Below are 72,089 nucleotides of genomic sequence, written 5' to 3'. Positions count from 1 at the left end.
CTCTCTTCTGGAGGTGGTCAGAGGAGGGCAGGGAGGTCTGGTGCCTGTAACTAATCAACTTCTGGCTGCATGCCTTTATGCAGTGCAACCAAAGGAGTTTATCTGAAACTCTAACAATGGTTCAAATTGCCATGACTCCGGATAGTGCCAAGAGCCACACACACACATACAAATACATATAAAGACATTAGAGCATCATCAGCAGGTACATGTCGACATCCTAAAAGAGTTTTGAAAAACAACGCCTCCATGTGCACAAAGCTGCTTCGAGCACATTATTTAGGAAATGTCAGAGAACGTCAGCCAGCTGGCTATAGTTAGATCAGAAAATATACTAAGTACTACCAGATAGCCAGAAAACACTCCAGTTAGAATAGAACTGGTTATATCTAAAAGTGCTGAAAATTAGCAGGACTATGGGATGAAATCCATACAGAAGGGCAAAACAGAAAACAGACTAAACCTAAAATCACAGACATGGGCTTTTTGTTCTCCTTTATCCACTTAAATATAGTAAATCAATTACAGTTATACTCACTTTGGGATTGAAGTAATATAATGTGGCCTTTATGCAACTGTGAGTCTCAAACCTTTACATCATCATGTTTAATCCCTCAAGAACTGAATACTGATTTTCTCACTCAGGAAAATAATTTTGAAGGTAATTTGGATTTCCTAGTTTGACCACAGACATGCAGCAGGCAATGGTGTGAGTTAGAAGTCCTTGACAGCTTTTCATTGCAAGGATGGCCCTGGTGATGTCTACTGCTGTTTTCTATCAAATGTTCATTTTTCAATGTGATTTAGAGAGATATGAGGAAGTATTCACATCCTCATATGAACACAGCAATCATGTCTTTTCCTAACACCGTAATACACCCAGTCTATGAATGACAAAGAACATCATAGATTGCCGTTTTGGGCTGGAGGGGAGGATGTTTTTGAGACTGAGTCCTTGATTCCAACTGAATCCACCTTCCATAAGCTAGATTACTGAACTCTGCCCCTTAACATTCATGATACTTCAACATATGCTCAAAACAAGGAATTTATCTGCCCACTCCAAAATCTGCTTTGATGCAGTTATCTGCCAACTCTGCCTACATACAGGCTGCTACTGCTGCACAGTGTTAGCATTTGGAGCTCCTGGTGTAACATACCATCCAGCTAATATACCTGCGTTATTATTTTATTATGCAGAACATCATCAATGCTATATTAACTTTCAAAAGTCCTAAATGGGCTCCTTGACACTGAAGTCACAAAAAAATTACTACCTTAGCCATTACTAAGTGCAGGCACGCTTCAGGAATTTGTAAAAGAGGATGCCAACAATTTGAAAGAGCCTGTTTCTACATTTGCTAAGTTGCAGCAGAGCTGCAAAATACCCTTAGGCATGGGCAAATAGAACTATTACAGACTGCTTCAATACACCTCTGTAAGAACTACCTACCTCTTTGCCTACTTCAGCCAGCTAGATTTTTGTCTTATCTAGCACAATTAGCCAACATATGCTGCACTCAACCTCATTCTCTGCCGCCTACCTGCACAGCTAAATAGAGAGGGCTTGGTTATAGCTGCTGCTGCCACCTCTACATTCATGAGGAGGATCAAGGTGGATGAGATCATAGTCTCTCTCAAAAGCAAGAGCTGCCTTTCACATCCTCCTCAGTGGCATCAGCAACAGGAAGCCCAGTTTCTGAGCTCTCAGCCGGCCATTTGTCCCAGATACTTGTTCTGAGACAGCTTTTGTTTTTGTTTGGTCTTCATTCTTGGTTTTTCCAGATTCCCTTTTACATTGCTGAGAAGCCTGTAATCAGCCCAGCAAGGTCAAAGTGGGATGGAAGAGAAAACAGAACAACCATGTGGCTGGAGCCCATCAAGTGAGGGAGGGCACACTGAGTGCCCTGAGTGCTGCTTGTGGTGGAGAGAAGGGCAAAAGGCGGCAATGGGCTTTCCACCCTTCCTCTGCCATTCAATGCCTTGTATTTTTTCTAAGCAGCTGACGTTTTGTGCAGCTATTAACGCTATCCACATTCAGCAAGTAAGTGTCTGGCACAGACAACTAAGTACAAAGTTACTCATGTGACCAATGCCTACAGCCCCAGCAGATTCAATGAAGGTATTCAGGCACTTAAGATACTAATGTGACTATTTGTCAGGTGAAACCTGTACTGAGATTGGTTTGAAATCTGATGCAGCAGTGCCTCAGCATGTATCTGTCAGATTTAGAGAAAAATTAAAACAGGAGTCAGTTAAAAAGTGCCAACACCTTCACATTCCCAAATAAATATCTTTTAAATACCTCTTTGATCGCAACACATATGCTTAAAATGTATATAGATTTACAATATCTTTGTAAAGCCTTAAAAGATATTTTCTCTTTACCAAACAAAACTCACTTCTTGTAACAGCAGTTTGTTTTTTTGGTGTAATGTAATCTCATAGCAGAAAGAATACCTTGTCAAGGCTAACATGTTCATGATCACCTTATTCATAAACCTGAAAGTAACATTCTGCTTAAGATTAAGATTCAGCACAAGGCTACTCCAGCTTTACAGATAATTACAGGCTGTGCAAAATTTGCACACAGTAGCTGTCAGAGGAATTACACCAGCAGGAATGCACATGGGCAGGCATTTCTGTTAGGGCTTTCATTACTTGACCATTCTTTCTACAGAGTGAGTTCTTACTGCAACACTTCTGGCATAACAAAGGAAAAGCTGCTACATGTTATCCTATTAAATTCTTCTCCAACCTGCTATTATCATTACATTATTATTTTATGCTCCTGTAATACATTTTTCAATTCCAAAACACTTTAAAAGATTAACACAAACTCTGCCCAAGGAAAAAACACATATCCCCAAAACATTTTGGGGCAAACCCAGAAATGAATACCACCAAAAGTTGGCAAAAATCAAGAAGGAAGAGTACAATTCTCCAAACAAGTAAGAACAAATGACTTGCTGTTTTACAACTGCGTGGAGATTAATAGTTTTGCAAAAAATATGGGAACGTGTTGGCCACACAAAAGTTTGTGAACTCCAGCGGGGTCAAAAATTTACCCAACAGCGTAAACTGGCCGTTTTCTTCATTGGATCAGACCAATGACATCACCCTATCTGCAGCATTGGTTAAGTACTGATCCAAACTCATTGCCTTCATCTCCTTTTGCAGCACTAAGCTATGCAAGTTTGTAAGCTCTGCCATGCAACTATTTCAATACCTCAGCACCGCTTAGGTGAGTCAATCTGAGTTGATCTCATCATTATACGGCAGTACTTCACAGTCTCTCAACAGCAAATTGCTCCAGCCTGCTCCAAAGAGCCATCTGGAGGGTTATTTGTAAATTGCATGCCTGTTCATGTGGCAGCACATCAAGGAATAAACAAGTGTTCATTCTTTGCTGGATTTCTTTTAAATTGTTTGAATTGCACTTAGTCTTGTGATAAAGAATAACGCCAGAACAGTCTAACTACCTAACAATAGTCCGTGAATATTTTAAGCAATTAGTCTTTCTAATTGTATTCATAAAAATTTTTTTAGGTGCATCAGAGATTCTGTTCTTCTGGGATAGAAGGCAGGCTTTCCATTATGGTATCTGAATTTTTAAGTCATTATTTGTTTAGAGGTTCTGTAAAACTGTATTTTGTAACTGTAACCTTTTTATAGTTTTCAATACAGATCATACAGATTACAGCTGCAGTTTACTAATATTGATTGTTGCATGCAAGGGGATGGACTGAAATCAAGATGCTCTGTGTAGCTCCACTATTAGAGATCTAGGAAGAGAAAAAAAGTGTACCTGTGATTTTAAAACCTCCCTAACACCAGGTATTGGACTGAATTAAGATCTACCGTAGCACCTGGAAAGAATACTCCATTCTGGTTTTCTCTATATAAGAACAGCAAAGCTATGCTTTTTTTAAAAAAAAAAAGCCATCATCTCTGTGTCCATTTTCCTAGCCAAATTTGTCTGAAGTAATTCAGTTCACAGCCTAGCAGGGGGAAAAATCCATTCACTTGTTTAAGCTTCTTCGCATTAGTGAAGAGAAGCAGTTCTTAATGGAGAGATTCGCTGGTGACTGCTTCCCTTTCTTTTCAGAGCTGGACGACCCCTGCACACAAACACCATCCAAGCAATTGCCAGCCTTGTATGTAGGAAAGTGGTGTTAGGAATGTATTTAAGTAATGTTAACTTCTTCTGTAGGCATTTGGCAGCCAGAAAGTAAAAAAGAGAGAGTGATCAAATCAGTCCTCCACAGACCACCAGAAAATACCCCACTGGAGTTAGCGATGCTGGTATCCCCTTTCAGGTTAATAGGGAAGCATGCTGGAGTCCCATTCATCAAAAGCAGGAAACTCTGGGCAGCACGGAAGTTTTACTCTACTAACAGCAGTGGGAAGAAGAAATTTTAGCTTCATAAAGATGCTGCAGAAATATGATCCCATTTCAGTTTTGTAGCAATTCAAAAGGCAGAGCTCTCTTTCTGAAAGTTTAGCTCCATGCTGTGCAGGATCTTCCTGAATGCTGATGTTGCTTCATTCACCTTCCAAAAAAGCCAGCATCCCTTTTGCAAGAGTACTCTCACAACTGCCATGTACAGGAGCACATCCTCCCTCCCTCTGCTGTTCGGGACCTCTGCTACATCAGTCGCTGACTTTCTTTGCCCTCTCTCAGAGGGCAAGGTTCTTTCTCCATCCTTTGCAGCCTTTCCTTCCTGTGGTTGCCTGCACCTTTTTTGATACTGACTTGAAAAACTGACACTTTCTGGACTTCCTAAAGTCCCTTTTAGCAAAAATATATCAGTTATGCTGAGTTTACAGGAAGCAGATGCTGATTTGCAGCTATTTTCAGCAGTAAACTACATTTCCTTTTATTCTTTCAGGGTCTTGCATTGAAGAGAGATCTTTGAGACATTTCTGCTTTCTAAGTCAGTCAAAAACAACACATGCTGGCCTGATCAGCTACTTCACTGCAAAACCACAAAGGCAATTTATTCTCACTTACGTATCATCATGATCACAGCTCACTGCTGTATCATTACCAGTGTAAGTTCAAGAAGCATCATTTCAAAAGTGCCAGCACCAGCTCTATCACCTGTCAAGTGGCCACCAAGAGCACCCCAAAGATGTTTTTCATGATAAATCTTGCAAAAACCCAGCATCTTACAGTCATTTCAAAGAAAGTCTTGAGTGGTATTTCCAGGAGGTCACTGAATTTCCAGTCACAGAGGGAATATTACTGCCTTGAAAAATGCACCGTTACCATCTGCAGTCAGAACTTCTTTCTTTCTTGAGCCAATGCTATTTCAGACACTCAAACCCCTGCTTACTCTCAGCTGCATTTCCCTAGTTCACGCTGCTAATGCCCTTTAACATCTGCTTTGGAAGTGCGTAAAGATAACCCATATGAAAGCACTCTTAGCAGAACATTTAAAGGAAAAGAAACAGAGTCCAGAGGGGAGACAGTGATGAAGTTGTTATGCTGTAAGTTCATCTCCAGCTCAGGAGGCTCTCTAACTTCAAAGTCATACATCTCACCTGAAAGATAGGGCGAGGGATATTTATAACTGCCTTCCAGCTCCTGTTAAGTGCATGCTCAGAGGTATTGGGAGTCGGCTTTTGTCATGTTTGGCACAGATGTTGATTCAGCCTCTCCCCGATATGACCACACTTAAGAGGAATGGATATCAGACTCTGTGCTTCCCAGCTCTGGGACAGATGTGGTCAGCAAGCACAGGGACGCTTTGCAAGGGAATGAAGGGTAGGGTGTGAAAGAGGAGAACGGAAACAGATAGGTCCTAACTTAGTTGGTAGGATAGCGGGCATCATAAGAGGGTGGGGAGGCTATTGGGAATATTGGGTTGGGACTTGGTATGAGAAAACTGGGACAGTAAAGTTTGTTGCCTGACTGACAAATATTTTGTTTGTTCTCAAGTCACAGACTCCCAACTTTTGCAACATACAAAATCAATGTAGCCTTGGTTTTCCCTATGATTACATATTGAATTTCCGCTGCATTTTGCACTAAAATTTTATGGTGAATGAGTAGTTACAAAGGAAGCATATAGGAAGAAAATCTCTTTGATGAGCCAGTCAACAGAGTGCCTCAAGAGTCAAGTTACAGAAAATACGAGATTTCAGACAATGCTGCAAAACCTCTTTTCTTGTTTTTTAATTTCAAGATTACATTAAAGTATGATTCTATTTGCCATTTCATTCAATTTTTACACAGTTTGATGAGAAATGATGAAGAAACCCAATATACTGGTTTGGTACATCATTCCTGTGTTAATACATAAGGCACATAATCTTTCCCATTTCAGCATTATCCCCCTGAAAATACAGTTATTTAAGAAGTAAGTCTCTCTAGTTGTTTGGATCAGCTTTTTAAAGAGGAAACTATGCAAAATGAAAAAACAGAAGAGACAATAATGTTCCTGTGGAGTTTTCAAATGACAGTATTAGAGTGATTGTAACATGCAAGTTGGACGTGATGGTTTGTTCTGACTAGGAATTCCCATAAAAATGGGGACTCCTACAATGTCTTTCACTGCAAGAAGTCCATTATTGGGCATACAGCTGAAGGATGGGTTGATGAAGCTTCTATATTTGATAATAAAGTGTCAAAACACTTGAAAATATTGTCTGTCAAAAACAAAGAAAAAATTAATATGAGGACAAAGACAGGTTTCCTTTTTTGACCCAATATAAATAGGTGAAACTATTGCTACAAATAAAAACATTCTTCTCCTTGAGAATGCATGAGCTGAATAGGATGACACATTTGTGTTCTTATTTTGCAAAATTTTGTCATAATGTATAAAATATGATCATCAAGAAACAGGATGAACTTAACCTTCTAAGAAGGTAAAATGGCAAAAGCTTACTCATGCATTTACAGATGGATCTTTGTGTTTGCAGTGGAAAACCTGATGGGTAAAATATAGCCTTTATATTTTCTGAGTAACTGCAGTAATCATCAGTAAGTACTAAATTCCAAAAACATCACCAATTGGACTGTGAAGGTGAGACTTACCATATAGTGTGTCTTTTGTCACAGCATGACAAAGAAACCACTGTGATTCATAATTATCTTTATATTCCAAATAGGGAGTAATCATAAAAATGTATTTTCCACATCAATATGAGGCTTTCTGAGGGGAAAGAATAGACTTGTCTCCTCCTGCTCCATTCAGAGATGAGTAGTATTCTGAATAATTTTAATTTTTAATTTTATGATTGCTTTGTGGACCAGTTGTGCCTGTGAAAAATTTGCTGTATGGCTGATATTTTCATACAGCTTAAAGGGCTGAATTATTTCAGAGTGTTCAAGAACCATGCTTTTTTAATGTTCCCAGTAAAACTAAGGCAAATTAAAAAAAGAAGTTTTAGTTCTTAACTAAAGGTTTAGAAAAGGAAAACATTTAGTGCTGTTCAAAAACCGGATTACACATACATTTTCATTGGAAGAAACTGCTCAACCAGGTAACTTATCAGCCAAGGGAGAAGAGTTGTCAATAGTGTCAATGATGCAATGGAACTTTTCCACTTTAATTCAAAGGGAGGTGAACTAAGCAATTTTTGGCTGTGCTGGAGCTGAAAATACACTAAATTTGGATTGAACCTGATATTTTTATGCCACCTAGCACAAAATCTCTCTGCAAGGCTGTCTTCTGTTTCTTATTAGACCCACAGCAGAACAAAAGCCTCAAAGTTGACCAAGACAATACAGATACCACATTTATCTGCTTTCCAGCAATCTCTTTCATTTATTCTCTTTCCATTGAGAGCTTTCTTTTCAAAACCTTTACACTGCAATTTAATTTCCATTATTTTTAGTTTGTATTCTTCTTCTAAAATACACCTCTCTTGGCAGCAATGAGCATTTCTACAGCATGACAGAGGCCACAAGTCTCTCTATTTTGCAGTACCTTTCCCAAGATACCCCATTATGGACTAGAAAAAACTGCCATTTTACTGACCCAAGACTGGCAATACACAGAGAAGAATGTCAGCTTTTAAAGCATATATACCTCAGTGGACCATGCCTTTACTTCAAAGAAAATAAAAATAGAAACAATTTTCAATATCAAAAACATTAGCTTTTTCATAACTCCATTGCCAAATCAGTTCAAATCATCATTTACCAATGATGATTTCATCATGGAGAGTAGACTTCTCATTATCAGTTGTTCAGGCTATGTTCTGACAGCATATAATGTGGCATCTCTTGCTATTTGAAAAAAACACATTCCTGTTTGATTCCTATAGGGCATGATACAAGATCAGATGGGTTTTGGATTTTCAGAGTACAGCAGTTTCTCTGTTTTTCATTCCCATGGGAAGCAGGCTCAATGACGCCAAGACTCCAAGGATTATAGACTTTTTCCAGAAATCATCTTTCACATTCTTGAACTTCAGCCATTCACACCCTTTTGCCCTTGCTTTTCTTAATGCATTTATCTTTAAAGACATTAATTAAAAAGCCTATTAAAAAATAGGCTTTTTAACTAATCTGTAAACAAATGGGTAATCAGCTCTGTTCAGAAAGAAATCACCCGTACATCTATTTTCCTACTAACTAAACTCTAGATAAGTTAATTTCATTTTCACATCTTATTACAGGTCTTCTGCTAAGAGAAGCTGTGAAGCTTCTTCTTATATCTCACCACATATAACTCTTAATTTTGATTTGGAATGTAGGGGTTTTAAACAACCAGTAATGGCCAATGGCCTATTTTTAACAGGCTTTATTATCAAGGCTACAGAAAAAAACATAAGTAAGAGTAATTGCCATAAAGTCCAATCTCTTCTCCTTTTCAGAGGCATTTTAGTTTAGAGATCTTCAGATTTTTTTTTTTTGTTTTGGAGAAAAATATTTTGAGGCAAGTCAGTCCTCCTCTGTAAACCACTAATTGTTGGCCAAACATTTGTTACTAATCTATAAAGAGTTCGCTGATCACATGATTCTAGCTCTTTTCCTTGTTAATAGATGTAAAACCCAAAACAAATGGGTGAAGGCACTTGACGGAAAAGAAGTAGACAGTAAGCTTTATAATTTTCAGAAAAGACTAAAGTAATACATGACTTAAGCATGCCAAGAATATACTACGTACTAGTCTAACATTGTTCTCTCTGAATAGTTGTCACAGTGGCACAGGGCTGTTGTGGGACTGCGAAAAAAGAGATTATGATGATGCATAAAATAATATGATCCACAGAGTTATCAAAGTTTGCTTAGAAGTACCTTACCATCCATATGAAGAGATAACTAAAATCAGACAGGATAAATCCAAGCCAAAGTGCCACATTTCTTTCTTCCCAGAAGTTTTCATAATTACTACATGAATGTGATTCTTGTCTTAAGCACGTTCCAGTATAATGTGGCAAGAGGCTAAATTTACAAAGGAGATATTCCAACTTTATTTATAGGCCAATGAACCAAAAGGTTGTATGGTAAATTAATTCACAACCGTGTGAATTCTTCTGTCTCGTATAAAGACTTCGTGACAAATATAACAAATCATATTTAACTGTTTCTGGGTGAAATTTCACGTTGGGCTTGATACCTGTTCAGACTGTGACATGAAACAACGAGGAAATATATTCCTTCTCATTCCCATATGCTTTTAAAGATATTGGGAATTTCAGAAATTTGTTCAATGCTTGCAAATTTGCCCTACAGCTACTTCTGCTACAATGACATATCTATATCAAAAGTAGCCTTGCTTGTATGATCAATCAATGCTATCCACCCAATTATCCTACTAAATCTTGTTCTAGAAAATGGTATCTTAACAAAACCAGCATGCATGCACTTGTTTTTCCAACATATATAGAAAAACTATCATGATCAGCAACAAGAGAAAGTCATATTTCGTAACGAAGATGACGTTAGAAAACTGTATTTCATGGATTTAATCTACATCTATGAGATATTACTTGTTCAGTGCAAAGGAAAATTGAGGGTATTTCAAATAACAAAATAACTATGTGGTACTCATTCTAAAATGTATTTTAAATGCTTTAAGTTATCATTACCCTTTGTATCTCTTGGTATGCTTTCATCTGACCTTTATCCTTCTAGAAACAAGCACCTAAAGGCAAAGCCCAGGTCTGTGTCTCTTGTGGCAGACCTTAAAGAAATTACTAAAATTAATAATTAGATATAGCCAAAGATTAAATACCCCTTGAAGTATCTGTATTGTCTGTAGTTTCACTGCCCAATACTGCATTGATCCAGTGATCTCAGCATTAAAGTAGCATTAAAATATTAGCCTAAAGACAGCCAAAGTTTGCCAGACATCTGTAGATAACTCCAGTAAACTTCAGCAAGATTTGTAACCTATCTGCCAAGACCACACACCAATAAAAAACCCCTAACATTAAGGCAAAAGTACATCACTAGTTACCAGACAAATCTTAGTTTACAGTTACTATTACAATTTTTCTCTTTAATACAAAATTAGCTGAAAAATGTTTACAAGCACAAGCACCATATCACTGATAAAAATTCTAAGAGTCCTGGTAGTCTGTCATTCACATGGATTTTCTCTGTTGTTGAGCCCATTTACAGCTCCTGTTTTTATCACATTAGGTCCTAAATACTCAGGGGCTGGCAGAGCAGGCCCATCCATAGACTTGTCTGTTCAAGACTGCATTGAGTTACAGTCTTCAAGGACAAACCAGAAATTTCTCTACAACTGGTCTGACATAGTGAGCTGAAGAAACCTGCTAGGAAACTCCTAAGTTCTCGCCTTCACCCTTTTGGGATGGTTGCCCAGTCTCTTCATTGTTTGTCTTTCCCTTTGTCTCAATACAGGCATGCTGCAGTTCTCTATGCATTTGAGAGAACAAGTTTTCATGCGTGTATTGGCATGGAGAAATTATTTCATATCATAATCACAGTGGTAAAAGACACCCCAAAATAGAGGGCATCTGAGATAGGATTTTTTTTCCTGGATGATTTTTCTAGTCATGCTGGTATGGCCTCTCATCTTCCTGAAGAAGCCAATCATCATCTTTTTCCTGGCACACTCATTTCCCACTCATCTGTTCCTCCAGCTCTAGGAATGGTGTCCTTCACTTATTTATACAAAGACAGATTTACTACTTACTCTCTTTCAAACCCTCATCTCTCACCCCCATGCAGTGTCACGGGTCTTTCCAGTTCCTAAAGCCTGAACACCACAGTTAGAAAGCCTTAGTGAAAACGTAGTGCAGATTACCAGCCCAGGAGAGGTGATGACGGACAGCCTGGGGATAGGATGCGAAAGCCTCCTCTGGACAGCATTTTGCCCCATGGAAACATGTCCCTCTCACATGACAAACTGTGAGGGAAGAAGCGCCTCAGCCTCCTTGGTTCCAATATCCAGCCCATCGTTTCCTTCTGGGCACTCCTAGCCACACTACCAGTCCCTGTAAATTCAGACATCAAGAAACGCAAGCCACAGGAGGGCACAGATTTGCAAGTCTACCTGTCATCTCATCCAGTAAAAGGAATGAGGGATGCTATTATGTACAAAGAAAATAAATGCCGTTTCAGTTGCTATTCACAGGGTGACATTTCTGACTAGCAGAGGAGATTGCTTAAGCCTGTGAAAGTTGATTAGGATGTTTTCCTCTCTGTCCTAATCACACTGCTCACCAATCAGCCCCTAAAACAACACAGTTTGTAGCATACTGTTCAAAGGCAAGCAAAAATCTGTGATGTTTACCCTGAAACAAACATTATTCTGTATACACTGCAGCAGTTCAGAAACTTACTGACAGCGTAACATACATCCATGCAGCAAGGGCAGAGCAGGGAATGGAGGACACAAGTGTTTGTCTCTTGTAAACATGAGATCCAAGCATGGATCAATGATGTGCTTAACGTCTTTTGCAGATGACACCAAGTAGGGCAGAAACGTTGATCTGCTTGAGGGTAGAAAGACTCTACAGAGGGATCTGGACAGGCTGGATCGATGGGCCAAGGCCAACTGTATGAGATTCAACAAGGCCAAGTGCCGGGTCCTGCACTTGGGTCACAACAGCCACAAGCAATGCTACAGCCTTGGGGAAGAGTGGCTGGAAAGCTGCCCAGTGGAAAAGGACCTGGGGGTATTTGTCGACAGCCGGCTGAATATGAGCTGGCAGTGTGCCCACGTGGCCAAGAAGGCCAACGGCGTCCTGGCCTGTATCAGAAATAGTGTGGCCAGCAGGAGTAGGGAAGTGATCATGCCCCTGGACTCGGCACTGGTAAGGCCGCACCTCGAATACTGTGTTCAGTTTTGGGCCCCTCGCTACAAGAAAGACATTGAGGTGTTAGAGCGTGTCCAGAGAAGGGCAACGAAGCTGGTGAAGGGTCTAGAGCACAGGTCTTATGAGGAGCGGCTGAGGGAACTGGGGTTGTTTAGCCTGGAGAAAAGGAGGCTCAGAAGAGACCTCATCGCTCTCTACAACTACCTGAAAGGAGGTTTTAGCAAGGTGGGTGTCGGTCTCTTCTCCCATGTAACAAGCGGTAGGACAAGAGGAAATGGCCTCAAGTTGCGCCAGGGGAGGTCTAGATTGGATATTAGGAAAAATGTCTTCACCGAAAGCATTGTCAAGCATTGGAACAGGCTGCCCAGGGAAGTGGTTGAGTCGCCATCCCTGGAGGTATTTAAAAGACATGTAGATGTGGTGCTTAGGGACATGGTTTAGTGGTGGACTTGGCAGTGTTAGGTTAACTGTTGGACTCGATGATCTTCAAGGTCTTTTCCAACCTAAATGATTCTATTCTATGATTCTGCATGCTCCCCCACTACTTCTTTCAATCCTCACCTTGAGTAGCTAGACTTTCATTACACCACATAGCAATGGAAGTTCAAGTGACTTTCCCAATACATCAATTCCCTGTAACTTGCTGGCTGTCCACCAACCCAAGTGGTTGTCTTCTGAGAAGTTCAAACTGTCATTGTTTCAGTGCAGGAGGCTCTGCTGCCTCTAGCCACTGCCTGTTCCAAGTCCTGCTTGGAAAGCCCTGTCAAGTAGCGTCTTCACTGCACACAAGTATCGCCCCCTGCCCCCCCCCCTTACTGCCCACTGGCTTATCATCCACCCAGTACTTCAAGAAGACTGAAGACTGTGCAAGAGTTCGCACTGCCCTCAGCAAAACTCTCAGCAACCAACCCTTTATGAAAGGTCCCTAAAAACAATCCTATAGACTGGAAATCTACTTGTAAGACGCATTGGCATCACCATCAAAAGTCCCTCTCATCACTTCTCATGTATGCCAATGAATGATGTGTTGCTTTCTCAGTGCTCCTTTCTTGTCCCAGAGACAAGTACCTGCCCACCTGCATATGCTCAGTCTCATTTTCCTGCTCATACGTAGTGCTTTTTCTACCTTGCAACCACTGTCTGCCATCAGTTACAACACTCACTTAGGAAAACCAAATGATTCTCAGATACACTGCAGGTAACACGTCCAGCATACATGCAAAATGTAATCTTCTCCTGGTCCCCTTCAGGAGATATTATTATGAAATACAGCGAAATACCAGACAAAGGCAACACTCAGCTAAAGCTACAGGATCACTTACTGGAGTAGGTGCTGTCTGTCCTGATCGCTACACAACACTTAAAGAGCCATGTAACTGTAGTAACAATGCTTTGCAGCAAGACTGTGACGAGGCAGCGTCTGATGCTCAAGGAGCAGTAAGGGAGAAAAGGTTTTCTTCCTGAAGTCCATCTGGTTTCTAGATGACTAAAAAGGTTGAAAATGCACAAGCAGAAGAGAAGCAATCCTTTTCTCACAGTAACGGGAGGCAGAGAAGGTGCTGTACTCTTTCTGACATAAGGAAGTGCTGCCTGTGATCCCCACACAAGAATTCACTTCTGATTTGGAGCTCTTCTTGCTGCAACATCTTACCATTTCCAAGTCTCACGTATCTGATAGTGCCTAGAAAACAAAGCAATCCCTTAACAAACAAGAATCCAAGCAGCTCTATAATGTATTAATAACTTGAGAAGACAGGTGGGTTCAAAACCCCACATGAGAACATCCACAGGACCTGCAGAAGTTCTGATGCAGATCAAATACGTTGCTGACCTCTACAGAAGCAGGAGAAGTTCTAAGTACAAATAAAATCCGTAGGAAAGTTCGTGCTGTAACACAGGATGCATACAGACTTCTGTCTGTTACTAACAAGAAGAACTACCAACTATTTTTACATTTACACTTCAACAGCTGAGATTTGTGTACAGATACACAGGGACCTCTCAACTTGCAGTCTCATCCTAGGCTTCGTAGACAGTAGTAGGTAACTCACTGCCACTTGAAAGCGAGAAGAGCAAATACAAAATAGCAGTTTTAAATAATTTCATGTTTTGTTTAATGTTATTTTTAAAGACATTTTGTTTTATTATCTCAGTTGGTATTCATCATCAACAACTGGGTTTTGATTTAATCCATCACTTCTGAACAGCCAAAATCAAGGCTTTCCCAACTCAACATAAAAACACTCCACTATTGAGGTTATCACAAAGGGCCTTAGCTTACTAACATCAAAGTTAATTAAAATTTTGCCATCAAAGCCATTGGATGCATATATAATTATACACTAGTAACACTGTATTCACTATTACATAAGGGATTCTTTCAGTAGGGAGAATTTCCTGCTTTGCAAATTGTAAGCCTGTCGTGGTTTAACTTCAGTCGGCAGCTGAGCACCACACAGCCGCTCACTCACTCCCCGCCCACCCCACCCCCCGGTGGGATGGGGGAGAGAATTGGAAGAGTAGAAGTGAGAAAAATTCATGGGTTGAGATAAAAACAGTTTAATAATTGAAATAAAATATAATAATAATAATAATAATAATAATAATAATAATAAACCACAAAGCAAGTGATGCACAATGCAATTGCTCGCCACCCACTGATCGATGCCCAGCCAGTCCCTGAGCAGCGGCCCCCCCAGCCAGCTTTCCCCCAGTTTATATACTGAGCATGACATCACATGGTATGGAATGTCCCTTTGGCCAGTTTGGGTCAGCTGTCCTGGCTGTGCCCCCTCCCAGCTTCTTGTGCACCCCCAGCCTTCTCAGTCGGTAGAGCATGGGAAGCTGAAAAGTCCTTGACTAGTGTAAGCACTACCTAGCAACAACTAAAACATCGGTGTGTTATCAACATTGTTCTCCTCCTGAATCCAAAACACAGCACTGTACCAGGTACTGGGAAGGAAATTAACACCATCCCAGCCAAAACCAGGACAAAGCCTAAAAATTCAGTATACGTGGATCAGAGGAGAGACAGTGTTTAGAGACTAAATGCAACCAAAAAATATATTAGAAGACATTTCATCTTTGGCTATGAAGAAAACAGTACCAATGAGATCAGAGACAGCCTAAATAAATTGTCTTCCCTCATATGACATTATGTCTACAGAGTGGTGTCAAAATGTAGAGCCTTCCAACAGAGTATTTTTTTACCTACTATACATACTTCTGTGACACACCTACATACCTCGGAAAAGACAACTGGTCTGTTTTATAGAGATGTCTCAGTACACTTGAAAGAGTATTGTTCTTTACTGTTTTGCAATGGCTCTAGTCCCCAGATGTTTACAGTGAATCCCAGAGACAGCCACATGTGTCTAAGGCACAAGCATGCTGGTAACTTACTCCCTCCACATGCCCACACACAAAAAAAATTATTTTTCTGGTAGCCATCTTTGGAAGACCAGATTGCACAACATTTCCTAAAGCTCTTTAAAGGACTTCTAATCTACAGGAAGATGTAATCAACCCAACAGTAAAGCAGACTCCACAGTTCATGGGTCTCTCATACTTTATATCTAGCTCCAGTGGCAGATGTTATGACTATGTCCTCCAGTAGAAGCACCTTTTCTTAGAAGACAAGGAGAGGGGAAGGGCAGCCTTCCTTGGACTAGACAAACATGCACCTGTTAAGTGCAGTAAAGCTTTAGCTAATTACAGAGTTTTAAAGAATACAGCTGCTTGTTTACAATTAGAATATGTTTTAAGAACATTAAAAAGCAAGTTCCTTTGTAGCAGGCCAACATCATCTTTGCAGTTGCAAAAAGTAAGAAACACATAAAACAGAGAAAATTAAACTGATCCAAGGCCATCTATAAAAAGATTTATTTCTCTCTGTAGAATAGTTTTTGAAACATTTAGGTCCCTGCTTGAAAACAAAAAAATTGTCTTTAAACCTCCAAGGATGATTTATTTTGGAATGTGAACACTAGAAAATATCAGCTGAAACCCATGTTGTGTAAGAACATTAACTCTAGACATTAAAAATGTTCATACACTTGGGAACTTTCAGGAATCTCTGCACTAGATTTAATGCTTCCAGTGCACTGATCTTCTCACGGCCCTTTTTTACAGTTTCCTCTTCCATTAAGAATAAGAATTTCTACATTACTGGGAATGTACATGGGCATTTATAAAACACAGGAGAACACAGGCTCCACTCCAAAGATCTAACATTTAACAAAACAAAATTGAACACAGGATTATAGCATCTACTTTCTGTATTTCAAGTGCTGGATCCTACTAAATAAATGCATTCACACAGACTAAAAAAAATGAAATTAGAAAAAGCAACAGCTTAGCTTATTGCTTTTTCTGTTTCCACACCACCCACACAACAACAGAAAAAATCTCCAACACACAGAACTGACCTAAAGCCAATCTCGGTAGCAAACACAGGACTGGACCACCACCCCTACAGGAGGGAAGCACAATTTATCAGCTTGCATGCACTCTACCCTTTCTTTCTGTGATAACAGTTTCTAGGGATAAGGATTTGCAGCAAGAAGGTCCTGGTCCACTGGCAATTTTTGGCTTCTGCAGCAGTAGTTTGCAGCACTGGAACGTGTTAAAACTTGCAGTGGCTACATGTAAACTGGCCTAACTTCTGCCTAAAGATGATGCATTACAGTGACCCCAGGATTTTGTGCCTCTAAGGCATGTTTTACATTTTCTAACCAGTTATGGTTATCTTTCAGCTGCAGATTGTGACTTTATAAATTCACAGTTGGAAGGTCTAAAAGCAAATGAGTCAATGGAAAAAGTGTGACTCATTGCAAGCAGTGAAATGAATGGACAAGGCATATAAAGGCCAAACTCAAAAGAACAACTTTGGGATATAGTTTAGATGCTAGTGGTAATGTCCCCAGGGACAAGAAGACCTGGGAATTTTACAAAATCATTCAACTGAGTATTTAACTTCTTTCATTTTGGGAGGAAAAGCTAATCTCAAACAAATGTAATAGGCTTCAGGACCTTTCCTAAAGCTGCTTCAGAAGTTTGACTACTGCATTTGAATGCTTGCAAAGCCTTACTTAATTGTTGCTTCAGTCCTTTGCAATTCTTGAATGCAAAAGTCTATGTAATTGGAAGTGGTGCCACACTAATTTATAGCCCTTTATTTGTTTCTTAATCTCTCCCAAAGTCAAGATTCAAAAATACAAGTTTATTGCCTCCCTTGTCCAGGGGGGAGGAAAAACGCAAGAGTGTTTGAAAAGGGCTGATATTTGTAGTGTATGCTTACTGAGATTTATTATTCATATTCTGGTAGTATCAAGAAGTACCAATCATAACCGGAGGTCCTTTCGTTAGATCTTTAGGCTCAAACTAGAAGGGCAGCAGGATACAGATGTCTACCTCAGATCTACTAGATCAGCAGCACTGGTATTCACAAAGCCCATATTCAGCTGCTTTCTCACCTCCTGTTTAACTGAATCCCTCATCTAGAGCTTTTATCTCGCTTCACTTCTGACATCTGCAATACACACATTTTAAATTGCTCGTGATTTCGTTCACTGCCCTGGGTAATCCATGGTTACACAAGAAGAACATTCTCTCTCTTATTCTTGAAAGAAAAGAGACCATGCAGCTTGTCACAGACACATGGATTTGCAGCCATGAATCCCAAACAGAAGACACTACCTCTCTCTAGTCTATGGTTAGACCTTTAACATTTCTTTCCAAATGGGATTAGTCTCATTCCTTTCCTGGCACTTCCTCCCAACAGATTTAAGCAGCAGACTGAATCAATATATTGATTTCCATAAAGCTCATTTTTTAGGCTCTGAATTCTCCCTATATATGGCGTAAAAGGAACATAAAAGAGACGGGCAGCAGCCATCTATAAGCTGGATATTACGATGCCTAAATTCCACTTGCAAATCTAGCTTATAAATTTGAATTAAGACATTTTGGCTTACAGAATTTAATGTCTATTCAGAGATATTGTAGATCTTCATAAATACACTTATATTAAGCAAGGCATTTATCTCCCAACCCCTCTATTCCTCCTATTTTCTAAGTGATGATTTTTTTCCTGAACTTATCTCTCTCTGTATTGGAGATGTCAGTTTGTTGTTCAATAGTATTTTAAAAAAATAAAATAGAATATTGCTTCCCTAATTTATAGTTGCGAACACCACAAAAAACCACTATGTCAATGTATAATTTCATCATAAGTCCATATCATGAATACTGTATGCAGTTCAGACAAAAGGGAACATTTGAACAACATCTTAAAAAAAAGTCAGCTATGATGAACAAAGGCACAGACTTGCTTCTGTACAAGAAGAAAGTAAAAAGCTGGTGGGGATAAGAGAAAGGCCAGTAAAATCATGAGGTACCATAAAAAAGGTGAGTATTCCCTATTCCACATAATACAGAACCCTATGGGCATCAAATTAAACTAATAAGTGTCAGGTTTTAAAAGGTTTTTTAAATTGTTTATTTTACCACCTACCTAACAGACTTACAGTAAACTGAGGAATTCACTGCTGCAAAATGTTGTGGATAACAAAGGCGTATTATAATCCAAAAAGAAGTTGGACAAATCCATTGGTAAAAAAAATAAAATGTTTAAATAGAGTCAAAAAGCCCCAAACCATACTACTTCTAGACCAGAAAGTCTTTCAGCCTCCAACTGCTGGAATAGCATATTGAGGAAGTATCATCACACTCCTCCCTGCCTTTCTTAACTTTTTCGTAAGCGTTGGCCACTTTCAGGAACAGAGTACACAGACAGCTGAATAACAGCCTATTCCAATACTTGAAACTACAAATGTATCTTGAAAAGTTTTACAGTCTTCTTGGCTGAAGAAATGGCACCAGAAAAAAAAAAAAAATCTCAAGGAGGATGGAAGAAAGATGACCTTACACACTGGGTTCTTAGATTCATTCAGGATACCTAGACAGCTCATTTAGAAAAGGTTAATTAATGCAATTTCCAAAAAAGTTGGGCAAGACTGTTGGATAGAAGACACTCTGAAGAACTGCTAAAATATTCAAATAAAATATTTATAGGGGTGAGCAGCAGAAAACTGTCAATGAGATCACAAATTGTCTATTTGAAAATAAAGCAAGGCACACAGAGTCTGGTTCATATTTAAGTCAGAGGCTTCAGAGCACTGAGGTCAAGTTGGTTTTATTCACATCTTTTCATAAGAATAACGAGTTGTCTATGTATACAAATCTGTACTTGTGAAGCATCCTTTCAGAAAAACAGGCACAACACACACAGATCAGAACAGTTAATTTTTTCTGTCACTGTTCTTTTCTGTTTACTGCCTGCTAGACTCCCTACAGGATTAGATTCAGTCCCCTGCAAGACTGTATTAATTGTTTTGTTCTGAGCATCTAGAATTTGCATTTATTTGTTGCAACACCTGCAAAAGTTAAGTCTTACTGGCTAGCTAAGGGCATTGAACTATTGAGTGTCATAGCATTCAGCAGCAGCTTAAATGGATTTGTAAGTGCCATCATGCCAGTTAACATCAGAACCTAGTAATGCCAGGGTTGTAATAATCCCATGTACTTGTTTTAGTACCCAAAATTTCTGGATAAGGAGCTTAAGACCAGGGCAAAAGACTTGAACTTCATTTCTTACTTGAAGTGCACTCTGATGTGACTTGCTGGCTGCAGACCAGTTAGTATGTACGCCAGCACATCAGCAGAGTGGATGAGGAGGACACACCAACCTAAATTGCAAGCCAGCATCACCATACAGGTATTTCCAGAGAAACAAAGCCCAGATCATCTACCCCCCCCAAAATCAACACCCTTTGCCTCTGCCCACAAAAAGTCTTGCCTACTCCATGAGGACAGAGAGAAGAGGTAACACGCACCTTATTCTCCCTCATTTTGCATTTCTGTCAACACACAGGAGCCAGTAATTGCATGATTCATTAGTGAGCCAGAACTGCCTCAACAGAAAGCAGGCGGATCCACTGCAGTTCTCTCCCTGCCCAATTCCCTCTGTGGGAGAGGCAAACCTCTAATATATTCCCTGTCTCCTATTGATCTGGTCCCAAAAGAAGCTGCAGAGCATTGGGTTGAATTTATATCTTCCTAAATTATAATGGATATTATGCAGTACTAGGGACACCTTGCAGAGCTGTGCAAATTACTCTGACTTTCACAGCCTTATTTTTTGTAGTTGGATACCAAGAATAGTAACAATATAGTATATCACTAGAAACAAAAAAATTATAATAAAAGATTTGCAGGTCACCATTTGTCCACAAATGCAACTACGGTGCACATGAAAGCACTATTAGCTTCATTGCAAGGTGTAATGCTCCACCTACATGTAACACAAATACTGTATTTCCTTCACTTTACAAATGCATGTAAGATGTGTCCATTATCAGTCCTGAAAACAAAATCCTAAAAAAAGACCTTTCTCTTTGTGCTTTTATTAACTTATTTGAAAAACAACATGAGGATGTCACTTCAAGGGGACAGACATTAGTTCTCAATCAGAAATCACAGAATCACGCACTCTGTTCAACCTTTGCTTTGTTAACCTTGTCCATGCAAAAACACTTCCCTGAAGGTCAAATTTTTCTACAGGTGTGGAGACATGAGTGCAGATTAGATTATCTCTGCACTCTGTCCCATGAAATAAGGATGTCCAGAAGCCAGAAAGAAGAATTGGGGCTTCCTTACACGTATCCAGCAACTCTCACCTTCAGTGAGGAACTACAGCAAGCACAAGTATGTCTCCAGCATTATGCTCTTAAACAAATATTTTAACTTCATTTCCCTCTTTCCCAGCCCCTAAAAATTTTGGTTTCTGTATTTCCCTCTGTGGCTGACCGATATGGACAACTATGAAAGACACTCCGATCATTCCAAAACAGCTGAGGGCACAAGAGCTAATTCTAAAGTTGTTCCATGTGTCAAGTGAAAATTAGAATTATTCTTTTATGTAATACACTTTAAAAAAGGTTTGTCTTCATGCAGAGATTAGCCCCAATGAGCTATAAAAATATTACTAATCAAGCTTGATTTAACACCTTTCTTTCCTATTGAACTTTAACTTGATTACTGCAGCTGGCAGCTGAGACACTTTCACTTATTTGTGGTTTGACCCCATCATAATCAGGCAAACTAGTGATCTAGAACAAATTCTGACAGCAAGACATAACCTCAAGATGTACAGTATATTACATTACGGCTCCCCGAGGCAAAGAAGGAAAAAAGGCTAAGCGACACGTTCTTACTGCCAAAATGCTAGCAAAAAACATTCACAAGGACTGAGCTAACCAAGAAATCTGCATAGTGTTAGCACTATCAATCTACTCAGAAGTTCCTAGAGATCATAGAATCATAGAATAGTTTGGGTTGGAAGGGGCCTCTAAAGGTCATCTAGTCCAACCCCCCTGCCGTGGGCAGGGACATCTTCAACTAGATCAGGTTGCTCAGAGCCCCGTCCAACCTGACCTTGAATGTTTCCAGGGGTGGGGCATCCACCACCTCTCTGGGCAACCTCTTCCAGTGTTTCACCACCATCAGCGTAAAAAATTTCTTCCTTATATCTAGTCTAAATCTACCCCCCTTTAGTTTAAAGCCATTCCCCCTTGTCCTGTCCCAACAGGCCCTGCTAAAAAGTTTGCTGCCATCTTTTTGATAAGCCCCCTTTTAGTACTGATAGGCTGCAATAAGGTCTCCCCAAAGCCTTCTCTCCTCTAGGCTGAACAACCCCAACTCTCTCAGCCTGTCTTCATAGGAGAGGTGTTCCATCCCCCTGATCATTTTTGTGACCCTCCTCTGGACCCGCTCCAACAGGTCCATGTCTTTGCTGTGCTGAGGACTCCAGAGCTGGACGCAGTACTCCAGGTGGGGTCTCACCAGGGCAGAGTAGAGGGGCAGAATCACCTCCCTCGACCTGCTGGCCACGCTGCTGGTGATGCAGCCCAGGATACGATTGGCCTTCTGGGCTGCAAGCGCACATTGCTGGCTCATGCCCAGCTTTTCATCCACCAGTACCCCCAAGTCCTTCTCGGCAGGGTTGCTCTCAATCCCTTCATCCCCCAGCCTGTATTGATACTGGGGGGTTGCCCCAACCCAGGTGCAGGACCGTGCACTTGGCCTTGTTAAATCTCATGAGGTTCACACAGGCCCACTTCTCAAGCTTGTCCAGGTTCCTCTGGATGGCATCCTGTTCCTCAGGCGTGTCAACTGCACCACTCAGCTTCCTCCTTGGAAAATAAAATTATCTTTTTCTTTTTTAAGCATACAGGTTTCTGAGGTAAAATTACTCTGACATTTAAAACTTCAGTCCAGTAAGGCATGTGTTTCATTTTAAGTGCAGTTCACCTAAAGGCTACCCTTTACTTAGGAAGTACACACTTAGTTGGATCAGGACCTGCACACCAATGCCACAAGGCACAGCCAGCTGAAACCTCACTGCAGTTGTCCTCAGCAGAAAGCAGAGTTCACCAGTTTTTCCAAATCTCAGAAAGAAAAAGATCAATTAAAGAACTTATGTCTTAAATAAGGGAAGTAAGAGCAGATGGGGCTTCAGAAAAATCAAAGTTAGATAACCAAAGCAATTTAACTGAAAAAGTCAATTAAATAAGCTAGAGAATTACCCAGATGCACTCCCTATGACTGGTATTACATAAAAATATTTTGCAAGGGATTAAGGCTTCAATCTAACCTGAACACTAGCACTACTTTACCAGTAGTCATCTAGTCAGATAGTGACTGAGTTTCCAGGAAACAATCAGGTATTAATTGTGGCAACGTGTACAGACAGATAGGTACCATCACCCTCTTGTGCTGCACACTGTGCAAATGTATGGAGACAGGCCCTACTAACACGGAGCTAAGAACCTCAACGTGGTCTACAAAAATTGGTGGTGCAAATGACTCAAAATCACATAGAAAACAAAAGGAGAGTATTAGGTTAATTCTAGTTTACCCAGCCACATGCCTTGTCCCATCAGACAACAGTGCCTCTCTCCTGGCTCTTTTCAAATCGAAGTTTTCACTTCCGTGAGAAAAAAAAACAAGGAACCAGGAACTTGATGTCATTCTTCCCCCTCCCATTTTGCCATCACCCAAAAGAGAACTCACTCAGTAACAGACAAAGTGACAATGAGTATACAAAATGAAAAAAAGAGTCTGTGAGGAATCTGCGGTTTATGAATAGCCCAACTATCCACAGTGCATCTGGCACTATGAAAACATTATGGATTCAAAACAGTAAAATCTGTTCATGAACAACTAGAAAACAGAAAAATGAGAGACTACAATTTGTCATCTGCACTTTGCTTTACTTTTACATGTTGTACATGTAGTTAACATGTAACAACATCAGATGTTGTTTAGTGGGTCTTAATGTTCATACCATACTCCCGTATTTCCAGTTTTACAGAAATAGGAAATTACATAGGGTTATATGACATGTATTATTTATTGCCTACACCTCAGGCAAAGGTAGCAGCATGGGGCCACGGCAGCCTCAGGCGTTTTAAATCCTGGAAGCAATGGTCCTGCACTCCCTATCCTGGCTCCTCTTCTGCACTGGCTCTGTGTGGTAAGCCAGCGCGGGAAGCAAACCCGGGAAAAATAAATATATTTTAGTGGTGGCAGTAGTACAATTTTTTAGCCTAGTCACCTCGCAGTTCATCATGCAACGGAACCAGTGTGGGTACTGGCACAAGAAGAGGGACCAGAAAGCACGAAGAGGGGCAGGTGAGAAACATGACAGCCCAGACATGGACAGGCTTAAACTGCTCTGGACTTGCACTCTCAGCTGTATCAGCACAACTGAGAAGGTGACTGGCATGGGGCACATGAACTGTTGGTTTTGGCCCACAAATCCCATAGCTGCACCTCTGGAGGTGCTGTGATTTTCCCAAAGTAACACAGAAAATCTGAGCCAAAGTCAGAACGGACATCCCAGTGCCTAAACACTAGCTCATTACACCTTTTACCAAAAAAAACCCACAAAACCCAAAAAACATCCCTTACTTTATTCTGCATGATTCTCTTGCTTAAAAGACAAATGTATTCATCAGTGCTACTCCAGACACTAAGTTACACACTGAAAAGGTCAGTGAACATGACAGATGCACAAAGAAATGAGTGTTAATGGGACACAAACACCGCTGTCTTGGAAAATACCTGAAGAAACATATATGATTGTAGGACTGAAAATTAGGAAACAAACAGAATGCTTCCAACAACTGCAGTATTACAAACTGAATTCTGAAGTGTGTCCCACTGAGTTTCCCAAATTTCATCTAATTCACCATCACGTGAAGATGCCTGACATCTTTCTTGAACTTTCTTAGAAGATTTGACTGGACAATATTTTAGCTCCCTGTTAAAGAATATTTGTCTACAGAACATTTAAAACACAAGCTGCAGTTCCGTTCTCTTTGATGGGATGAACAGTATCCTGAGTAAGGCTCGAGTGAAAGCTTTTTTGGCCTCCAGTAACGAAAACAAAGCACAGAAAACCCTATTATTCTACCACTCCTTTTGCAGAAAGCCAACCTTACCATGTTGTTTTCTGTGTTGCAACACTATGTTGGAGTAAGCATGAACATCACCTACTTGCCTGAATTCCTCACATTTCTGACTGATGTTTCTCAAAAATAAGTCACACCCCTACATTTCACTGGAGGATCACAGAGCAGAGGTAGGCTCATTGAATAGATGTGGAAGAGTAACACAAAAAGTGATTCCTAAAGTGATGGTGTTCAGAGTGAGTATTCATTTCTTACATTTTTCACACATTCGTGTGTGAAAAAGGTGCTGGATATTAAAGATGCACCTTAAAATCTGATGAATTTGAGTAGAACCAGGTTAATATTAAAAAGAATCACCCCTCAACACAATTATCCAACATCTCTTACTTTCTTCTGCACAATTCTCTTGCTTAAGTCTCTCTTTTAAATTTTGTACTACTTAATTGGATATCATGCAACTTTTCATGAAACACCAAGTTCTCCTAAATTGGAAAAAAGTGGAACAGTTTATAAAAAAAAATACAATTTTTTAAAAAAATTCTAAACACACATTTAGAACTCAGTTTATGCATAAGTACAGGAGGCACATTCAAATCTTAGTAAGATATTCTATTGTTTATGCCCATTTTAGGGTGTTCAATGTTAAGAGGATTTCAAACGATTTAAAGTAAGTGTCACTGTATGCTGGATCACTACATGGTGTCAAAAAATAGTAACAGCAGCCCAAAAAAGAAATTACTTTTGGATTTGGTCTCCTAATAGAGAGCAAAAAGACTGTCTTCACAGAAGTAAAATAGAGGTATGAAAAATATAATGAAGTTAAACTCTCATATTTATAATAAGAATAATGCACTGAAAGGAAGATCTGACAGTTCTAATAGGTGAGTCATGATAACATTTAGCCCCTTGGCAAGATGCTTATATAACCCAATTAAATTCTACCTCTCCTAACCACTTGTTCCCATTTTACAAATACTCAGTTTAAAGGCACAAACTAATTATAGAACTCAGTTTAAGGTTATCACTTGTCTGGATGCAAAATTTTCCTTAGAGGAAAGCTAGGATGGGAACTGAAATTACTTTCTGTCAGTGGAGGCTGTCTCTGTTTCTGGTGTTGAGATAATGACACTCAGCCTTACAAAGGGAAAATAGTTCAGAGCTAACAAAACAATAGTCAGAGCACCAAATTTATTTTGCATAATAAACACAATTCTTTCTTACATCGCAAGCCAGATGGACTGCTTCAACGGCTTAACCAACAGAAGGAAACAATATCAAAAAATATTTGGAGAAGTCCAACATATATTGTTCGCAGCACCGGATCACAAAAACAAGGCAGTTCATTACAGTGAGTTCAGTACAAACAGACACCATGGGCCATGGAGCCCTTACGCTAGGAACTATTGGAGGCTCACAGCACAGCCCATTCAAATAGCATGTTAGAGGGATGAGACCAGCTTTTGTTTAACAGTGAATTTCAGTCGCAGGATAGTAGGAGTATAGCTGAAATACTGATAAACAAATGTTAGTCTCATTCCCCTAACACTGAAGCTTGTCTAATTATTTTATTTCCACCTTGACAATTGCACTATGTACGAGCAATCAGGAATCAGCTGTGCATCCTGTGTATTAATTAATTTTCAGGAAATACTATGAACAAATTTTCATATCAGAACTATACAGTAAACCTTAGCTTCAGTGTTTTATTCATCACCCTTGCCTAGTGCTTTCACTTGTGTCTGTAGGAAAGCACCAATCATGGTCTATCATACAGATTGTCAGAAAGAGCATTTCCCTAAATTATGAAATTCCTTCATTTCTGCCAGCATAACAAGGGGATAAATTCTTCCCCAGATTAGAAAATGTAGTTGCCATTAGTCTTACTGGGAGAATCTCAGTCACAGCCTCTTTCATCACTACCACTGGGCTTCATTTACAGAAACTTGCTATCAGAAAGTTGCTGTCAAAACAAGTGGTATTAACACAGGCAGATATAGGGTGGCCTTAGAAACTGAGCAAGATGTAGTGCAGCTCCTCTATTAGGCCTAATGCAGAATAAGCTTCCCAAAAGCAACAAATACCCTGGGAAAGGATGATAAAATGACTTGAGAGCATTTTGCAACCTTCTGATTCTCTGCTATTCTCCAGGGACTAACAAGGACTTCTCGTAAATTACAGTCCTTATTCTCAAAATCACAGCAGCACCCCCAAACTGCTCTAATTGCAGGCTGTCAGATAAGAGCGGAGCCTGCTTTTGACATACCTTCCCAACTCCCAACCTCACCTCTGGCTCACCCCAAATATTGCTAGATGGTGTCCCCCCATAAACTGCATTACAAGGACATTTGACAGTCTGACACAGGCTCCTTCATGCTGCCCTGAGCCTTCCAATCAGCACGTTCAGGCCCAGAGGAAGTTACTCTTTCTTTCCATACTTTTTTAGCAACTACATCCCTCAACAGATGGCCAAAAATAATTCACCGATATCAAACAGACTGGCAAACTTTATCACTGACACTACATTACCAGTGGTGGCAGACAGGTCAAGAACTGAAGCATTCATTAACTATTCACTCTAACGATCAGGTATATTGGGAAGCAGTGTAGGGAAGCCTACACTAATATACTTCTTTACATATAGCTAACCAAAACCTTTCAGTAGGCTCAGCATTCTGGTCAGCATCTTTGAAATACCGCAAACTAATTCCAATAACACAAACAGAAATTAGCAGTGAAGCACCTAGTATTAAATCACATGCCTAGCTTTCACAGTAATACCCGATACCGGGATGGATATGGATACATCAACGCTCATGTTAAAAGCAGCATAAAAATAAATAGAAAATAATCCATAGCTTTCGTGTGTAAGAAAGAGTCCTATTTACAATAGCTATCTGCTGTTTTCCAGAGAAAGCAGCAATAGCTGTAATATGCGAAATGCTCTTAACCCTGCTAACAGCCTCTTTATTGCTCTAACTTCCACTTAGAAGCAAGACAAAGCTCTTATTAAGGTAATTGTCTGTCTCCTTTCTGATCTCAAGTAGTGCTCTGCTCATTTCCCTGCCAGGATCTGGTGTTAATAGGGTGCTGATTATTTTCATTTATTAGCAAAGCTGGGTTCTGAATATCTTACAAAGAATTCTTGTAAGCTCAAGAACTTACTTCACCTGTAAGTGCACATTTTTTTTTGACACTCCTACAAATGACATTCCTCATTGAAAGCTGGCAACAGGATACAAAGGAGGAATGAATCCTATTTGCCCACAGAGGCACTCTGCTGTAACCGAATACAAAACTTACGAATCAGCTAATAGCTTAGTATCAAAATTACCTCAAGTGAGGATAAGAAAAAGTATTTTCTATTTTAAAAGACAAACTGAATACAAAGACTATCCGAAGGCTGCCTAGTGAAAAACTGATTCCTGAACTTCTCAGTCAGTGATAACAGCTCACCAAAAATACCTCCACTATAAAATAATTTTAGTCACCTGGGCTACTCCAAACCCATTTCCTATAAGAGAGTAAGGCTTGGTACAGTCCAAGCTCCTGTTTGATTCAGAGCATACCTAAAAGAATGGCAAGCAGTGGCAGCAGTCTGGCTCAGGTCCACATGACTGGCGGAAGAAAAGGGAGTCCAGTATCTTTAAGTATTTAGATATGAACACTTGAAACCACTGTAGCACAGACAAAGTCAGTGCTTTTCAAAAATGAGACAGAAATGAGTAACAATGTGGAAACTCACACATTCTGAAAAGATGTGAAATAGAGCTGTGGCTTTCTGACTGAATTTTTCATGGGAAAGAAGCCAGAAGTTTGAGCAATCCTTCTTCAGGTCAGCATAAGGAGGTACTGTCTCTCACCACTCTCCTCTGTCTTGGATTGCCAGGCATCTCAAGGCTGCATTCTATTTCCCTAGGGGTCCAGTGCCTTCATAATGTATTTAGAGGCTCTAGGTAAATGAAGAATGACTGGTCCCAAATTAATTTTCCACTTTCCATCTCTCATCCATATCTCTTCTCTGTGAAAACATAAACTGAGCTGCAGCTGAACACTAGTTTTTCCTACTGTAGTGGTCAAAAGTGTCAAAGCTAAACCAGTGGGTTTTTTTGTTCTGCAGTTTGCATTTAATCAATCTAAAGTAGAAATCTAAAGAAGAAAATACAACCATTTTATATTTGCAGTTCATTAAACAGCTTATTACAAAATATGTTCTTGAGTCACAGTCACAGACAGTACTTAAAATACATACACTTCCTGCTAGTGCTATTACAAAGCTAAGAAAACCTCAGAGTTTACACTGTTCCAGCTAAGGCAAGCACAGCCCAGATGTACTGAGCGAAATGGTGGGAATATGACTCTTAACATTTTTGCTAATTCTGACTCATGTTCTATTCTGTCATATATATATATTTATATATATATTTACTTCTCACATATATTAATTCAAGGATTAAACTCCGCTCCCATAAATGCTTATAGGAGGCAGATCTTTGGTGTATGGGTGAGATAAAATCAAGCAAGCATCTAACTTAACCTGTGGAAAAACTGCACTTACCTACTGAAGCCCAGTCACCAGCTTGTGTATTCCAACCAGAAAAAGCAAGCACAATACTGTACCTTTTCAGCTGGCCAATCACAAAGCACAGGCAGGAAACTGGAGTTGCTCCCAGCAAATAACACAGAATCGTAGAATGGGTTGCATTAGAAGAGACCTTAAAAGATCATCTAGTCCAACCCCCTGCCCTGGGCAGGGACATCTTTCACTAGATCAGGTCGCTCGAAGCCCCGTCCAACCTGATTGCCGTGAACACTTCTAGGGATGGGACATCCACAACTTGGGCAACCTGTTCCAGTGTCTCACCACCCTCGTTGTAAAAAATGTCTTCCTTATATCCAGTCTAAATCTACCCTCTTTCAGTTTCAGAAAGTCTTTCTCCATCTTTCTGGCAAGTTGCCCCCTTTATATATTGAAAGGCTGCAATAAGGTCTCCCCTTCTCCAGGCTGAACAACCCCATCTCTCTCAGCCTGTCCTCATAGGAGAGGTGTTCCATCCCTCTGGTCATTTTCGTGGCCCTCCTCTGGACCCACTCCAACAGGTCCATGTCTCTCTTGTACTGGGGACCCCAGATCTGGATGCAATACTGCAGGTGGGGTCACACAAGAACAGAGTACAGGGGTACAATCACCTCCCTCAACCTGCTGGCCATGCTTCTTTTGATGAAGCCCAGCATACAATTAACTTTCTGGGCTGCAAGTTGACATTGCTAGCTTATATTTAATTTTTCATCTACCAATATCTCATCTACCAATATCCCCAAGTCCTTCTCTGCAGGGCTGCTTTCAATCCATTCATCACCCAGTCTGTATTGATACTGGGGATTGCCCTGACCCAGGTGCAGGACCCTGCACTTGGCCTCGTTGAACTTCACGAAGTTCACATTGGCCCACTTCTCCAGCCTATCAAGGTCCTTCTGGATGGCATCCCTTCCCTCTAGCATATCAACTGCACCACTCAGCTTGGTATCATCTGCAAACTTGCTGAGGCTGCACTCAATCTTACTGTCTATGTTATTAATAAAGATATTGAACAGTACTGGTCCCAACATGGACCCCTGAGGGACACCACTCGTTACTTGTTTCCATTTGGACATTGGGCCATTGAATTAGCGACTACATCTGCCAGTTCCCTCAGGACCCTGGGATGCATCTCATTGGGTCCTATGGACTTGTATATGTTCAGTTTCTTCATATGGTCTTGAGCCTGATCTTCTCCTACAGTAGGTGGGACTTCAATTCCCTAGTCCCTGCCTTGACATGCAGGGACTCGAGAGCTGTGGGAAGAGCAATTACCAGCGAAAACTCAGGCAAAGAAGTTGTTGAATACCCCAGCCTTCTCCATGTCAGTTGTCAAGAGATCTCCTGTCTCATTTATCGGGAGGGAGGTGGAGTTTACAATTTCTTTTGTCTTCCTTTTCTGACTAACGTACCTGTAGAAGCCCTTATTATTCTTCAAATCCCTTGCCAAATTTAGCTCCAGCTGTGCCTTAGCTTTCCTGATCCCATCCTACACTCCCAGCGGTATCCTTGTATTCTTCCCAGCATGCATGTCCCTCCTTCCACTGCATATTCATTTCCCTCATGTTTCAGTTTGACCAGGAGGTCCTTACTCAGCCATGCTAGTCTCTTGCCTTCCTTGCCCGATTTCTTGCACATGGGAATCAAGAGTTTTTGTGCTCTAAGAAAAACGTCTTTAAATAAGTGCCAGCTCTCTTCTGCTCCTTTATTCCTGAGGGCAGTTTCTCAGGGTGTCCCAGCCACTAGTTCCTTAAACAACTGAAAGTTCACTTTCCTAAGGTTTAGGGTCTTGACTATACTTTTCACCTGGCCCATATAGCTCGAGATCATGAATTCCACCAGGGCATGATTACTGCAGTTCAGGCTACCACCAGCCTAGATCTCTCCAATAAGTTCCTCTGCCCTGGTGAGCAACAGGTCCAGTAATGCATCTCCTCTGGTTGGGCTTTCTATCATCTGGATTAGGTTGTTAATACAAGTAATCATACAGTAGAACACACTTGCACAAACACTTCTACAGCTTTTACACCAAACATGAAGAGAGCTTCTGAGAACAAAAGCTGGTCTGTTTCTTCCCCATATCAGATGCTTTAATTAAATACTAAAATCTCCCTACAACTCTTCTTATTAACTACACTACTTTGTAAAAAGACACAGGCTATTTTTGAAGCAGCTGGGTAAAATTAAAATTGTAAGATCTTACTTTAAGGCCCAAATATAATTAAAAGTTGCTGGTGAAGCTCATGTCTGAGCGTACTTCTATTTCCTACTTGTATATGATTGGTGCAGTAGGAACTAAAGTTCAGCAAACAATTTTTGGCAAAAATAATACGGCAAAATAACAGGAATTCCAGTCAAACCTGACTCTCATCTGGTTCTAGATTAATATTCCTAATCCTGCTTTAGACTACAACATTTATTTGTTTTCACTTTCTCATTCTCTCTCAAAATCAAAACTGCTTTCACACAGCAGCTTTCTAAAGCTTGCTTTTTCCGTGTTTGATCCTTGTAGCCCAAGACCTTTGCATACAATCATCACTGCTTAGCAGATATTGTAAGTCAAATTATTTCTTCCCTCAGTTAATTGAGGTGTTTGCCCATGAAATACACAGGATTGGTTCCTGCTTCAGCAAGGTTCTGAGGCATGCATGGCACCACCAGCAGTTTAAATCAAAACATATGGAAGGAGCTAGTGAAACAGATACGAGAAGCCCACTTAAGGGGGGGGGGAATAAAAAAATTAAAAGAGCCAGTGAGATTCAGAATACCCTTGACAACATGTGCCATTCAGCCCCTCATTTTATACTTTAATGCTCCTCCTGATTGAAACGCAACCCTCCATCTAAAGAGTGATTTGAAAAAACTTGATCAATATTAATTGGTTGACGGCATTATTCAGTAGAGGTTTTTATAATATTGTGCATAAATCCAGTGTTTCTGAAAGAAAGATGACATTGCTATGTAATTACAGTTAAGAAGAAAACTACAGTTAAGTGGTTGTTAGTCTACTTCTAGTTATTACTCAGAGATTTTTTATGGCCCTTTCCCTCTGAATGTTCTGAATATAGTCCTAGAAATGTAATGATACACTGCAATAATCTAGTACTTCTCTGAATAATGAGACAGCAACGGCAGGATTTCTATAGGAAAGTGCTATGTAACCACCATATGTTTTATGTGCCTGCAGTGACAATTTATTAGATGTGAAGGTAAGTTTTTACACATTCCACCTCCAAAACATGAAACTAAGTATAATTTTGGTAGCACTTGGCATTGATAATTCTTGGAAAGGATCCTCCAGAAGACACCAAGTTCATATAAACACAAGTGTATGCGACAAATTCTCATTGACAATCAATGCATGATGCACAAGGACACCAGCAAGATTTTTTTCGGAACTATCACACAGCAGCTCTTAAGATGGTATCACGCTAATTAAAAGCTAAAACTCTGAAAAAGACTATCTATCCATATCAACCATGCTGAACTGATGCATGCTGTTCTGCAAACAAGAAATTTTGTGCATCAGAGAAGAAGTCATCTAAAAAGTTGAATCACTTATTTTTACAACTTTTGATATTAGCATTCACATTTTGTTACAATGAGGTGAAAAGCCAAGATACTCAAGGCCCCTGTTGAAACACCAGAGGCTGAATTTAACAATAGTCTTACGCTGCCCTCAAGTGGCCCGGCCTCGAAGTACATTTGCTCAGAAGCAGCAAGGAAGACAATTTGCTCAGAAGTTTTATGTGCCGTTTTAAGGGATGATCCTTTCATTGAAAAGACAGCATGCTGATTTGTAACAAAGAGACAAGGCTATTTCACTGTGGATTCTTGGGTGTGGCATTTTTCATTTTACCCTCTCACCAGAGCACACATTATTTCAATTATAGAACACACATTAGAATCAGGATGTCCTTCATTGGGTACCAAAACGTTTTTCACTACCACAAGAATTTTATGTTTTAATATGCCCTGGTGTGGCCAGACAGGACATAAGGAATTTTTAGAAGTGCTCAGGGCGGGCTGAATGTGGTTCCCACTGAAACCAGTGTAAGTTTCAAAGGCAAAAATTTGTTAAGAGCATTTGAAAAATACTTCAGTAAAATATACATAAAAATTATACTTACTACAATACTCTAACTCTGGACTGGAAGTCAAGTTCCGTAAGCCATATTTATTTAATCTCCTATTCTCTCAGTCTCAATTTCCCATCATCCCGTTATCTGTCTTTAAATTCACCTTCTTCCTTTTCATTGCACTACACAATTACTAGATTTGTGATTGTCCTAGCCTTATATTTTTGCAGTTAGACATTGTTCCATTTACAATGTATTAATTTTTTATAATGTATTTTTTTAATCTCATTTTGTCACATTACCTTTGAAACAGATCAGATGCAGTTCATTTCTTAAGTTTTAGCAGCTCAAGATAAACAACTAATAAAATATTTCCTTGTGAAAGACTGATTAAAAGTTATTTTGTTTTTAAATCTATTCCAGTGTTTTTCAAAATGGGAACTGCAAGAAAGTTCAGACCAATCACAATGCGTTAGAAAAATGTAGTGCTAGCCAGCAATAGCTTATTTTGTTTGGGGCAAGAAAAGAGGAAGAATTTTAATGGCTGGCCACGAGTGTCTAGCTTAGCCAGGGAACTGCCACAGGTCAGTTCCTTCAGGGCAGTGAAGAAAGTTTTAAACACCTGCGCACACCAAATACTATCATTTTTCAATTCCTTAATCCAGGTAAACTATGGCGGCCAATTAGAAGTTCAAAAGACAGAAAAATCCAGGTGACAGAGGAAATAATTTTTCCTGTTTGATTACATCACAATACCAACTAACCAAATTAATTTTGTAAGTCTTTGCAGCGCAATTTACAATATGGGCAAGTATATTTACATCACATGTACACCTTTGTTTCTACTTTTTCCTAAACATAAGCAAAACAGGAGATAGCTTTTCTAAGTATTCTAGATACAAGATGACACTCGAGGACTAAGATTCAACCTGAAGTTTGGGGGTTGGAGTTTCAGACTCTAATACTAATAGAACAGCTTTTTGTTTGGCTGTAACCACTCCCGGACAGCTTATCATTAATACAACATCAAATTAATCGGCTTTGTATCTTTTAACAGTCAAATTAAGTATATGTACTGACACTTCATCATGCATATTTTATAGAAGTTTATAATAAAGCATTGTGAAACAGAACTACGTAAGAATCTACCCTTTTAACCACATGTAGCCATTCACTCATCATTTTTTCCAATAAAAAAATTTACCATTTTGTTAAGTCATAATATTGAAATCTACACAGCTATATAAAACAACAGATGCTGAAAAAACCCGAGAATGCCAGGCAGAACATCTTAAAACTCCAACACATAAATCTGACCAAAAGCTTTTCTTTCAAGATTTGCTTCTCTTGTCAGCCAGAAATTTTGACCTGACTTGGCACCAGAAATGTTGAGGTTCTCTTCAATGAGGGCAATCTGGCAGGCAGAGCAGAACTGGCCTCTTGCTATCCAAACAGCAGTCACCTGGGATTGCTGTGCAGCAGTCAAAAGTCCAGACACTACTGTATAAAGGCGAACAAGAACTCATACACATTACTTTCTGCTTTACTTTTAAAGCCAATTACATTTTAGCCATACATTTTAAACCAAGCAAACATCTGAGATGGGCACCAGCTCACACAACTCTCAATGTTTTATAAAATGAAAATTTTAGGTAGACTACAAGCTGCACCATTTTAGCTTTGGTTTTTGTTTTTTCAGTCACCGTCACTAATTGTCCGAGCCCATCAACATTATCAGTGTCAGCACAGTTTCACATATCAAGGTCTATCAGCCAAGAAAATGAGAGCAAGCTTATTTCCAGGTAACAAGGTTGAAAACTGCACTACTGTCTGAGTTCACACAGGAATTAACAGTAGCTGACTGACATCCCAAGACAGTTGCAGTCCATCAGGGGATGGAAAGGGAGCAGGGGACATTATCCACACTTCTCTTACCATTTATGTCCTGTAAAGCAAGAAACAATCATGAATTTTTCAAGACAGAAAATTCAGTCTGTTCGTAACAGCTCTGATTCTCTTTTGTTCCATTTCTCTTCCTTTGGTGTTCAAAAGAAATGTGTTCCACATTCTGATTAATAGTTTCCAGCCACTGATTTCTAATTAATTGTGGCTAACAATGAGCAGCTGAATATGGCATTTCTCCCACTCTCAAAACAAAAGGAGTAAGATACGTCATAAATTCTATATAAAGTGAATATATTATATACAAATTCTATACATACTTTATAAAGTCTTATAAATGCAAATTTATACTTTCAAAATTACAGGATTTCAAATACAACTGACTTTTCTCTCTTACACGCTTTTTATTTCAGTTCTGCAATTTTGCCTTTTTGCTTTTTTGCCTTGTGGCTTTCTTGTTGTTTCCATCACTTTATTTTGAATCTTCTTTGAAGATGTTTATGCTGCTGTTAATGGAACCACAGAACAATGTTGGAACGAACCTTTGGAGACTGTCTAGTCCACTTTCCTGCCCAGACAAGAGCCAACTTTGAAGTCAGATCCACATTGCTCAGGGCCTTGTCTAGTCAAGCTTTGAGCATCTCAAAGGATGAAGATGCCACAGCCTCTCTGAACAACCTGCTCCAGCATTTGACCTTCCTCACTGTGAAGCATTTTTTCCTAATGTCTATTCAGAATGCCTCCTGCTGCAACATCAGCCCATTGCTTCTCACCCTTTCCCTCTGCACCTCCAGGAGCCTGTCTTCTCTATGACCACCCATTAGATAGCTGAAAACAGAAACTAGAAAGCCCCCTCCAAGCCATCCCATCTTCAAGACAAGACAACCCAGTTTCTCAGACTCTTTGTGTATCATGGGCTCCAGCATCCATCTCAGTGGCCCACCACTAGACTCTCTCCAGTATGTCTGCATCTTCCTTGTACTGGTGAGCCCAAAACTGCACACAGCACTCCAGACACCATCTCACAAGTGCTGAATTAAGGGGATTAATGAATTCCCTCTATTAAGCTGCTGCTAATGCTGTCCAGGGTGGGCTCGGCCTTCAATGCTGCAAGGACACGCTGCTGATTTTTGTTCAACTTGCTGTCCACCAAAATTCCCAGATCCTGCTTTGCAAGACAGCTTTCTAGCCAGTCAATCCCCAGTGTACCTGTTGCATGAGGCTGGTCCCTTCCAAGTATAGGACTCTGCACCTGACTCTGTTGAACTTCAAAAGGCCCCCATCAGTCCGCTTCTCCAACCTGTTCAAGTGCCTCTGAATATCAGCCCTGACCTCCAGCTTATCAGTCATTCCCCTCCCCAATTTGGCGTCATCTGTGAACTCCCATTTTCTAGGTGACTGATGAAGACATTAAATGTTAGCATCCCTAATAGAAACACCTGAGGAATGCCATGTCTAACCAGCCACTATCTGAACTCCTACTCTTTGAGCTCACCGGTCCAGCCAGTTTTCCACTCACCTGGTAATCTGCCAATCCAATGCATGTTTCTCCACTTTGGATGCAAAGAGGCTGTGTCAAAAGTTTTGCTCTCCCCACACCCACACTGCTAACCACATCATTGTATAAGGCAATCAGGTTGGTTAGGCACAACTTGCCCAGGTAAATCTGTGCTTGCTGCTCCCAATCACCTTCTCCTGATGTGCCTGGAAATGGCTTCCAGAAAGACTGGCTCCATGATCTTCCTGGGGACTTCGATTAGGCTACCTGGCTTTAAGTTCCCCAAATCCACCTTATCTTTCTTCAGGATAGCTGTGATGCTTGCCTTCTTCCAGTCATAATGTACTTCACCCAGTCATCGTGCCTTTTTGAATATCACAGAGAGAGGTTTCACAATGACATTGACTAGTTCCCTCAGCAGCACGGGATGCATCCCACTCAGTCCCATGAACTCCTGTGTATGCCCAGATTGCTTAAGAAGTCCCTAACTCAATCTTCCTTTACCATGGCCCAAACCTGGCCTCTAGGCACACAGATCTAGGAAACCAGACAGCAGACCTTGCCAGTAAAGAGCGAGCAAAAAAAGCTGTTCAGTAACTCAGCCTTTTCTACTTCATTACTAGGCCCACCACCCCATTCTTCAGCAGGTCTACACGTTCCTTAGTCCACTCTTGCTGCTTAGGCAGCTATAACAGCCCTACTTGTTGCCCTTCTTATCCACCACAAATTTCAGTTCCAGCTGAGCTTGGCTCTTCTACTCCATCTCAGCAATGTTTATTGCAGCCCACCCCCACTTCCACCTATGTACAAGTGCCTTCTGCACTTGAGTTCAGTCAGAGCTCCCCATTCAGCCACGTGGACCTCCTGCCACATCCTTCAGGCATAGGAACTACATGTTTTGAAGTTCACAGACTTGTAAACTTCAAAACATGAAGTTCCTATGCCTGAAGGAGACTATTCTTGAAAATCAAAAAGCTGCCTTGGGCCTCTTTACGCTCCACAGCTGCCTCCCCTGGGATGTCATCTACAAGCTCACTCAAGAAGCTGAAGTCCATTCTTCTGAAGACAAGGGTCATTGTTCTGCTATACACTTTCTCTTCTCCCGCAGTAATACATGGGATGAACTTAGGAAATCACTTTCTTAACATACTGATGAAGAAGTGTTACTACTAATCATAAATACAGTCTAAACCAAAACCTCTTACAAAGGTAAATGCACCCATGTAAAGGTCTCAAACAGTTTCATAATTTTTTCCTCTGCAATAGATGGCACATTCTTCTAATTCTGTAACACACGTGACCTCTCATTCAACTCTGAAGATAACAATACTAAAGATGACACAGATACGTAGCTCACCCATGTCCAAAAAACCCAGACAGAACACCACCCTTGCCCTGCAAGTGCTTAAATGTGCAAGGAACCCATTTCTTTTACCCAGTTATCTCCAGAAAGCTCCGTTTTTACCCACATTTTTTCAAAGAGGGCGAGTGTGGTAAGCCTGCTTACAGCATACCTTACACACACATACGCACACAGATACCACCACCACCACCCCAACAAGATCAGGACGCTTACAAAATGCAGTCAGAACTTTTTTTTCTTCTTTTAATTAAGAAAACCTCTCTGAAGGAAAATTCTAATTATTACAAAATGTCTACCCTTGCATCCTATATTTTGCATTTAAAGTAGTCAGCATATCATATCTCATATGCCCTTACTATGGGACAGAGGACTTGAGTTTCAAGTACAGGAGTATAATTATACCCTCTTGTTGTTCCCAGCTTTCTCTGCAAAACGGTCACATCAGCCTGACCCTTATGCTGGTGTTCAATGTCTCTTCTGGGACCAGGATGACAGTGTTTTCCACAATTCTCTAAGCTAAACTTCACTGGATATAAATAAGTGTCCTAACCACTGGACTACAGTCACGATGCATCTTGTTTGGCCATGAAGCTGAATTTCCATTCTGTTTGCGCAGAAATAACAGAGGAAGGCCCCAGGCTAGCTTATGACTTAATGATAACCGGAGTCTCCAGGGAGACCGAGATGCAATCCACAGAGGTGCCTCAGAGCAAAAAGTGAACTGTACAACGCCTCCCACTTACTTCATAACTTTTGATTCAAAACTTGAATGTTTCTATGTCACAGCTGGAAAAGCAAATGCATGTTTGCTCTACTGTGAATAAAAACGGAAGCAATTTTGTGGACACTGCTGAGCTGTTAAATGATAAAAAAGCCACAATATTAAGAATCAAATGAGGTTTTTCTAACTACAAAAAAGGCAGCGACGAGCTGATTAATTCCATCAAGCATAAACCCAAGTGTTCTCACTAAATTGAGATCCAGATGCAATTTATGGGGTAAAGTTTTTGGACTAAAAATTAAATAAAGTTAAATCATTTTGCAGAAATTATTGTAAATAACACTGAACGAACACTATCAATAAGAAGCAGTGTCATTTGCAACCCAATCATTGAATGTGTTCGAAAGGAAGACCTATGTAAGTACTGTGATGTTAGGTTTGTCACCACAGCTTATTGGAACCTCCCCTCTGTGCAAGAGTACAGAAATGTTATAGACAGGTGGATGAGCTCCGATGCAAATCAAGGTGCCAAGACTCCCTTGGCTTGCACTGGGTTGTTTGACAGAGACAGACCCCTACCACGGAGCTGAATGAGAGAGGAGCAACCACTCTCTGGAGTTATGCAACTTCACCTCCAGATTGCTACACCTGTGCACTGAGCCAAGGATCCAGAGAACAACACTGGGAATACACAAGTTCCCAGTGCCATGTAAGAAAGCAGAAGGGGCCTTTCATGAGAATATCCCCCTTCCTGCCCTAACACAACATACACAGGCACAGATTTTCACTGCAGCATCACCCCATTCAATCATGACATTCAGTTTACTCTATTTCTTTTTTTCCTCACCTCTCCCTTTCGTTTTCCCCCCAGACACTTCCTTCCTGAAATGAAGCTTCTGGAATTGTTATTCCACCCACACCACACACACACCATAGTCTAGATCTTACTATATAGATCTATAACAATAAAACAGGCATAGGGATAAATAGCATTATCTCAACTCTGGAAGGGTAAATGACCTTGTAAGAGACTAAAATACTGTGGCTCCAACCAGCTGCTTCAATAAGCGCTAGCTGCTGTGGTCTCAAACACTGATCATACGTCCTTGCTTATGCAAAACAGCGTTTAGAGACTGGCTCTTGGAGAAGAAAAAAAAAGTACCTGCAGCACAGATACACATTTTATGAATGAATTGACAGAACTGTTCCTGTTTTGCAAGAGGATACAACTCCAAGGCCCCTGCAAGCTTTAATCAAAATATAAGCCACTAGCAAGGCAGAACTCTCCTTCCTCCCTACTGTGAGATAGTAGGGTGGGGCTTTTCCACATCTAGTTTCCATCTTTCAACCAACATACACTACCAATATGATGTCTTATCAACTTTCTAGGGAATTTGCTATCTTCTTCACAGTAACAGAATTTTCACATTGACAAAATTTGACAGAAGCACAGCTACCACTACAACAAAATAAAAATACCTGATTGTTTTGGAGTACAGTTATTCTCAGCTCTGAGTCTTCTCTGCTACTGAAATCTCAGTTACAAAAGACTGACTGGTACTTGACCTTCAGCCAAACCAACAGTACAAATCCTTCTTAACAAAGGGGTCAGGAACTACAGCTCCAGCCTCACTTACTGTTCCTTTACCCTTGACATCCTCAGGGCATTGTCTCCTGTAAGGCTGTGTTTTGACCAAGTTTACCAGGACCAAGTTAACCAAGCTCACATCTTCTCAGTAACATCTTCATAGGTGTTGCTAGGTTTCCAACACACAGAACATCCAACAGGCTAATACTTACGGTTTTTACCCTTTGCATGCAGGATTGCCAGTTCTTTTTCACTTTTACCATGAGTTGAGAAGAGGTAGTCTTCTTCTGGAATCTCTAGATGCTTTTTCTCTCAAGATCCTTCTGTTTCTCAGAAAAAAAGCATTAGCTCTCTTGAAGCTTCCCGCTAAGAGGGGCTGGATCACCAGATATTTCCCAAGTTTCCCATCTCCAAAGAGTCATGTTCCTACCCCAGTCATGAAAGCAGTAACTTCTCCTTAAACCACCCCCCCCCTTCAACTTCTACACAGAAGACTCTGCATTTTAGGCTTAGATCCAAGGGTTTTTTCCACCTGGCAGCCCTGTAACTAGCCCAACTGTGGGATTTAAGCACGTTACAGTCTAATAAAGCCTACATCTCCTTTGCAACTCCTTCAAGACTGGTACAGGGCATATACCTGGTGGCCAACCCCAGCGGACAGCTCTGCCCAACAGTATTAGCCTAGGTTTTGGTTTTTCCCCAGTTTCTTCAAGCTCAGCTATGAACTGGCTGGAGTACACTATTACAGTTTGTCAAAAGAACAGAAATTCATAACTGGAAATAACAATAAAACAAGATTATTTTTTCCCCAATAACTGGAGAAGAAACAGACAGAATGAAGACAGAACTCTCTATTTAAATCCATAGCAAATACAGCCATAATCAGATAAAAGATTAACACAGTGCTCGAGAGAAATTCAATCTGGTCCACAGAAATGAGTTCCAACACAGAATAACAAACAAAAAGGAGAAAATAAGACAACTGTAGCCTAAGTCAGGATGGTTTGTCCAAATCTGCAACAGTTACCATCATGGGATTTTCAAGAACTGCATGGGTACCTGTGGTCAGCTTGGCTCAACAACACTGGACAGCTCAATACCTAAAAGAATGTAAAATTTCGTACCTAGGAGATGTTAGTTCAAACTCAGTGACTGACATTTTAAAAACTGACATAAACGTCACATGCGTAGTTTAGCTCGCTCTCTCGGACACTCATCAGAGGGTTACTTGGGTCTCTGTGTAATTTTAAATCCCAGAACCAGGACAGTCTAAGCACAGTCACTGGCTTTAAAGAAAAAGGAACTCTCTTGTAGCTCCACAGCAACATGGAGCTAGCGTGGACCCTTCAAAGTCTTCCATGGCTCTTTCAAACATGTCCCTGTCATTCATTCCTGAAGGTATCAGTCTTTTTGCCTAGTTTAATCCTTATGGAACATGCAGCAGATGCAAACAAAACCTAAACACAGAGACGGCTTGAGCATAGCCAGGAACATAGCAGGAACACCTTCCAGATACCTCAGGGAGTTTACAGAGACATAACAGTAGATGTTGCCTAGCTCAATCATTCAGTTAAGAGGACGCTAACACTACAGCAATTCAATTTCAGATCATACATCAGCTTCTGTCTACTTCGGGCAAGTAATTTCCACCTTCTGCTCATGAAGATTAAATAAAGGTGAAGTCCTTGGGGTGCTTACAGGCTTTTGTCATCCAACTACATTTGATTACTTGGAGAAATAGAAGAGACCAAGACATCTTCCAGTGGGTGTCTCAGATCTGTCAGTAAGGTAGAATTGAAGGGCTACGTAGGATAACCCTACCTTCCCATGTCCATCTCCCTGGTTTTTTTAAATCCAAGATGAAGTTTGCTGTCTCCCTGTAATGCAGTTAACATAGCTCACTTCGTAACTGGCCTTCAAAATTATTGGGCAGAGCAGCTGTACCAGAGCCTATTACCTAGCCACAGAAGTAACAGACTGCAACTCAAGCAGAAGGAAATTGATGGCAGGGAGGTTGAAGTCTACCTTTTAGCAACAAACTGACAGGTGCTTTTAAGAGCTAGAAGAGGGCAACTAATACCCCTCTGTCCCGTTTCCTGAAGGTTCAGTGATCTCTTAACAGTCACAAATTAGGAAAAAGAAAGTTTTCCTCCAATTATATTTTTCCCACATTGGGTTCACCGTTGTCTGACAGGTGTCTTAAGCTCAGTACTACTCTTCTCATCATTTGAGCATCAATCTTTGGTTTTCAAGGTACTGCAGAACACACTCATCTGAAACTGAAGCACAACTAGACTGGTTAGCAAGCTCACCTCATGGCTACCCTTGCAACAATTCCATGGTTCTGCCCTCCCTTAGAAATCTTCTTACCTTCCTGAAACACGTACATCTGCAAGTCAGATTCCAAGTAAAGCAACAAAAGCTTTGCTGGGTTACTTTCATACACGGTTCAGCAGCGATGCAATTAACTTCCAGTCATGCTTTAATTCACAAATGCCAATGCTGGTATAAAGCATACGTATAGGAGAACAGAAATTAGAAAAGTGAAAGTAGTACACATATCACATGCCCTTTCCCACATTTGGGTGCCGGTGGTTAATCTCGATATCCTTAAGTGCCTTTCATGAATTTGTTCTGATAGCAAGTTTCCCAGCCATAAACCTTTACTGCAGCCCCACTGTATCTGCCAGTGATACCTCGTTCTCACGATACACATTCAGGTCTCTGCTCAGGGATGCTGTATCTCTGGGGTTTGGGTGGTTTTCTTCTTCACTTCTGTGCAGGACATCCAGGAGAACAGCTGTCAGGCTACCACTACAGGACCACCTTTTTATTCCTAACTCAACTATAGACCAGCCGCCTTCAGAAGTGCTAGCTGATTTTCCAGTTGAAGTCATGTCTTAGGGTAAAAACTCTGAAGGTTCAGAACCTTCAGAAGTACTTGCAGAATACTTTCAAGTTGAATGAATCCAAATACCTTTACCAAACTTACAAGTTTTTATCTGAATAGATATTACAACTCACAGCCTTTACCTGTCCACTTTCTACACTCCCACATTTCTTTCTCTAACACCTTTAGTGTTAAAACTGTACTCTGGAGAAGTGGTGCTCACAAATACCCCAGTTTTTCTTAGGGTATCTGACTACAGACTTCCAAGTATCTTCCATCATAAAAACGGGTTAGCTGGGACTTTCAATTTTAACAGAAAGAAAGTTGCTTTATATTTACACTGGCAGACACATCTGTAACCCTAACTTCAGGAAAATTCCTTGTCTTGGAGATTTGATGACTGTGTTGCATGAACAACTGTATGCAGCAACATAGAGAAACTACTATTCACTGAAGGACAAATTCCGCCCAATAAAATCTGGAATCTAAAATGTATACAAACTACATTATGCTGCTTATGTGCCAACATGAAACGCTTTGAGCATCTTACAAGGCCCTACAGACACAGTTCAGTATTTTCATTTCAGGTGCTCAATTCCATCAAAATCACGACGTAGAAGTAAATACCAATGTGCTATGGAACTATCACAGCTGCCATTAAGCTATTGTTTTACCCCTTCTCATCAGAAAGATGGGGCCTTACAAAGCAGCCATTGACAGAGGGCTCCAACAGGATCTGTACATTTCTAACACATTGCACCGTACTGACACAGCCCTTGCATGGCATGTTTGGAATTACACATACAACACTTTTTTAAAAAGTTTTAGCAGAAGCCTACACTGGCTTTATGAATATTTACATACCACATTCAAAAAGCTTACAAGTTTTCTTCCCAAAAGACATGAAAGATTGCTAAGCAGTTGCACCTTCAGGTTTCAAATGCCTCGGCTAATCACTATGTCCAGAAGATTGTTAACAGCAGACTGAAACACGCTACATACTTAAACTCCATAGAACACCATTTTAACTTGCAGAATTGTTTCCATCAGTAAGGCACACCAGACAGAGATGATTCCCACATGCTAAATCTTTATTGTGCAAATGTTGTTCAGAGCCTTTATTACCCTTCATAGACACACATTCAAAAAAAAAAAAAAAACATTAACAGTGGCTAGATTGATGGACAACATATTAAATCTATTTGGTGGTAGTCTGTATGCATGCAGTTAACTCTTGTGGTGTAAAAATCTTAGCCAGGAGGCCAGCCCAACTGACGACCACCCAGAACATGGAGATGTACGTGATAGACAGACTGCCCACCCTCAGGCCCTTCATTCACAACCATCCGGAATCCATTGGTCAGGCCCAGGTTAGCAGCACACTTCTTGCCAACAATCATTAAATGCCCAAGAAGCTGGAGGAGAAAAAAAAAAAAAAAAAAAAGAAAAAAACGAACAGAAAACACACAAAAAGGGGAGAGGGCAGGAAAGGAAGGAATGAGAGCAGAGAACCATTCAGATAAGCCAATAAGCTAATTTGTAGAAATTCAGCCACTGCTCTTCAAATTGTCGTCTGCCCGCAACTGACATTTTCCAAGAAAAGCTATAAAGACTGACTAGGCATAATATAGGGAAAAAAAGAGCTATAGATTTTTTTCAAGCTAGACCATAACAGACTACAAAAGTGTCACAGAAGCTACATTTATCTAATGGTTAAAGCCCCCATTACTTCTTCAGGCAACATGGATAATTCTGGTAGAAAAGAAACTTTATCTTATCATGTAAAGGTTTATAAAATCTTTGAACTTGATGTGTATAGTATACAAATGAAATATTCAGCACCTCTCAGCTAACTTTCCCTTTCTTTGTATCTGACCTGCCAAAAACCCCAAGCCCATATTAGAATAAGTACTACTGCCTGTAAACCATGAAAACAGACATCAAGACTGTACTCCAAAATAATAATGCATTTTGCACTGCAAACACATACCCAGAGATACACTTCGCTTAGTAACACTACTTTTACTGGAAAACCTTAACTCCATTCCCATTCTAAGCTAGAGGAAAAGGATTATAGTATTGGAAAACTACTCTGCCTCTTTGAAATGTCAAGAGGAAAAGGGGGCGAGTCTAGAAAATTATGAAGTAATTAGAGGTACAGTTTGGTATACAGAAAGCTTCTAGAGTACTTACAGATTCATCAGAATCTTCTGCTTCAGATAACCTGACAATTGGCTTCTTAGGAATCACTAGGAAATGTGTTGGAGCTTGGGGTGAAATATCATGGAACGCAAGGCACTGGAGGAAGAGCAAAGAGTTAAAAGATAATTTGCTTCAGAGAAAGGCAAGAGTTTAAGTAAATCAATATGCCCCACTAAATACATACTTAAGCAGATTATCAGATACCTCAAACATAAGCAGAGATGTTGATTTTTCTGGAGTGATATATTATTCAAAGTCCTCTAATTTCTAAACACAAAACACCTACTTAGCAAGACCTGCTGGTATGAAAAAAATAATCATTACTCGTGTTAAGTATTATTAAAAGCTATAGTCTTCTCAGCAAGGTAATATGCAATTAGGTTCATGATTTATTATTTCCACATATGCATAACAACTAACAGAGCTGATGGCATGCATGCCTATAAAAAGTACATTTATGCTTATTTCACTTTTTTATTAACACCCTGTTCAATAAAACAAATGGCAAAGAGTTGCTAATCATCTTCCAGTTATGTCTGAATATTGCCTTGGTCAAAGATAGCAAGGCAATTTCAAAGAACCTGAAGGTATGTGATTGAGGACATATTACATTTCTGTTCTCAATAGCACCAAGTGCTTCAGAAAAAGATTATTTCAGAATAACATATTAAGGCTGGCTCTACTTCAGACATTCTCAAATTGAGGGAAAGGCATCACTTTTGAAATATGAACAACTATCTGTAGTAAGTAGTTGACTCCAACTAATTTTCTGCAAGTACCAAAATTACTATCCATCAGAAACTGCATGCAGCACCTAACTACATGAAATACATTTCAAATTAGGAACTTCCAATAGGTAAGAGAAATAGAAGAGAAAGCAAAGAGAAAAGAAAGCTATGCCTCTTTGTGCAAATGGCCAACCACAGAACCCGGACTTGCTACTGCAACCACCACAATCTGCAGGTGCCCACACTGAGCATGCACTGCCAGTGCTAACCAAAGGGCATCTCTGACTTACCCATCACATTTAACAGCAAAACATCTGGTAGTTACTGGTTGAGTTATGCCACAAAGAGTGCATACTTATAAACATATACCTTACATTCTTCAAAATATGTATTTCCTAGATGCTTTCAGTTATTTGTGAATCCCTAAAGTGAATATTCTATGTGACTATGCTGCTTTTTAATTCTGCTCTGAGGACTTGTGGCCTTTGCCAAGAGTAAAGGTGGTAAAAAGCCTGAACTTTACTTACATTAACAATGCCTTATCTTGTATAGCCCCAACCTGTCCTATTTTAAGCTATCTTTAAGAAGATAATGCCCAGTTTTAAATATCTGATGAACTGCTTGTTTCTCCCAAACAGAGAAGGATGGTAAGCAAAGAATGGATCAATAAAACTAATTTGCACCTAATTAAATAAATCTTACTTTGATTTGATCAGTTTGTAAGCAGTTTTTCTATTCTATGTGGTCCACACAGAGGCAGAATGCAAATGGCCAAACTGAGTCAAAGAATTTAGCGAGCCGAAGACCAGTAGCAAACAATTTCCTCTGGGACAGAGAACAGAAGTAGTACTGAACAAAAGCACATCACAGAAAGTCCATGAGCGCACAGTAAACCAACCTTCACTTCCGCAAGTTTAGATTAAACTAAAACAACAGTAATAAGGCTTAATTCCACAAAGTCCAGAGACTTTGTACTTGTTACTATCTCCTTTTCTCTGCATGTCAATTAATGATTAAAAGCCTTCCTTACATTTCTCCTTGTAACATTTCCAGCCAGCTCTAAAAAGACCTTCAGAGTCAATAAAATGAATTAAAGATCATCCTCCATAGTCAACTAAACTCTAAAAGCAGTTCTGCATTTCTGCGTAGTTTAAGGTAAAAATTAACTAAGATACTGCAGGTAATTACTCTTCCAGAAAATATTCTGCACTAATGGCAGTCAGAGTAGGTTATATGCTCTCAAGTCACTCATCAAAGTCAATGGCCTGATTCTCTATCAAGCACAGTGCTCAGGTTACACTGCTGTAGCCATTACCACTGAAGGAATAACCTCATGCAGCCTTGACCCGTGTAAAGAAAGGATGCCCACCCTCACATAAACAGAGCAGTAACATAAGCATGATTTTTGGAAAGCAGTGAAAATTTCCAATATTCTTAAGCTATGTATAATTTTTAAGCACACAAATCAGGCAAACAGCATCTTTAGTGAGTCTATATTCTACACTGCAGATAATCCCTTATTTCAAAAAAAGAGCACCCCTGTTAATGTTCAGTATTTCAATTAAAAAAAAAAAGGTGGGGCTTATAGTGGATACTAGTTTAGTTTACATCTTGGAGAGAACAGCTACATTTTTTCATAAGCTAACCATTCCACTTAGCTCCTAGCACGCTGTGGTGCACCAGCATCACAGAATGCTACCAGTCCCACCTCACCACAGAAACCGATTTTTGCAGCCTGCAGAATGACCAGTTCCAGACTTCCGTGAAGACCAGAAAAGCTGTAATTCTCTATAATGCCTTACTTAAATAATCCCTCTCAGACATTCACAACCAAAGCCTGGCAGGCACAGCTGTATCTCCATAATGCTACTGAGAGGCACATCGAGACCTGCATTTCTGAAGTGCAAAAGCAGCTAGTTATGGTGCGCTTTTTAGATAAACGCGCCCGGAATCCACAAGGAGATTGCCCGCGGGTGGCTGATCTAAGGTTTCACGACCACCCTCCTCCACCAGGCGCGAGAAGCCCCGTCCCTTGGCAGTAAAGCCTGCACGGTCCGCAATGCCGTAAGGCCGCGACAACGGCGAATGCCAGCGGCCGCCGCCGGGTGCGTTAGCGCCAGAGACCCTCCTCCACGCACAGGCCGGTGACACAGCAGGGCTGGGGCCGAGGCGGGCCGGGCAGCACCTGCAGCCCTGCATCGGCTCAGGCGCCCGCCGGGCCGGGCCGGGCCGCGCACCGAAGGAACCCGACGCTTTAGGGACGTTGCAGGAGGATGCGGAGAGGCGCCGTCCGTCCGTCCCGCCCGCCCCGCCGCGCTCCTGAGCGCCTCAACGGCACCCCCCGACCCGGGCGGCTGCGAGCGGGGGGCGGCCGCGCACCGCCCGCACCTGCTCGTCCTCATAGATGATATTGGCGGGGATCTCCTTGCGGATGATCTTCCCGAAGATGGTGTCGCCGCCGGGGCGGGCGGCCTGCGCCTTGCTGATCTCGTCAGCCATGGCGGCCGTCCCCGCGCGGCGGCCGTCGCCCGTCGCCCCGCGCTTCCTCTCGCGGCCACGCCCCCCGCGGCGCTCACTGGGTCGACAGATCACGGCCGGCCGTCTCCGCCTCGCGATTGGTGATTTCGCCCGTCTTTTTCGCTTGTCCCCGCCCACTCGGCTGGCCCGCCCTCGCTGAGTAGGTGTGATGGGGCCCAGGGAGGCGCGGAGGGATCCGAGTTGGGTGGGGGGAGGGGGGCTGTTGGCGGCTCCGTGGAGGGATCAAAGCTGTGAAGTGCTGCGGCCGCGGGGAGGTACTGGGGTGCCAAGAGAGGCTGTTGCAGCCAGAACTGTTGTTTATTGCCGCATCAAATCCAACCCAGATATCTGCGTGACTTCTTGGGACTGCGCCCTGCAGCCCAGTGACTGCTTCTGGCAGGGCTGCCCTTAGCTTTTCCATGCAAGTTTGCAGGAGAAACACAAACTGCTGTGAATCCTGTTCCGGCGGCCCCGCTGCCTTGGCAGAGGTTTCCGAGAGGAAAGCCGTGTGGGCCCTGGCACAGAGCACAAGGAGAACAGACAGCACCAGTGTCTCAAGGCCTTCCGGGGCGCAGGGGCCCATCAAGATAGGGCTTGGGCTGAGGCAGGAAGGGGGCTTTTGTGAACATCAGCACTGCCCACAGAGTTTGGAGGGTAAACTCATAAAATAAACTGCGTTTAGTTGGAGGTGTTGGGTGCTGCTAGCATGGGGATGGCTCTTGCAGAGGGGTAATCACGGGCGGCACTTCTACACATAAGCCATTTCCTAACTATAAAACAGACAAATCAATATGACCAGGCAACAACACTGAGGGCAGCACAATATTACACAGCTACACAGCCAGTTGTAAACGCTTTTTTTATATGTATGACACCAGTCATGAAACAGGAGGAATGAAAAAGAAGGAAAAAAAACCACACACGAAAACTAAAAGAGTGACAACAAAGCTTCACTTTTTAAACTTCACAGTTAAAATAGATTGAATCTGATTTCCCTCAAGCTTTGTCTAGGAAGATTTTAATATAAACTGATTCACGAATTCGTTCGAGTAGTATATTCTTTATTTGCAGCGCGCTGGATGCACGGGGGATCCCTCCACCTATCGTGCATGCCCACGACAAAAATCACATCACTTTTATACAATTGAATAATGAATATTCTAATAAAGTCTATACATATTTATTATCTGACCACGCCTACCCCCGCTTCTCATGCTAATTAGTTGCGCCTGCGCAGATCTTCCAAATAATTCTGGGCTGGGGTCATTCCGATGAAGGCCGGTAGTCTTCCTCGTCCCCTTTCACCTAGTTGGCACCAGGTTTTTGCTGATCCTTGAATATCTTGTGTCCTTATCTTTTAACTATGGTGTTAACTGCTGGGATGTTCCTTGCTTGTCCCATTGATTGTCCCATTGTCTAATCTTAAGGTTGATTCGTTCCTGTGTTGTCTTCAGAAGGACATGGTTAATGATTTACGTAAACATCTGTTCCTTATTAAACACATGTCAGAATACATATATAACAAACAGTATATATCATAAATGGTATAGCCTTAATTAGCCAAATACATTCCTTGTGTTCCATCAAAACATTTATATGTATTTGCCTCGTGACAAAAATCTTGAAGGAAAGATAATTCTGGAGGGAGGCAGGCAATAAATACTGCTAAGTGGTTTAAATTTAAAATGGTTCCACATTCAATGAAAAAAGAGCAGAATGTGTCATACACATCTGGTGATAACTCTGAAATTATATATTTTGAGATACCCTAAACAAAGCTCTGACAAAGCACATTAAACACTGAGATGATACTCTGTTCCTCACCTGTTGGTACTGTATTAAGGTATTTTGACAGGTATATGTCTTACAGATAGCATTGGAGTATGACAGCTAAAACAAGGATGGAATTGGTGCTTCAGGGGCAAATTTCTTTCCTTTCTATGGTTGTCTAACCATGGTTATTAAGCAAAGATATGAATAATTTTATTCCCCTATGTTCTCAGCAATTAAACATATTTTGTGAAAGAAGAGCTGACATTAGTAGCTAGACAGACTCAGAACAGTTTAACATAAAAATCCTTATTCAGAATCCATTTGTACGTGTTAGTGTACTTTCAGTAGTTCCATGGGCCACCATGGAGTCAGAAAGCACGTTTCTATGTTAAGAGAAGACATCAAGTGACAATTTAAGAAGTTTCTCTGAAAAGGCAAAAGCATTTTTTTTCATATAGTTGACTTCAACATATATTTTTGTCTCACCATGTAAATGGCAAATTTTATATTATTTTGAATATAACAAGGCCTTTCCAAAGGATTTAATTCATTCACAGCTGCAGTAATTATTCCTGCAAGTAGATCTATGAATAAGGATAATTTATCCTGCTAACAGATCAAGTTTCTTAATGAGGTACATAGTCCAAAATAAGGGCATTTAGAAAATTTGAAATATTAAAAATATTTAGTAATAGTTTAGTGTTCCCACACTTCAATTAGGTTTGAATGTAATTGCAAGTAAACAATGAAATAGACTATATATTGAAGCTAGAGGTCTAGCAAAGCAGTAAAGCTGATTACATTTAAAATCCTTATGCTGCCTTTAGCTAATGCTGGATGATGTGTTATTGAAGTATAAGCTTGTGTGGTTGGGTTTCTAGAGAATGGCAATTGAGTTTTAAAGTACCAGACACAGCCCTGGGATGGCCAGGCCGAGGCTGGGCTGGCCAATCAGGCTGTGGGCAAGGCGAGGCAGGGCTGTGGGGAGCTTGATGTGAGCAGCCAAAGAGGTGGCCTGGCTAGAAAGCGAAAATGACTGAACAGAAGAAAATGTCTGTTGAAAAACACCGGCAGAGAAAATGCCTGTCAGCCTGGGAACTGTGAGCCTGGGAACCAGAAGCATCCTTGAAAAGTGCAGCCGGCCTCTTTTTGAATACAGCTGGGTATCTAGAAACCAGAGACATCCTGAGATACCATCGATAAGTGCAGAAACAAGGAACTGTAACGGCAACTTTTTGTCTGAAAAGGTGAATAGTCTGGGAAAGGGGAAAACACCCTGAGAAACTAAGAACTGGTAACTGCCATTGGCTGTTCTACCGGCAAGAAAAGGAAAACAGCCTGGCAAAATAAAAATTGATCTGAAAGAACAGCAAACGTCATCCTCTATTGGCTGTTCCAGGTGGAAAACTGAAATTAACAGCACCTATTGGCTGCTCACAGTGGTGGTGTCCTATAGCCTCCTATGTCTCTATGATATAAAAATGACTTAATTTTTTTCCAAAATGGAGCCTTTCTCTCTGAGAACATCCCGTGCTGCACGTACTTCTCCTTTCCTAAACAGGCTGAATTCTCTGCAGAAACTTGCTAGGGGATCTTGGACTCCCACCGGGGACGCCTGGCTGACTCCAGACTCTGTGCTGCGGATCATCTTTGACGTGAGGCTCTGTAACTTCATGGTCCCCCTCTGGGACCACTGCTGGGGGCGGCTCGGTCTGCCCTCCCACCTCTGGGATGGTCAGGTCCCCCTCTGGGACTGGTGTGTCCTCCACTCCAGGGTGGTTTGGTCCCTTCTGAAATCTAGTTCACGTGATACTGCTATTCTATATCCATACAAGTAATCTGTCATAATGTATCTGCCGTTATATTGTTGGTAAGTTGCTTCACTAATGGTAAGTTTGTAGTAACCTGCAATAGTAAATACCTACTTGGTTGTTGCTCTTACTGGTTGCTGCTATAATGTTGATTGTTGCTATACAATTCATTGCTGCTATTGTTGATTGCTGATAGTAATTTGTAATAGCTTGAGATGGGTACGTATTTGCTTTATTAATCACAGGTATACTTGTTAGTGGCAATTATTTTGTGGTAATTTGTAGTGAAGTAGAGAAATTTAGAGGATGAAGCCTTTGTGTCCTCGTGTATTACAGAATCCTGCGAACCCACAGTCGCGATCTCTGTACGCCTGCAGGCCAGGTCACCCCCTTTAGGCCATGGCAGGGCTGGAGACGGGCCCTGCTGCGGCATCACAGGCGCCGAGGGGCTGACATGGGTCCCTGGGCCGTGGGCTGCTCAGGCCACTAAGTTAGTGCACTCAGGGCCTTGACATCTACCATCGAAGGCAATTCTGGTGTCAAAATCTGTAATTCCTCTTTAGGTCACCTAAAGAACCATGTCAGGTTTTTTTCCAAAGTTAGGCTGGATTCATGTCTACCAACTTCAGTAGGCATAAAAATAGGGTAGCTGTTTCCATTTTGTGGTTGTTCTTTAGCCCCCGTCAGAATATTCTCTCCAAGAGAAAAGATGTTAAAAGAAAGTATGAAACAGTCCGATCAGTTCTGACAAATAATCCTTGATTATCTCAGTATCAGCATTTAAAAAAAAAAAAAAGGAATTAGAGTTTAAATGCTGTCGAGCACTTCTGGGAAGTAACAGGCAGCGGTGTAAAATAATGTGTTGGCCACAAACTGATGGCTTTCCAGTCACCTGTTTGAAACAAGGAGATTTTTCTTCAGAAGAAAACGGGTAAAATAAGTTATTTTTCATGCCGCGCAGCACCTGGCTGTAGGGCTGCAGTGTGGTGACCCCGGGCAGGAGAGCCTTGTCCTCCATGGCGCGGCCCCTCATCCACACCGCGGGTCACCTCAGCCGGCCCAGGGGCCGCAGGGCAGGAACCCCTGGGCCGCAGGGCAGCCCTGCCAGCCCAGGATGACGGAGGAGCCTGCGGGCAGCGCAGGCAGCCCTGCCTGCTACTTGCGGACCCCCTCCAACTCCTCCTGAGGTCAGCAGGAGTCTCCTGTCAGGTCTCGGCATCCTGAGGGGTGCCACTGTTTGGATGGCTGCCGTTGGCCACATCAGCGAAGGCAGCAGGGGTTAGGTTGGCCGCCCCGGAGCGGCCCGAGGGAGCAGGCGGGGAGCGCCCCACGGGCAGCCGCGCGTCGCCGCCGGGCTGGCGGCGGCGCAAAGGCTGCCCGGACCAACGGCGACGGTGAGTGGTGCTCGGCGGGGCAGCATTGGCGGGAGCACCCGGCAGCACCGCCGCGGGGGGGAGGGCGCGGACCGTGTTCGATCGTCACTTCCGCCTCCACCGCTTCCCCGCTCCTCCGGACCGGAAAAGGACGATGGTCGCCATGGCGAGCCGCGGGCAGGTGAGTGTGGCGCGCATGCGCGGCGGCACGGCAGGGACGCGGCGGGGAGAGGGCGCCGGCGGCCGCGGCCCCCCGAGGGGAGAGCTTGGCCTTTCTCGGTGAGGCCCCCTCCTGGCCGCGTCCCCTGAGGCTGGCGGGAGAGATCGGGGCCTCCCCGGTGCTCGGGGATCGCCCCGAGCGAATTGGAGCCGGGGCCGGTGGGGAAGGGACGGGGAGGGCCCGCGCAGGGTCGGCCCCGCGCAGGGTCGGCCCCGCGTGAGGCGGCGGCGGAGGCTGCCGGCTCTCCGCCTCCCTCCGTCGCCACCCTGCGGCGGCCGCGGGGCCGGCCCTCTCCTTCCCCGTTTGGCCTGCGCCCTGCGTGAGACCGGGAGTCGCTCGTGCTCTAGAGTGCCGCAGGCGCCCGGGGGAAGGCTGCCGCCGGCGGATTGTTGCCGCCATGCTCCAGCCGCCCCTGGGGTCTTTGTCCCTCGTGCGCTGCTTGGTGCCCAGCGTGCTTGGAGTCGGTGGTAGCGCGTGCAGCGCCGAGGGAGCGTGCTGTGTTCCCCCTCAAATCTGCGACCTTAGGCTGTAAATAGTAACTAGACGCAAGCGATATACTTGGGGGAGTTTTTCCTTGCGTGTCACTGGAGGGCAGGAACCTTTTTTCCCTAGCGGTTCCTAGCATTTATAGAGCATCAACAGGCAGAGGCTTTCAGGGCAAGAAGGACACAAAGCGAGGTAATAGGAAGTAGGGGTTTGCATGCAAAAGCTGTTGTGGAAAAAGGAAACAAGTTGAGAGACGACAATCAAGTAGAGGTTAAAATACATCGAGAGAATGAATTGTGATGGGAAGATGAAGAAAAGCAAAGACAGAAGAATTATTTAAACCTTTTATCTTTACGGTGTAGAGTAAAGGTTTGGGGGAGTTGAGCCCCTGTTTCAGAAGTGTTCTGAAGCCCAGTATTAGGGGTACCAGTACACTGAGGTATTAGGGGGGTTCTGTGTTTTGTTAGGTGACTGTAGAGCTCAAAGGAGTATGTGCATTAATATACCTTGCTTCAAAGTCATCTAATGTAACTACTCTGTGGCTGGCATCGTGAAGAACTTTAAAAGAGGGGTTTGCAGAAATAGGCAAATAGCAGAGGAAGATGCCTGAAAATTGTCGATGAAAAAGTTCAGAATAATCCTAAAATACTTCTTCAGGTTTTGCCATACATGTCTTTGTCTCAAAACCATTTGTAATATTAACTTTACTATTTGCAAAGATGGCAAAAATATTATGGGGTAGAGATACTTCAGGATGTCCTGTCCAAATAATTTAGTCAAACCTCTTAAAATACATCTACGGAAAAGAAATTTATTTGCTGGGTTTTAATTCCATAGGTTTGCTTTCCACAGATTCAACCATCTAGGGGATGCTGCAATTAAAGGCAACATGGTGCTGTTCAGTTGCTAATTATTAAGAACACATAAGCTGAAAAGGAGTTAGCAGAGTCCATGTTCTCTTTTATATGTCTCTGCTCAGACTGATTTAACTGATTGTCAAGTTGCATGCTAATTCTTGTAAAAGTGACAAAAGTTTTTTGCTTAAACATTCGTGAGACACTTATGCAATTGAGAATGCACTAGTTTGTCCTCCTTTCCAAAAGACTGATAATGCAGTAGCATATACTCAACAGGATGCTAAATCATAAATTGCAGTAGAAATTATGACATGGTCTAATCCACGTGGTGAAGCGAGATTTGAATTTGTTCATATTTGTAAGTTGTCCCTTAATAGCACTAAAGTTGTGGTAGTATTACATTAAAGAAGCAGCACTGAACTGGAACGTTGCCTGTACTTACTGTTTTACATCTTCTTCCTCTTCCTAAAAACTGTCTTTTTGTGCGTGTGCACTTCTGGATGAATTACGTCAAGGTGTAACCAAGTGACCGGCTGAGCGGAGGGTGGGAACTTAGCTTGAAAATCTAAAAATGTGTTGACTTCTGTTGGAAGTAATAGCTTTCAGAGAAGCTGGCTGTTTCTCCCTATGTCATTGGCAGATTTGAAGCAGAGGCAACACATTTTTTCAGGGCCGTGCCAGGATGTTTTTATTGGCCTCCCACTTTTAGGGGACAGTCTTGTTTGCATCTCCAGCTTGCAGATACACAGCACGCTGATAAAGAAGATGGTAATTTCTCGGTTACAGCCCTGTGTTTCCTCTGCGTCCTTCTAAGAAATTTTTGGAATATTAATTGTGAAAAAACAATTTAAAAATATCATGAAGGTAGCTGGAATTGGGCCTTCCAGAGATGCCAAAACACACTAGGAAGTACTAGAAATAGCTTCAAAAGGTATCTCATTATCAAGGGGTTTGTTGGGTTTTTTTTGGTGCTTGTCAGAGATTCCTGTCAGTCTCTGACAAACGCCAAAAAAGTCTGATAAGGACTTGAGGATTTCTTTAATTCATTACAGCCTGTATGAATAAACAGTCAAAACCACATGACTGTGAGCTGTGATTCTCAGGGGTTTTGCTTTACCTACATACTGAGGTGTATAATCTCTATATTGTAAATCCTAATTTTTTGAGTGTTTGCTTTTATTGAAGTTTTTATTTGCTGATCTGGCAGTTACATTTTGGGAAGGACTTTGTTTTGTGTTGGTTTTGCCACATCATCTATAGAAGATTATGCCCAGGTATTATAGATATACGAAAAAAAAATTGCTGAATTATTTAATATACAGTTTGAGATCCTTTTGAAATTCACTTTTCTCACTTGGGCTTGTAAGTGTGAGAATACTTCAGCCATTTATATTTGTATCTTTTTTTCATAATCGGAGACTATCCAGTGATGTACCCTTGGTAGTCACTTCAGGTGACTTGACTTTTAGAGTTACGCTGATTCTGTTGGGTTTATTTGGTATTGACACAGTAAATACGTTTGCATCAGTGTATTTTGAGGATTATATTCCCATCATGCCAAAGGATTATTTAGGAGTGTAGTGCTAGTACTCTCTAGCATCTTAGATTAATAAACATCTAGAACTGTCTAGGATTTTGATTTCCTCACATCTGCTTTGGCTACAAGTTATTTGATCAGGAATTGAGGTAAAGTATCATAGATACTGGTTCCATACAAAATTCTGTACTAAATGGAAAGAACGTGAAAGATCAACCAGAACACTCTTAATTGTAACATGTTCATTTTAACTAAGAATCTTGCTAGCAAACAAACTAATTCTATTGATGTTGTATTGACAGGTTTTGAAGCTTTTTAAATTATTACACAGAACCCGGCAAGAAGTTTTTAAAAATGATGCCAGAGCCCTTGAAGGTGAGATACTTTTTTTGTGTGGTGGATGCTTATCTATCTTTCTGTGGAACTTTCTTCTCTGAATACACAGAAAGAGAATTCTTAACATAATCTTCCTTCAAATTATTCCCTTCCACATTTTATAACTAATCATTGGGAAAACTTGTGTATCCATAACCAGATAACCCTTAATTTAAAACAAAAAACTGGTTGTTAGACTCAAGCCATATTTCGTAAGGAAAACATCTCTTTTTGGAACCTTGGTGATCTTCCTGGGATTTCCCACACACACCACACCCCCCCACACCCCCCCTTTTTTTTTTACTTCCTCTCTTCAGTCCAGCCAAAGCATGTTTAACTGTACTAAGCATTTGAGTTGATTCTCTTTATGTACAGTGGTTTCTCAGGGGATAAATACTGCTTTTTTAGTAAACCAACTTTTAGTAGTGGCTTCTGTATGTCAGTTATTTTTAAAGCTCAGAATGCTAGATAGGCAATCATATTTTATTCCTATACCAGTGAACTTAAAATATGACATCACCTGAAATCCATGGAAATCTTACATTAAAAGACTTCAGGCAGAGTGCACCAGGAAGGTGCTATAAAGGACTTAGGATTCTGAACTTTGAGGCAGTGACAAAGACAAGATACAATTTTTTGTTCACACTTTAGTTTTTTTGTTTACTTTATTTAGCTGCAAGACAAAAGATAAATGAAGAATTCAAAAATAACCAAGATGAGACATCTGAAGAGAAGATAAATGAGGTACTTCTTGTTTTCGTTGTTTTTTTCCACTTTGCATAATAATACTTACATAGGAGCTTTTTACTTAAAAGATCTCTAAACCGATGTAAATACTTATTGAGACATTGTGAGAGCCAGGTGAGTTCGAAAAGGCTTTTACATGGATCTTTGTTTATAAATATATTGATATGTCCATTGGTATTAATAGTGTGTTATAGAATTCTGCACATACAGAAATACGTAAGGAGAAGGTGTCTTCTGATCAATATGCTTATTTTGAAGCTTATAATAAAATTATGGAAAAAATGTTTTATGTTGCTATTTTCATGCAAATATTTTATATACTTTGCTCATAATATCTATCTGAGCTGTGGTCACTTAAGTTTACCTGGTCTTCGTTGTACAGGCAAGCACAGAAAGATACAGAGAAATTAAATAATCTGCTCAGTTACTGGCAGACATGAGAAGTTATTTTGATTCCTGATGACTAATGAGGCAGCATCTTTTGTGGGAGGCAAAAACCAGCCAAATGATCATGGCTATTGTAATATAGAGGTATTAATTATATTGCTGGGGTTTTTTGCTTCTTCTTTCCTCATGGTGCATTAAAAGGAGTAGAACATTCTGTTAACTCACTGTGTAAGTTACCTTTGCTCAGTTGTTACCTTAACACTTTTTACTGAGTCGTTTTTCTAAAACTTACTGAGGCCTGAAATGAAACTTCTGTATTTTAGGTATTTTTAGTTCTTAACATCCATACAGAGTGAGTAATTTAGTCCTTGTCATTCAGCCTTTTAACTGACTGTATTTACATTGTCATTGGGCACTAGTTGGAAGAAAGTGCCTCCATCTGTCCTTTGCAGAAGTAAATCTGAACCTTTGCATCATACCAGCCACTGGACAGTAACATAGATAGTTCTGTGCATTTAGTTAGGACTTTCTAGCATTTCTGCTTGTTATCAGGCCCCTATAGTAATACTTCTGTGTTTGTGTTCCTGGTGTCTGATCTGTTAAATTGTATGTTCTTTTTGTTATAGATGTACAGGAAAAATACTTGCTGTAATTTTTAAATCTATGTTTGTTAGGAATGGCGACCTACAAAATACACATATGTAACTCTTTAATATGGGTTAATTGATATCTTGATTAAATGTGTCAGTGGAAGAAATTCTAGACTTTTATCACAACTACTGTCGTAGAAACTGTCATTTGTTCTATATACATATATACAGAATAGACTAGGATGCAGAGGAACTGAATCAAATGATATACAGGACTTGAGAGAATTTGGGCACTTGCTTGCATAAACATGGGGGTGTTAGTGTTCTGCTTTGGGCAGCAGCTAAAAAAATGAATATTGACCAACCAAATGTGCATTACTTTGCCGGAATAGAAAGCTGCAACGTCTTCTAATGTGACATCAAATACTTAGTTATGTAGTGACCTAAGGAGGTAGGAGTAACTATCTGCAGTGTTAGAATGTGAGATGTGGCAGCTCAATCTACTGCAGCGTTTTAGTTCAGATCAGGAGTGCACTTCTGAAGTTACCTTGGTTATCTCCACTTCCTGTGATTTGGCTTGTTTCGTGAAGCAGTCTCAGAGCAAATGACAGAATTACTTTAAGATGAAGCACACCTTCCACTTCAGATTCAGGAGCATGCAGCCTAGCTGCTAATGGGCATTCAGTAGGGGGAACTCGAGGATACCTAGTCCAAACCCTTAAAAGGGAAAGGTGGGAGGAGAAATTCAGTGCAGATGTCAAATCTTGAGCTCTAACTCTTGCAAAGATCCACTTCTGTTGGTACACGCTACTTCCTAGTGTAAGCATGTTTCCCAAAGTGTCTCACTTGTGCAATTTCATTTATTTCTGACACAGGTATCATGCAAACAAGTATTAGGCTTCCCTTAATCACTCAGCAAAACTAGCAAGGGTGCTTCTGCTTATCCTCTTAATGAGGGAAGGAATTCTCGGCCTTTTGCCAAATATTAATGCCTCTGCTCATCTTTAGGTAGTGCCTTGTTCCTGTACTGCTTTTCTGTGAAACCTCAATATTCTTAATTCTTGTCATGTTTTGCCCTTATTTTTGTCTCCTTATTTCAAGAACAGGAATGTTAAAATAACCAGATTACCCTTTCACTAGGAGTAGTCAGATATTATTGAGGCATTCACCAATGTCTTTGATCATTGGAAACTAGTTACTTGTTTCGGTAGTTGCATTCTACCTTATTCATTTGCAGTTTTAATTGGGTATATAGATTCTATGCTGCTGTATGTTACTGAGCAGACGTTTCCTTCCTCTCGTGCTGTATGTCAAGGTAGCTTATATATCAACCTGTAAGTTATTGCAGCATCCCCAAACTAAAAGCTATGTATAGATAGTGCATAACCAATGGAATAATAGAACTGACTGGCTTTATTATTTGAATAGCTGCCTGGTATGGAAAATACCTTCAGGAATAATTACGTATAATTTAAATTAATCTTTTGTGTTGTTTGTTTCTTTTTCCCTTTTACTAGCTTCTGAAAATAGCTTCAGATGTTGAAGTGATTCTCAGAACTTCTGTTATTCAAGCAGTTCACACAGATTCTGACAAAATATGTGAGTAAAGCTGCATGCTAAAAAGATGTTTAAAAATGTTGTAGTTCGGTAAATATAAAACTTGAAAACTAAGTAAAGGGATAGAGAGCGCAAAAGTCTGTTTATCTGTCATTTCTCCACCCAAACTCTAAATTTAAGCCTGTTGACTAATGTCACTATCTAGGACAGGTAGAGGTTTCAAAGGTGCAAAGTTTCTATACAAATATTTTGAGATACGGAGGCTGGTAGAAAAGAGGTGGTGACTGCATTTAGTGCCCTCATTGAGAGAAAAGTTATAACTTGGTACCTTAACTATTAGGAGAGACAGCAATTAGGTAGCAAGTCAGCATGCATGTACTGGCTAGTCAGTCAGTATATGTCTAAATGTAGTAGCCACAGTATCTGCAGGTCCTTGCTCTACCAAAGAGTTAGAAGCTGCCTGAGGAGAATTAGCAAACACAGTATGTACGCTGTCCATAGAGTAGCTTTTTCCTTGAGGATTGAGTGTTCTTTTCCAAAACCTTGTTCTGACAATTGAAGTTTCAGATTATGCCTTGGAAGATTTGTGACACAATGATGGCCTATCAAATTATGAAATTCTGGTTCCTGGTTTAGAAGTTCTTTTATCTTACAGTTAAACACAAGAGAAGTAGTAGGTTCAGCATACAACTGTGTGGTAGAGGATAGGAGAAATCTTTAGCTGTGTACATTGTTTCCTTTCACTTCTGTTTAGTGGTGTCTGTAAAACTTTCTACATATGTTCAGTTTTAGATTTATTAAAGCATTTAACTTTAGAACAGCCATTATGATCTAGGCCAAAGATATGTCTAGATCAGTGTCGAGTCTTCCACAGTGATCCTAGGCAGATGGATATAAACATCTTCCAGCTGTTTACACCTGGCAGCACTTCCTGAGCCAGAGGTGGTTTCTGTTTTAGTTACCCTCAGTGGGTTTCTCTCTCATGAACTTGTTTCGGCCAACTGATGCAAATTTCTTGCATCCAAGAACCTTTGACAAAGAATTTACTCTGGTTTTTATGACAAATCACTTGGTGTAGTTTTGAATCTGGTCCTACTCTTCAATTACTATGCATTTTCACCAAGCTGTTCATGAGTTTTTAAGCCTCTTATTGCCCGCCCTTTTGGTTCCCCCCCCCCCCCCCCATGGAACAGCTTCTCTGTGAAACAGCGGGTGAATGCCTGTGATCATTCTGTTGCTATTCTCTGCACCCTTTTCAATTCTATGATATCTCTCTTAAGATGATTAAGAGCTTTCTCTCTCAATCAGAGCTGAGCACAGTCATCGAGCTATGGGCAAACCAGGTATTTATACAAACAACGATGGCACAATGATGTTTTCTCTTTCATTCTCTATTGGTTTCCTAGTCATTCCTAATTCTAAATTTCATTTTTGGCTGCTGTGCATACATATATTTATTTATTTTTATAAAATTATCTTGTATTCATTAAACTCATCTGAATGGTCATAGTCAGTTTTGAACCTATCGTTTTCTTTGTGAAGTTAGTATATTTTTTGACCTGTGTGCGTTGCATGTCTCTATATGTAATTTTGTCTGTCATTTTACTGGTTATTCAGTCAAGTCTTAAGCTTGTCCTGCAATTCTTCACAGTAAGCCATTTTCTTAAAGAACTTATTCAGGATGGTATCATTAAAAAATGTTCTTTTCCAGGTTACTTACAAATATGTTGAGCAGCACAGATGCCAACAAAAATACCTGCAGAACTCCACTTTTGACACCCTTCTGTTGGGAGACCTGTTCATTTATTGTTCACTTCCTACAGTTTAATCAGTGACTTATCCTTGCAAGACCTTCTGTCATAATAAGGCGGCTGTTTTCTTGAAAGTGTTCGCTGAGGGACTTCTGGAATCCAAGCATGTTGTGGCAGCCCCCCAAGAGCTGTTCAGAGAACTCCAGCAGGAGTAAGGCAGAACTTCCCTTGCAAAAGCCACATGAATTCATGTTCAGATAATAATTTATATTCTAATACTGTGTGAGCGTGTAGGGATGGGGTTAGGACAGTCAGAGCCCACCTGGAGTTGATCTTGGCAAGGAATGTGAAAGACAGCAAGAACAGCTTCTACAGGTATATCAGCAGCAGGAGGAGGAGGGGAAGCTGTGGGCCCACAGCTGAATAGGGCAGGGGACCTGGTAACAAAGGACACAGAAGAGACTGAGGTGCTCAGCACCTTCTTCACCTCTGTCTTTACTGCTGAGGTTTGCCTTCAGGAATCACGGGCCTCAGACCATTGGGAATGTCTGGAGCGAGGATGACTTACTTTTGGCAGAGGAGGAAAAGGCTAGGGAACATCTGAACAGATGGGGCATACACAAATCCATGGGACCTGATGTGTTGCACCCATGGGTGGTGAGGGAGCTGGCTGATGTCATTGCAAGGCCACTCTGAATCATCTTTGAAAGGTCATGGCGATTAGGGGAGTTGCCTGAGGACTGGAAGAAAGCAAATGTCACTCCTCTTTTCAAGAAGAGCAAGAGGGAGGATCTGGGAAACTGATCAGTCTTACCGTGATCCCTGGGAAGGTGGTTGACCCAATCCTGGAAGCTGTTTCCAAATGTTCTAAGAACAGAATGGGGACTGGGAGTACTCAGCAAGGATTTACAAAGGGGAGATCTCTGACCAATCTGATACCCTTTTACAGTGAAATGACTTGACTCAGTGGACAAGGGGAGAGCAGTGGTGATTGTCCATTTTGGCCGTAGCAGAGCTTTAATGCTGTCTCCTTTAAAATCTTCACAAAGAAAAAGTGGTAGAATTGCCCCCGCCTAATTTTAGAGACTTCTTAGAGAAATGGTTGCAATGAGGTTTGTGTGGAAAGAGGTCTTCCAGACTCTAGTAGCCAGGAAGACTTTGTCCTGCAGCAAAAAATCTGGAGTGCATCTGCACACAGGGTGCATTTGACCTGCTTATGAATGCAAAGGATGTCATTATGCAGTCTCTTGCCCGTTCTTTCCTTTTTTTTTTTTCTGTGTCTGTTTTGGATAGGTCTAAGCTTTGCTTCTCACTCTGTAATTGATCTTACTGCAGTAAGAACAAAACAATAATCTTGAAACAGCCATTGCAGTTTGAGAGCTGTCTGTTTTGTGTGTGTTTGGAATATATATTGAAGTGAGAAATATTTAGTCTTGAATCACCAATTAAAAGATGAGGAATGCTTAGAAAAGAAATCCAGAGCATCATGATAGAAGTTCACAGAATAAGAATGAACAGTATGGAAAAAAAATTTATAGAATGGATAGATATTCTTACTTGTCCTGGTAATTATGTTTTAATTATAAAACATAAAGAGCATTCAGTGAAGTTGGAATTCACATTCAAAGCTAATACCAGAAAAATGCATTTTTATTTTACACAATAAATGGTTCTTAAAGGTCACGGCAATGAAAAATCTTTGTGGCCAGGAGGAAGGTATTACTCAAAATACAAAAAAGCAGAAGATCCAACTTGATGCTTAGCTTGATACTATACTGAAAGAGTAAAAGCAAATCTTCCTACAGAATGAATATACAGACCTTTATACCATGGTAAATTGATCAGTAACAGAACATCATTCCCAAGTGCCATTCTTTGAGCAGGCTTCTAGTGTGTTTGCATCTTTCCTAAGAATCAGGCTTTGATTAGTCAGATAGCACTCTGAACTAAGCAATGCTGGTATAGCCCTTACTATCTTAATGTCACTGGTAGCACACAGTATGCCATTAGAAAACTTGTGAAACCAGAAATTCAGAATTTTTAGGGAGTTGAGATAATTGTCACCATATTTTGATACTAGTTTATGCTGAATAGCTTCGTCAGTGCATCGTGTGAAATTGTGCCTATAAATGGCACAAATGTGGTTTCCACTGCTGCTCCATTTTGTTGAATATCTCGCCCTACTGTTTCCATCCTTTCTTATTTGTAAAGAAAAGCTGTCTGAGAATAAAAAGAGGAAAAAAAGTTGGAAGTGGACTTCACCTTCCAGTTGAATCTATGGCTAGGTAGTGTCGTGGTTTAACCCCAGCTGGCAACAAAGCCCCACACAGCCACTTGCTCACTCCCCCCCAGTGGGATAGGGTTGAGAATCGGAAGGGTAAAAGTAAGAAAACTCGTGGGTTGAGATAAAGACAGTTTAATAGGTAAAGCAAAAGCCATGCGTGCAAGCAGAGCAAAGTAATGAATTCATTCGGTACTTCCCATCGGCAGGCAGGTGTTTAGAGCCATCCCCAGGAAAGCAGGGCTCCATCACACATAATGGTTACTTGGGAGGACAAACACCATCACTGCAAATGTCCCCCCCTTCCTTCTTCTCCCAGCTTTTATTGCTGAGCATGATGTCAAATGGTCTGGAATATCCCTTTGGTCAGTTGGGGTCAGCTGGCTGTGTGCCCTCCAAACATCTTTTGTGTGTATATGATGAAAATACCAAGTGGATCTTCTCACTTTCCTTTGCTTTTTGGCACCTAGGAGCCAGTTCGTGGTGCAAAATTTGTTGCAGGAAATGCCTGTGTAGGTATATGAGTCTGCTTAGGTAGCATGTTGAACGGGTATTCAATTCCAGTACAGCTTTGATTAAGGAAGTTTTAGCAGAACTCTTTGATCTTTAATCTTTACACTCTATGGTAACTTTTATAGTGCCAGTAGAATTACAGTTAGCTCCCTTGTTGCTTTTATGGTATCATCTTGTATGAAATGAGAGGCTTGGGACAGATATATTAACACACACACAAAAAAAAAAGTGGAAGTGCAGCCCTAAGGTGGCTGCTTGAGTTGCTGTTGGTTGGCAAATAAAAATAAGCGACCTCAGCTGAAAGTGTACTTTTCATAGTGCTTCATCTTTAGTGCTGCATGTTTGTTTTGGCAACTTTGTAGGTGAAGGTTTACTTTGCTGTAGTAGAAAGTATATTGGCCTATTTGGAAAAAAAGAGAATATTGTGAAATACTTATATTTGGGCTGTATTTAAATTAGTATTATGTCCTTGCTTCATCCCAAGCCACCCCCCCCCACCCCCGAAAAAAAAGATTGAAGTGATCAGTTGCTATGTTGTATGAAAGAAGAGTGGGGAAAAAAGAAACTTGGTAAAATGTTTCAGAAAGCTATTGCTGCAGCTGGTTTCCTTAAGTGAGTTACTGTCAGAATCTTCTGACTCTAACTTTTTGTATTATAGCTGAGAATATACAATTTAGCTACACCTGGTGGTTTTCCTCTTCTGGTCGTTTTTTTTTTTCCTTGCAATCCTGCATCTCTACGATAGCTATTTAATAACTGAAAAGAAAAAGCCGAAGACTTGTCTTAGACAGTGAGAGCAAATACTGGTAAGGGGAACATTTTCCCTAATCAAATGAAATTATTCTGTGCTGTCACAGAAGCAGCGCACTCTTTAAGTGTTCCTCTTTAAAAAGAATTTGAGATGCAGTGGTGTATAGTCATGTTGGGATTCACTGGTAAATCTTTAAAGAAAGAAGAAAAAGAAATTAGGCTGAGGTTTTCTTATTTAAGAGAAGACAATTTCAATTGTCATTGTTAGTCATAGTAGACAATTTTTCTGATTTTTTTTTTTAAATGTTTCAGTCTGAGTTACGTTACTCAGTAGTATACGAATGTCTCGGTTCTATTCATTTCACTTTAACTTCAGATTAAGCTGATATAAGTAAAGCTTACATTTTAGTAATATACCACACATGCCGTATGTTCTGATGGTTTTGATTTGGTGTGTTGGCAGTGTATGTTCAACACTTAGCTTTGAAAAGGAAGGTTAAAAATTCTTCTCTCAATCTTTATTTGTTTGGACTTTTGTTTTTCAATACTTTATATCCAATTCTGTTTTTCTTTGGTATTGTCGTGGTTTAACCTCAGCCGGCAACTAAGCACCACGCAGCCGCTCGCTCACTCCCCCCCGGTGGGATGGGGGAGAGAATCGGAAGGGTAAAAGTGAGAAAACTCGTGGGTTGAGATAAAGGCAGTTTAATAGGTAAAGCAAAAGCCACACACGCAAGCAAAGCAAATGCAAGGAATTCATTCACTACTTCCCATGGGCAGGCAGGTGTTCAGCCATCTCCAGGAAAGCAGGGCTCCATCACGCGTAATGGTTACTTGGGAAGACAAACGCCATCACTCCAAACGTCCCCCCCTTCCTTCTTCTTCCCCCAGCTTTATATACTGAGCATGACGTCACATGGTATGGAATATCCCTTTGGCCAGTTTGGGTCAGCTGTCCTGGCTGTGCCCCCTCCCAGCTTCTTGTGCACCTCCAGCCTTCTCAGTCGGTAGAGCATGGGAAGCTGAAAAGTCCTTGACTAGTGTAAACACTACCTAGCAACAACTAAAACATTGGTGTGTTATCAACATTGTTCTCACCCTAAATCCAAAACACAACACTGTACCAGCTACTAGGAAGGAAATTAACTCTATCCCTGCTGAAACCAGGACAGGTATTTATGTTTCATGTACCTATTCTATGTGTGTAGATCAACGTGTTTTATTATAAATTTACTCACAAGTATTTTATCTAAGAGAAATGCAATTGAAATTTTACTTAAAGCTCTTAAACTTACTAAATGCATCAGTATCAGTACACAGATACAAAAGGAACATACCTTGAAGGAAGTCAGTTTTCTTTCATATAAGGTAACGGGATATCAGTGCACTTTGGACAGAATGTTACTCATTACACACACAGTTTTACAGGTTTACTGTACCTTTCACAGCTGACTTAGTCAAAGTACAGCATTATGATTTCAGGTGTCTGTGCTTTAGTTTTTGCTGCTGAAGCAAATCCGACATGACATAGCTTCTTCCCTTCATGAAGAAAGGACAAGCTGATTTCTGAAGAGCTAGATGGCAAGAACTTAGAGTCAGGAAAAGGTTAAAATGGTGTATAATTAGACAAACCCTAATGCACTGCACTTCTGTGATGATACAGTGGCCATAATTTTCATTTGATGCTTTCTTTTCCTGTTGGCCTTTAAAACAGGTGTGACAAGGTGAATGTTACAGATCAGATTCCAGGACGCTGGGGGAGAGGGCTAAGTCAAATTTAGTATTTGGTTTTGGAACTGTTGAAGTAAACGTAATCTGACTCAGGCATGATAAAATTGCCATTCTCTCTCTTGCCAAAAGTTACTGCAACGCTTTACCATTTTTTATGGATTCTTAATGCTATTAAAATATTTTCAGTGCTTTTAAAAGGAAAAAGGGAAGGCAATATTCTGACCAACAGAAGGTAAAAATCTTAATATAATTTTATCTTGGGTAGGTACCATGTTACTGCTTGTACGCGTACCAGAAGTTCATATTCTCATTTTAGTAACCTGATTTTTTTGTAGTAACCTGACTTTTTGCTTGTAAATGTAAAAACAACTTTAGAATTTTAAGTAGTATTTTCCATAAGATTATATTCTTACAGGTTTTTTTCTATTACAGTGCTCATACCCAGGAAGGATCTGCTACAAGACAACACTCCTTATTTTGGTAAACCAACAAAAAAGCATGAATCCTGAGGAAAATATGCCCCTCTCCCCAGAAGGTTAATATCCTGTAATGAGATCTCTGAAAACCAATAGTGGATACCTGTTTTAAAGCTAAGTTTGAAAAAAAACAGTTAAATATTGTTACCAGGAAAACAGGGACTGAAACCAAGTCACTGATTTTATTGTGTGCTGTGATATCATCATGCCCTTCTTCTGTGGAAGATGCTAATACTTCCATGGAAACTCAAGACACACAGTTCTCTTAAAAATGCACTGCTGAATTGTGTTACTTCAGCCAGGAATGTTTTTAATTATGACAGTTGTCAGACAGAGATTGTTTCCTAGCAATCCAGAGTTTTTCAAAACTAAGTACAAATTAAATGCAGTTCTTAATCCTGATAATATTTATTTATAAGTTTATTGTCAATCATACGCTGCTTTGAAGTAATGAAAAACCATCTTGTGGCACTTACCATTAAATTTATGCTTTGCACCAAAAGCATGATTTCTGAAGTTGTCATTAATTGTACACTAATACACTGTGATGTTTGAGAGGGTTCTTAAGGTTTGTCTGAATAAATTATTCAGGCTTTACAGATGGGAGAGCGTGTGTAGTGTTTTTCTTCTCCCCCACACCTTTCAACAAGCAGTCAACCTACATTGACTTTTTTTTCCATAAGGAGCATAAGAGAGGGGTATGCAAGGGAGAGAAAATAGAAGGTAGTTGCCGTAAAGAGAAAACAAAACAGAACATTATCTCAAGCAAAGTGACTAATTTTTAAGCAGAAATAATTAAACAGGGGTCTGGCAAGAATGACAAATATACAACCATTAAGGTATACATCCTGTGGCACGCTGGAATTGGGGGGAATTCATCTCTTGTAGACCCATTGCTTTAGGCTATGGAAGTAGCATATTAGTGATCTTATCCTTCAGATTGATTTCATAGAACTGAGGTCTTCACTCTTTTGGTAGTGATGTAAAATAGTATTGCCTGTTAGCGTGCAAAATGTCTACTAAAAGACTTAGTGATGTCAACAGTAGATGGTGGTCTTTTGTATGATGTTTGAGGAAACCGCAAGTGGAGAAATTATTTTCATCTGACTATTGCTTCGGTATTGTTCTGCTGTCATGTGTTTTAGGTTTTTATTTTTGACAAGAATTAACACATTGATAGACAGTGCAGAAATGTCAGCTTACAGGATCAGGCTTGGGATTCGACAGGCATTTGTGTGCTTCATCTTACCTACATCTTGCATACTCGTAATAAAAATACAGAATGAGTCACCTGAATAACAAACAACTGCTGAAAATAAAGGACATGTTAAAAAAAAAGTTGGTAGAATTCAATGGCCTTCAGAACAATTCTCCTTACATTCCTGTGCAGTATGTTTATGGTCTATGCATTAACATTCCATGTTCCTGCTGTCCTTGTGCGTTCCTGGGCAGCAAAGACAAATGGAATTTTGCAGTGCCGAGATGAAGAAAATCAAGTTGATAGGCAAAAGACTACTAATGTGAGAGACTGACAGGCCTATTTGTTGCTCTTGTTTCAATGTGATCTTAAATAAGAATCCAGGGGGTATCCAGACCAGGGTAAGTAGGAATCCAAATAAGGAATTGAGCCTAAAAATATCTCAGAGTTGGTCACTGTCTGGGCCCAGCAGGTTTTTGCTTTCTGCAAATTTAACTTTCCAACCTTGAGAGACTCTGACAAACCTACTTAATGAGCAGCTGGTAATTAAAGGCTTCTCTGTGCTACTTGGTGGTAGTGGCTGTTCCTCTTCCCCTTATTCCATGCTTACCTATTGGTTCATGTTCCAGTACCCAGTCATCTCCCCAGCTTCTGTTTCCATTTTCATTTCACTCTGGGTGTGAATCTGTTCTTGATACTGCTGGCTTTCTGCTCATATATATCTTTATTTTCCTTAATCAATATTAATAATAAATAATGTTAAAAAGACAGGAACTATTGTTGCATTCCCTCTGCAAAATTTGAAGTGTTAGCTGAAACTGTTTAAAACATTACAGGGCCTTTCACTTAATGACTTGGGAGGGGAAAAGGTTGATTCTTTACAACAGAAACTGTAATTTAATAGGCTTACAATAACACAATTCAATCACATTAAACTTTTTCACGTTTACTGGAACTGCAGAATTTTAGAGCGGACATATGTGCCTTTCTTCCAGAGTTTGCATCATCAGTCTTAAAAAATAAGCCTTAAAGGTAATAGTTCTTTAAACTGTAGTTTAACTAGGTCTTCTATCCAAAGAATCTGTAGAGATCTTTTGCAGGCAGGAAGTTCTGTTGAAAAGGGCTCACTGCTTGTTCAGATCTGCTACAGTTCAGCTGCTATAGCTGATAGGTCAGTATGGTCTAAGCACTGGGTGATGCTCTCTGGAGGTTCCTTCCTGACTTACACAGATACACTCGCTGTGCTGCTTAGCAGGACCTGGTATTTTAAAGGTGAGTTTCAGGTCTACTCGAGGTAGTCACATGCTTACACAGAGTTTGGCAGAACAGATGTCACATCAGTGATTACATATAAGAAAATTCTAAGCACTTCAGCTTTTGACATCATCTACCAGAGATGTGTCTGTTAAAGCCTTCTGTCCTGGTGTTCTCCTTCATGAAGTGTTTGTTGACTTTGTGTACACTGTAGCTTTAATGAAAGCATTAAATACAGCCAAGGAATATTTCCTGTTTAAATAATTAAGTTTTGGTTTTGTTCTAAAGACCTTTCCCTCTCCTTTATTTAAGTTTAAAAATACAAGGTTTCTTCAGCTTTTTTTATGCAAGCAGTAGCTCAGGATAGGGATCAAGCATGGTATTAGTACATTTGCATAGCCTGATGTTCATAAAGCACAGGTGATAGATTTAACCTATTAATTGATTTTGTTTGCATGGGTAGGATTTGTATTGAAGTCTTTATGGTCTTCAGGTGAAACAAGGTGGCTTTTCTAATTTAGCAGGGCCAAATTAATCCCCTTCTCTGTTACTGTGCACTTTGGTAAAGGAAGCATTTAGTTGCTATTTTTACAGGGAGTGCTATTGTACACCATGAAGTGACCACAAAGAGTTGATGTGGAAGTAGCATTAAAAGTTTAATCTGGAGAAGTGGCTTGTACCTTCCCCAAGGTGCCGAGTTCTCAGGCAGTTTTTCAGGTAATAAGAGATCAACAAACTGTGGCAACTTCAGTGACTATATCTAGCATTAGCATTTATTCTTTTTCTTAGAGGTCATACCAGCTGAAGGAGCTGAACTAGTCTGAATGCTGCATAGCATCATCAGTCCTGTTTGTATCATACTGGACCTGTAAATAAAGTAATTTAGCTTCCAGTACTGGCAGTTCTTTACACTTCCTTTACAAAAAGGAAAAAAAATATTGACAATTGAAAACTAAAAATAAAGGCTGACCAACTTACAGGAAGAGCTGAGTCCTAATACTTCCCTGCCTTAGATAAGTTTTTCCAAACCACTTGCAACAATTTAATCCTAAACTCTGGAGTTCGGTGGGCTGTCAAATTTTTGATCTTTAGCTTTATGAGAAATTAATTACTTAACACAAAGCACAAATTGCAACATGAATTCAGTGTTAAGGCTGGTATTTTACAGCTACAAAGGTTTGATGTTTTGATAACTCTAGTAGAAATCCAGTCATCTTTGAGGGTAAAGTATATGTTGCTTATATGGGGCAAATCTGTGGTGAAGATATCCATCTCTCTCTAATTCTGTTGAAAGACTTCACTAGTTAAGCTTTTATGACAACTTTATTCAGTTTTTTAAAAGTTTAGCTTTCCTGTGACTTTTTTTTCTGCCAGCAAGAATAAATCTGAGAGGAAAAGAGAGGGAGGGCACATCTTTGTACTTTGATAAATAGCAATAAGTTTAAATATTTGCTCTTTTTATAAGCAAATATTTCCATTTAGCACTTCAATAATCTGGTTTCCATCAGACGCAGGAGTAAAAGCATCTACTTTTCAAATTACACTTTCATTTTTCTCGCAGTATGTGCTT

The 72,089-nt window shown here is 40.7% G+C and overlaps 2 protein-coding genes across 2 annotated transcripts; one reads left to right on the top strand and one right to left on the bottom strand.

The window, feature by feature from the left end:
- Window positions 1-44,475: 44,475 nt before the first annotated feature.
- On the bottom strand, window positions 44,476-48,879 carry HINT1 (histidine triad nucleotide binding protein 1). The gene is made up of 3 exons (XM_076361959.1): window positions 48,724-48,879; window positions 45,599-45,703; window positions 44,476-44,820 (listed from the first exon to the last, which is right to left on the bottom strand). The coding sequence occupies exons 1-3, from the start codon at window positions 48,832-48,834 to the stop codon at window positions 44,656-44,658; spliced, it is 381 nt and encodes a 126-aa protein (XP_076218074.1). The 5' UTR covers window positions 48,835-48,879; the 3' UTR covers window positions 44,476-44,655.
- Window positions 48,880-53,899: 5,020 nt separating this feature from the next.
- LYRM7 (LYR motif containing 7) lies at window positions 53,900-68,673 on the top strand. Its single transcript, XM_076362064.1, has 5 exons — window positions 53,900-53,990; window positions 57,212-57,284; window positions 57,958-58,028; window positions 60,526-60,607; window positions 68,024-68,673. The coding sequence occupies exons 1-5, from the start codon at window positions 53,964-53,966 to the stop codon at window positions 68,098-68,100; spliced, it is 330 nt and encodes a 109-aa protein (XP_076218179.1). The 5' UTR covers window positions 53,900-53,963; the 3' UTR covers window positions 68,101-68,673.
- The last annotated feature ends 3,416 nt before the right edge of the window (window positions 68,674-72,089 follow it).

Source organism: Aptenodytes patagonicus, chromosome Z, assembly GCF_965638725.1.
Source record: "Aptenodytes patagonicus chromosome Z, bAptPat1.pri.cur, whole genome shotgun sequence".
Lineage (NCBI taxonomy): Eukaryota > Metazoa > Chordata > Aves > Sphenisciformes > Spheniscidae > Aptenodytes > Aptenodytes patagonicus.
Note: the sequence above shows the minus strand (reverse complement) of the source record. Positions and strands in the feature narration are given on the sequence as shown.

Coding starts and splice junctions, on each gene's coding strand:
- HINT1 (XM_076361959.1), bottom strand. CDS start 48,834: ATGGCTGACGAGATCAGCAAGGCGCAGGCCGCCCGCCCCGGCGGCGAC. Junction 45,704..48,723: donor TCATCTATGAGGACGAGCAG/GTGCGGGCGGTG, acceptor CTCTTCCTCCAG/TGCCTTGCGTTCCATGATAT. Junction 44,821..45,598: donor CAGAAGATTCTGATGAATCT/GTAAGTACTCTA, acceptor TTTCTCCTCCAG/CTTCTTGGGCATTTAATGAT.
- LYRM7 (XM_076362064.1), top strand. CDS start 53,964: ATGGTCGCCATGGCGAGCCGCGGGCAG. Junction 53,991..57,211: donor CCATGGCGAGCCGCGGGCAG/GTGAGTGTGGCG, acceptor TTGTATTGACAG/GTTTTGAAGCTTTTTAAATT. Junction 57,285..57,957: donor TGATGCCAGAGCCCTTGAAG/GTGAGATACTTT, acceptor TACTTTATTTAG/CTGCAAGACAAAAGATAAAT.